This window comes from Poeciliopsis prolifica, unplaced genomic scaffold, assembly GCF_027474105.1.
Source record: "Poeciliopsis prolifica strain line A6 unplaced genomic scaffold, Auburn_PproV2 SCAFFOLD015, whole genome shotgun sequence".
NCBI classification, from domain to species: Eukaryota; Metazoa; Chordata; class Actinopteri; order Cyprinodontiformes; family Poeciliidae; genus Poeciliopsis; species Poeciliopsis prolifica.
The window spans coordinates 7,946,101-8,018,189 of NW_026562390.1; the positions used below are offsets into that span (position 1 = coordinate 7,946,101).

General features: G+C 38.6%; 3 protein-coding genes across 6 annotated transcripts in view; 2 read left to right on the plus strand and 1 right to left on the minus strand.

The window, feature by feature from the left end:
- ggt1b (gamma-glutamyltransferase 1b) overlaps nucleotides 1-2,595 on the minus strand; it is a 9,925-nt gene extending 7,330 nt beyond the window's left edge. The window contains exons 1-4 of the mRNA XM_055040161.1: nucleotides 2,380-2,595; nucleotides 524-710; nucleotides 273-403; nucleotides 90-179 (exon numbers count right to left, since the gene is read on the minus strand). Coding sequence (XP_054896136.1) covers nucleotides 90-179; nucleotides 273-403; nucleotides 524-681 — 379 coding nt within the window. The 5' untranslated portion in view covers nucleotides 682-710; nucleotides 2,380-2,595. The remainder of the gene's footprint in view (nucleotides 1-89; nucleotides 180-272; nucleotides 404-523; nucleotides 711-2,379) is intronic.
- Nucleotides 2,596-12,949: 10,354 nt separating this feature from the next.
- Nucleotides 12,950-45,744, plus strand: lrrc75bb (leucine rich repeat containing 75Bb). 3 transcript variants are annotated; one of them, XM_055040173.1, is made up of 5 exons: nucleotides 12,950-13,055; nucleotides 14,315-14,965; nucleotides 20,333-20,461; nucleotides 22,560-22,672; nucleotides 42,083-45,744. In XM_055040173.1, exons 2-5 carry the CDS (start codon nucleotides 14,564-14,566, stop codon nucleotides 42,693-42,695), a joined length of 1,257 nt encoding a protein of 418 aa, XP_054896148.1. In that variant the 5' UTR covers nucleotides 12,950-13,055; nucleotides 14,315-14,563; the 3' UTR covers nucleotides 42,696-45,744. The 3 variants fall into 3 exon arrangements, with proteins under 3 accessions (XP_054896148.1, XP_054896149.1, XP_054896147.1); XM_055040174.1 differs by having other exon boundaries at nucleotides 14,372-14,965; XM_055040172.1 differs by lacking the exon at nucleotides 12,950-13,055 and adding an exon at nucleotides 13,167-13,485.
- Nucleotides 45,745-55,518: 9,774 nt separating this feature from the next.
- The window catches only part of rnf34b (ring finger protein 34b), a 20,402-nt gene continuing 3,831 nt past the window's right edge, over nucleotides 55,519-72,089 (plus strand). Inside the window, exons 1-7 of one of the 2 annotated variants that reach the window (XM_055040170.1) lie at nucleotides 55,519-55,637; nucleotides 64,493-64,711; nucleotides 66,316-66,777; nucleotides 69,621-69,683; nucleotides 69,784-69,985; nucleotides 70,074-70,097; nucleotides 71,158-71,199. In XM_055040170.1, the coding sequence (XP_054896145.1) occupies nucleotides 55,569-55,637; nucleotides 64,493-64,711; nucleotides 66,316-66,777; nucleotides 69,621-69,683; nucleotides 69,784-69,985; nucleotides 70,074-70,097; nucleotides 71,158-71,199 (1,081 nt within the window). In that variant the 5' untranslated portion in view covers nucleotides 55,519-55,568. The remainder of the gene's footprint in view (nucleotides 55,638-64,492; nucleotides 64,712-66,315; nucleotides 66,778-69,620; nucleotides 69,684-69,783; nucleotides 69,986-70,073; nucleotides 70,098-71,157; nucleotides 71,200-72,089) is intronic. The other variant, XM_055040171.1, reaches the window with a different exon arrangement.

Genomic DNA, 72,089 nt, shown 5'->3' on the forward strand with positions numbered 1-72,089 from the left:
AACATCAAACTGAAGAGAGTTATATCACATTTTAAGGCAGGAGGACCAATAAATGTCAACTTATTTCCATTTCTACATTTGAACGTTACCTTTCCGGGATAATTCTGTGCTGTTTCCAAACATTTCCCTTGTTGCATTGCGAGGCGCCGTCTCCCGTGCATCAATTACCTCAACTTTTCCTGCAAGAAGTCACATCATTTCCATGAGTTTGTTTGGTTTGTGGAGATGCAGAGAAGTGAGAGTCTTGTGGTGGGAAATGTGTTTTGTTGTACCGGTTTTTGCATCATAGATGGTGAGAAAAAGACCTCCTCCTATGCCCATACTGTGAGCATTCATTAATCCAACGCATAGCAGCGTCGCTATTGAGGCATCCACTGCAGATCCTCCTTTCAGCAGAATGTCCCTACAATACAAACAATTTGAAAAAAACACACACATAGGGAGAGCTTTATTCTCTGCGTAGGTGGGCACAGTTATAACTCAAACAGGTTTTTGTGTCAATGTTGTCAAAACAAGCTCTTACCTGCCAACCTCTGAGCAGGGGCCTGCATCTGCTGCGACTGCTGCCTTCCAGGAGCCATTCGCTCTGTCTCTCTTCAGACCAAAGAAAACACCCAGAAATGTGGCGAGACATGCTAATAGCAGTACTGCAAGGGCCACTATTATTATTTTCTTTGCCATTTTGAATCTTCGGGAACCTAACAATTTGTCTGGAGAAGGAAAAAGACAAATGTAAATGTAAAATATTTGCACTTGTCATTTGACTTCAAAAAGGCAGGACTTATTGGAATCCAGTCATTGTTAAACAATGACTGACAAGTCAAAGTCAAGTCATATCAATTATTGTCATGATTCATTTATTCCTACTGTGATAAAAACAAGTTTGAGTTTAACTTTGTGTGTTACTCAAAACAGAGGAGATATGTTATCATTATAAAATGAACCGTGAAACTACCATAAATACATTGTTCATCATCTATTTATCTAGTATTATTATTTTTCTTGTTGAGTTGGTTGTTTATCTGCATATTGAGAATAATATTTTGAATTTTTGGCGAGGTTTGTATCATACTGCAAATATTTAGGCATTTCTGACTAATCAGCAATGAAAATGTAACAAAGAAACCAAGTTATTGGGGACATGTTTGTATTTCTCTCTTCATAAGGAGTCATGATAAGAAAGAATCAAATATTGCAGATGTTTTTAAGCAACATAACATGCAAATATAAACTCCTCCCTGATGAAAGAAGACACTCTTTACTCCTTTAGAAAACACAAATCAAGCTGTTTAAAGAATATTTCTGGTGACAATAAAAAAACAAAGTCATGATGTGAAATCAAAATAGTGCCATCTATAGCTGTTATAGAGGTAATGCTAATGCTTGCGTTATAAAAAGAGCAAAACTGTAAAAAAACAAAACACACACACACACACACACACACACACACATATATATATATATATATATATATATATATATAGATATATATATATATACATATATATATATATCTATGTATCTATATATATCTATATATCTATATATATATATATATCTATATATATATATATATATATATATCTATATATATATCTATATATCTATATAGATATATATAGATATATAGATATATATATAGATATATATATATCGATATATATATAGATATATATATATATATATTATATATAATATTAATATGCTGTGCATAATCTATGACAAGCACTACTGAATTTAGCAGGTGTTCATTATCTATTTTTGCTTAAATGTCACAACTGATGCTAATCATAACGAGCTCGATAGTTTTAGAGTCACAGCAGGAATCAATGTTTGGAACATTGATGCAACAATGTTTTGTCTGAATATTTCTACTTTCAGGAAATGAGAAGTGAGCAGTAGAGCTACTCTTATTGGAAACATCCAATGAAAATGTATTTATCTCTTCGAAACTTTGTGAACTACATTTGAAGTTTCAGTCAGCCACGAGTCTGCAGAGGAATATTTGAGATCTGGGAGTCACTGTACCGTACTTGCTGTGCTTTCCAAAGCCCAAAAAGACAAATGACAGCAAAAAATAAAAAAATTAAAATGTCTGGAGTGTTTCAAGTTTATCCCCTTAAACCCCAAAGCCTTTTGTCAGGCTGATTCTTTGCTCTGTCACAGAAGTGTACCCAGATTACATAAGAGGGGAATGAACTGATTTAGTTGAACAAGGGTTGCATGCTGCTCTACAGATATAACTTTCAGAAAGCAAGTTTCTGATTTTCACATCTGATACTATCAGAATGACTTTATTCAGTTTTTAGTCTATCTAAACAATAAATATATTGAAGGAATCATTTACCTTTTTACAGATGAAACAGAAAAATCTCTTACCGTGGTTCTCCTTGGAGCTCCTGATGCAGGCTGTGCCTGTGCCAACCGCTTATAGGTGATGCATTTATAACACAGTCATTAAACTTTAACCCATCCCACAGTAAACCCTCTCACCTGACTCATCATTAGTGATAAAAAAAAAAAAAAGAATAGACCGAACAGGGAGAAACAACCAGAAAAACAGCCTAAAAGTTATTTTGTTCACAGTGTTCGCTTTGATGAACACAGACTGAGTGACTGCATGACCCTGAATCTGACAGAGCAAAACAACCTGCAGGAAAAAGTTTTTCTTTTATCTGCAGTGATACTTAACCAGATCTGTGTCAAATATTGACTTGCAGAAGTGTTATTTTGTCATTCATTATAAATGAATGATGTAGGAAGGAAACATTTTGCAATGGTTGTGTTACACAACTCAACCAGTAGTAAAACTCAGGGGAAAATTAGGAATTTCTTTATAATGAAATGTTTGGGGACATCACCATTAAGACTTCTCTTGGTTTAGATCTTACTGTTGTTGGCTTCACCACAACAGTACATCCAGCCAACAGATTATTCATCTGTGGCAACTTGCCCCCAAATCACCAAAGTGCACACTCAGTGAGAAAAAATAAAAGCTTTGATGAAGGTGAGGGAAAGGATCTCATCTCCTGAGTGAGGGACACTGAAACTGAATTGCTTGAAGACAAAACCTCTGGTAAATAAGCAAGCAGACCATATAGCACGGACAACATCAGGGACATTTGACTGTGAGCTTATCCTGTGGTAACAAACTCACTGCTCTCTCAACAACTAATGTCTAAACCTGTTGATTTTTCCACAGCTTGATTTCCAAGCTCAGACGTCATGTGAAGCTTTGCCTGTGAATAGTTGAGATAAGAAGCGAGAAACATTTCATGGCCTTCACAAGATGACCTGAAGCGGCTTAGGGGAGGAATAGTTCAGATAAAAGCAGAAGGATTACCTCAGCTTAATGAACTAGTATGCTTGTAGTTTTCAGGACTGGTTTTGTAATTTTTTGATTTAATTTCATTCTGAACTCTCATTGTAAGAGATATCATTACTCTGCCACTGTATTTTCACCTCTAGTATGATGCAATCACATAACTTAAAGCTGCAATGTGTAACTTTTATGGAAATGTGTATTTGTGCATCTGTTAAAATGTCCTGACAGTAGAACAAATGAAAAAGAATCTATAAAAATAAAATGACGCTCTTCTACTTTCTCCTTGTAGTCTTACAGCCATCTGCAAAAATACAAAATTTAATTAGGAACAACCAATCAGTGCCAGGAGGAGAGCCTTAGTGCTGTCTTGAATGCTTTTGTATGAACTGCTCACACATTTCTCTCCTTCTACGTATTGTTGTTCAAGTTTAAAATGACTGGTGTGCTGCAGTTGTGTTAGCGCTGGAGAAACAACAAAACTTTATGGGAAATTTCTGTCCTACAGGGTAGACCCCGCTGTGGAGGGAGAGGTGTAGCGCAGCAGAGAGCGAGAGGCGGTGACCTGTAAGGTGTGCAACTGCAAATTTTGTTTGCTTGGAACTCCCTACTGAGGCTTTTATTTATTTTCAATAGGATTATGTAATAGACAAAACATATTGTTGTTCAGTGAAACAAAAGCAGTACAAAGTTCACTTTTTTAATAAAAAAATAAAAGTAGGATTTGTACTTCGATGTACAAATCCTACTTTATGTGATTTATCACGTAGACACAATGTTTATGTGATAAATCACAAGTCTGGCCTCAAGACTGTAAGACCACATCAATAAAACTTTTGTTTAGATATTATTTATTATTTCATATCAAATGAACTTTTATTTGTACAGTACCAAATTACATTCGTGAAAAAGTCATATTCTGTCATTTTTTTTTTACAGTTTAATAGGTAGTTTTATTAATACTTATAGAACATTCGTAATTTTGATGTTGAATGGAATGAAAATGAGTTTTATACCCCTGACCAAGGCCAAGAAACAGAAAGATCAGGAATGCAGTTGTGGAGAAGCTTAAAATAAGAATTATGCTCTAAAAAAAATATGCCTAAAGCATTGTTCGTTTCACAGAGCAAGCATCTTCCCAAAACGGAAAGAGTGACACGACTGCAACCTCAGCAAGATCGGTGCGGTCCACCTCACCTGTCAGTCCAGGTATTTACAGATGCAGCTATTAGTGCTGCAGTAACTTTTGGATGAACTGCAGAGATACGAAACCCAGGTGGATAAAATGTAAACAGGAAAGCTATTAGCTGTCCACAAATCTGACCTTTACAGAAGAGTGACAGAAAGGATCATAAAAAAATAAAAACATTCAAATCCTGACAGGATTATCTGCATTACTGGCTACAATCCAGTTTCAAAGCTATTTTAGAACATCTTAAAGATACATTTGCCAAAAAACAGCGACCATATAATTGCCAACAAATTGTATATCACAGTTTTCTATTTTTCAAGAGACACAAATTGTGAAATTTCAACTCCTTGTTTTGTGATGTGACACAACTCTGTTTTTCCTTGTTACACAATTTGAAGCAGAAGGTGTGTTTAGGATGTACAATGTGTGATTTTTTTTTTTTTGACTCAGCATTGACTCAGCAGCAGGTAATTCAGCAAAGGGTATTTTTTATGACGAGGTAATTGTACGCCTTTTATGACAAGCCATAAAGTCATCTTAACCTTGAGCAACACTTTTTCTAATTGAACAGCTGAATCACTGAATAAGAACAAAAAAAAAGTAAAAGTCATTCTTCCAAAACAAATATTACATTAAAAGATTAAGCATGAAAGTTAGGTATTTAACTTTTTATGATTAAAAACTTAAATATAATGGGTGAAAGATGCGATCAGAAACTGTTATACTGTTAACTAAAATAAAAACTCACAGTTTGCTCAACACTTGAAGTTTAACAAGGAGGTATTACGCAGTTTTCAGACACATTGTCCCCTTTTATAGCACCACTAAGTCATTATGTTGCTTCCAGTTGGGCAAAATATGAGACAACGGAAACATTTCAAAAAGTGGATATGACTGGTTATGTACATGATGTGCTGCTGCCTCTTCAGCCACCTCCAGCAGAGCTTTGGGCTGAAACTTTCCTCACTTACTGACGTTTGGTCGACATGATCAAGTGGCAGAGATGCACTCATCAGTCATGATGATGGCAATCGTCACGGGGTGATGAAACTGAAACCCAGACGTCAAATTCAAAATGATACCTTACTGGCTGATAAAGATTTATTTAGACATAGTTTCAAATCAAGCAAACTTTCAGTTTTGCTGATTTGTTTGCTTTTCAGTTGAATTGTACAGGATAAATGTCACATTAAAGGTGATGAAAGGAAGGAAATATTTTATCTCGGTCTTATTTTTATCACAATATATTCAGGTTTTTTAACACTTGAGAACCTGGCAGAGAGCTGTTTTCCTCTTCTCCTTCCCCTGAGTGTTTCTCCGTGTGCTTTCTTCTTATTAACGCAGTTTACATCCTGTACACAAAGAAATCACAAAATCCTGACACATCCGTCTGTGCTGCATAGGTGCAAAGGCAATCAGGAGGCTGCACTGTAAATCTGCTCCTGTGCAGGAGGCAGGTATTCACAAACACGTCAACATCATGCCAGCTTTATGCTCGACAGTGCGCAGCAGAGAAGCTGTGTGGGGGGCAAATTAGCTTTAGCTATGCTCACACCTGTGCCAGAATTTTCTTTGACTTTAAAAAAAATGTTTTTTTGACTGAGCAAATCTGAGGAAACAGTGTATGGTCCGGCCGCTCAGATAAAACTGGAGAGCATTGAACTTTATTTCCTTTAGAGAGCACCAGCCACATTTCTATGACTGATTGTAGAAACAAATGCATTTGCAGATGTATCCAATTCACTTTGTGCTGTCGTTATCGGGAATGACAGATGTCCCTTACAGGGCATATTTGTCCTGCGTAAAATTCGTCACAAGTACATGTTTTTCAGCTCAGAGAAGAAACCAACAGAGCAGCACAGACAAAATGTAACCTTATCAGCAGGAAAATACAACACTAATAGAATTAGAATGAGCCCTGCGCTCTTCCTGGCTTCACTGGTGGATTTATTTTCACAAAACTAAACAACAACTGTTAGAGATTTTTTGATATTATCATTTTGTTAAAGTGTCCTCTTCCTTATGTGTGTATGGGCTGACCTTGAGGTTACGATTGTCTTCATGCGAGATAGTAAAACTTTATGGTTCTCAGACCTTCTTCTCTGGTGTTTATCTACCCAATCTTAGGTGACAGTTTGACCCAGAGCTGAACTGGGCTTAGATTGTAAATTAGATATCATACCTGGAACTGAGTTGTTGGTCTGTTTGTGTTAAATGTTTTACGACCTCTGTTGTTTGATGCTTTGACAATAAAGAGGGAGCTCACGTGAAAGGAGATCAGAACTCTCTATTGAACAGCTCGGAGGAGCTGTTGATCGGGATTTCTCCTTCTGCAGAAGCCTGACCATATTAATTCATATACGTTGTCTGTGGTTATTTTATTGTAGGTTCGAGGAAAATACCTAACATTTATTGGTGCCGAAACCCGGGATCTCTCAACCCCCCGCTGTCAGGCAGAGGAAGACGCGCTGAATCCGTGCGGCAGAGTCAATTGGAGACCTGGAAAGAAAGACCTAGGAAGCAAATTCTTCGCTGGGCCAGCAACACATGTCCGACTTTGTCTGTCAACGGCGGAGTGACGAGATCCGACTGGACAACTTGAGAACTACGGAAACGTAGGTGAATTAAATGGTTATTTATTATTTTTTATTTTTTTAAGGTGTGAGTATCCTTGTTAAACGATGTTTTTAACTAAAACTCTGGGAGGTGAGTATCCTTGTTAAACGATGTTTTTAACTAAAACTCTGGGAGGTGAGTATCCTTGTTAAACGATGTTTTTAACAATCTCTGGGAGGTGAGTATCCTTGTTAAACGATGTTTTTAACTAAAACTCTGGGAGGTGAGTATCCTTGTTAAACGATGTTTTTAACTAAAACTCTGGGAGGTGAGTATCCTTGTTAAACGATGTTTTTAACTAAAACTCTGGGAGGTGAGTATCCTTGTTAAACGATGTTTTGACTAAAGCTCTGAGGTTTGAGAATCCTTGTCAAACGGCGTTTTGACTAAAGCTCTGAGGTTTGAGAATCCTTGTCAAATGGCGTTTTGACTAAAACTCTGAGGTTTGAGAATCCTTGTCAAACGGCATTTTGACTAAAGCTCTGAGGTTTGAGAATCCTTGTCAAATGGCGTTTTGACTAAAACTCTGAGGTTTGAGAATCCTTGTCAAATGGCGTTTTGACTAAAACTCTGAGGTTTGAGAATCCTTGTCAAACGGCATTTTGACTAAAGCTCTGAGGTTTGAGAATCCTTGTCAAATGGCGTTTTGACTAAAACTCTGAGGTTTGAGAATCCTTGTCAAACGGCGTTTTGACTAAAGCTCTGAGGTTTGAGAATCCTTGTCAAACGGCGTTTTGACTAAAGCTCTGAGGTTTGAGAATCCTTGTCAAATGGCGTTTTGACTAAAACTCTGAGGTTTGAGAATCCTTGTCAAATGGCGTTTTGACTAAAGCTCTGAGGTTTGAGAATCCTTGTCAAACGGCGTTTTGACTAAAGCTCTGAGGTTTGAGAATCCTTGTCAAACGGCGTTTTGACTAAAACTCTGAGGTTTGAGAATCCTTGTCAAATGGCGTTTGACTAAAACTCTGAGGTTTGAGAATCCTTGTCAAATGGCGTTTTGACTAAAGCTCTGAGGTTTGAGAATCCTTGTCAAATGGCGTTTTGACTAAAACTCTGAGGTTTGAGAATCCTTGTCAAATGGCGTTTTGACTAAAACTCTGAGGTTTGAATCCTTGTCAAATGGCGTTTTGACTTAAACTCTGAGGTTTGAGAATCCTTGTCAAATGGCGTTTTGACTAAAGCTCTGAGGTTTGAGAAATCCTTGTCAAATGGCGTTGACTAAAACCCTGAGGTTTGAGAATCCTTGTCAAACGGCGTTTTGACTAAAGCTTGAGGAGAATCCTTGTCAAACGGCGTTTTGACTAAAGCTCTGAGGTTTGAGAATCCTTGTCAAATGGCGTTTTGACTAAAGCTCTGAGGTTTGAGAATCCTTGTCAAATGGCGTTTTGACTAAAACTCTGGGGTGTGAGTATCCTTGTTAAACAATGTTTTTAACTAAAACTCTGGGGTTTGAGATATTCCTTGTCAAATGGTATTTTGGCTAAAAATCTCTGTCTTGTTATTACTATATGTCATTGCTGGTTTGTGTGCTGCTTTGTTGATGTGTGCGTATGCGTGAAAAACTGAGTGGAGGTTTAAATACGGCTCTGTATTTTACCTCATATAAAAACAGTAGGGGTAGGTAAGCAGCAAACTTGTGGATGCAAAGGCAAGATTCTCCCACTCGAAAGAGTTGAAGTGGAGAATACCACAACAAGGTATTTTTAATTGCTGGCCTACTGAAAAGATCTCCAGTTCATAGGACTCCCTAGGAGTCAACGAACCTGGACTAAATTTAAATAAATAAAAAATTTTGAAGCCAAAACTGCAAAGTGATTTGAATAATGGAAAATGCAAATTCGTGTAATTCCTCACTCGTTGAGGGGCCCCATGGGGATGAGAAATACATGCTGTCCAGATTTCCTGGTAGCATGGTATACATAAATAAAAATTTAAAAAAATGGAAAAAGAAATATAAAATAGATGGGAAGCTAAAAAATTGGATCAATAAACACTCGACGGGGATGACGCGCTAAAATCTACCAGTCAGGTTCTGCGGACCTGTTTTAGGTCCCTCCTTCTGCCAGCGCGGATTGCGGAATACAAACCGAGAAAGAGCAACCAATACAAGTACAAAAAGAATATGGATAGATGGTTAAAACCAAAAACAATAGAAAAACGTGGTGTGTAAATTGGAAACAAGCGCTAGTTCGAAAAGTGGTACCAGACATCAGGAAACTATTGGTTGTTGTTAGAGCCTAACATAAGTTTGAGATATCTCTTTTTAAATGTGCACATTATTTAAAACAGGATCCTGAAGAACACTGTGCAGCGCCATAGTGCCAGGAGATTATGGCTCTCGGATATTAGCAGACTGGAAAGCACAAAATGATCTACACACCCGCTATGCGGGTGTGTAGATAGCGAAGCATAGCGAACAGCTATGCCAGACGTCAAAAGATGAGGAGGCCTAACAAACACATACGTTCCATGGGAATTCAGGATTTGGAACGGCGGAAAAAATTCATGCAAGGTCTTTTTCCGTGGGTTGGTCTAGGAGAGATTCGACCATGTTGAGATAAACAGGTACGGATTATTACGACTGATCAACATCACATACCAGCTGGCCAATGGCACCATGAAAGAACTGACTGAACTGAGAAACATGGTTATGCAAAACCGTGTTGTCCTGGACTTTCTCACTGCCCCTCAGGGAGGGGTCTGCAAAATCATTGGCCCAACATGCTGTGAGATTTAAAACAGTATGTGGAGAGTGGAACACGCGGCTCATCCTCTTTTGATTTGCTTTCAAGGCTCACTTCTGGACCAAGGTGGTCCTTGCTGTTAAAGATCGAGACACCTATGCTGATTGTGTTAATTCTGTTCTGTCTTTTTACGGGTTGCATTATTCCTTGTCTACGACATATGATATTTAAAACAATTACACGATCAAAATCAAAGGTATGAAACAACTGAAGATGCCTTCCAAGTTTCTGACGATTTTCTGAACAATGATGAATTTCTGTTATCAATAAACAGATGAATTCATTTGCTGAATGACTCCTACACCGAAAATGTGAAACAAGTGATGTGTAGGATGAGAAAACTGCATTTTATTTTTTACTGTTTATTCTTTTGTTTTTTCATGTATTTCATTATATTACTTTTATTCATTATGTATTCTCTGTGTTTAGATTAGTTTTTTATTATTTTCTTTTATTTTATTTTCTATATTTGGCTTCTGCATAGCAGTTTATACACATAGTAAAATGATAAAAAGGGGGGAATGTTAGAGATTTTTTGATATTATCATTTTGTTAAAGTGTCCTCTTCCTTATGTGTGTATGGGCTGACCTGGAGGTTACGACTGTCTTCATGCGAGATAGTAAAACTTTATGGTTCTCAGACCTTCTTCTCTGGTGTTTATCTACCCAATCTTAGGTGACAGTTTGACCCAGAGCTGAACTGGGCTCAGATTGTAAATTAGATATCACACCTGGAACTGAGTTGTTGGTCTGTTTGTGTTAAATGTTTTACGACCTCTGTTGTTTGATGTTCTTTGACAATAAAGAGGGCGCTCACGTGAAAGGAGATCAGAACTCTCTATTGAACAGCTCGGAGGAGCTGTTGATCGGGATTTCTCCTTCTGCAGAAGCCTGACCATATTTAATTCATATACGTTGTCTGTGGTTATTTTATTGTAGGTTCGAGGAAAATACCTAACAACAACAAAAAAATATTACTCGGGTTTCAAAATTTGTATTTTACAATTTTTTTTTTAAGTGTCAGAATGAAAGAATTTTTTATCTGTCTACCTCAGCTGATTATATATTGATTATATATTTAATGTTCTGAACAATATGTGTGTCCTTAGGACCATCATTATATGCTCATTGTTATTTATAAACTCTGAGGTTTGAGAATCCTTGTCAAACGGCGTTTTAACTAAAACTCTGAGGTTTGAGAATCCTTGTCAAATGGCGTTTTGACTAAAGCTCTGAGGTTTGAAAATCCTTGTCAAATGGCGTTTTAACTAAAACTCTGAGGTTTGAGAATCCTTGTCAAATGGCGTTTTGACTAAAGCTCTGAGGTTTGAGAATCCTTGTCAAATGGCGTTTTGACTAAAACTCTGAGGTTTGAGAATCGTTGTCAAATGGCGTTTTGACTAAAACTCTGAGGTTTGAGAATCCTTGTCAAACGGCGTTTTGACTAAAGCTCTGAGGTTTGAGAATCCTTGTCAAATGGCGTTTTGACTAAAGCTCTGAGGTTTGAGAATCCTTGTCAAACGGCGTTTTGACTAAACCTCTGAGGTTTGAGAATCCTTGTCAAACGGCGTTTTGACTAAAGCTCTGAGGTTTGAGAATCCTTGTCAAATGGCGTTTTGACTAAAACTCTGAGGTTTGAGAATCCTTGTCAAACGGCGTTTTGACTAAAACTCTGAGGTTTGAGAATCCTTGTCAAACGGTGTTTTGACTAAAGCTCTGAGATTTGAGAATCCTTGTCAAATGGCGTTTTGACTAAAGCTCTGAGGTTTGAGAATCCTTGTCAAATGGCGTTTTGACTAAAACTCTGAGGTTTGAGAATCCTTGTCAAACGGCGTTTTGACTAAAGCTCTGAGGTTTGAGAATCCTTGTCAAATGGCGTTTTGACTAAAACTCTGAGGTTTGAGGTTTCTATATATTAAAGGTATTTCAGTTTTCAGTCGCAGTTTGAACAAAATGTCATGCAGTCAATAAAATGTGGACAGAAAGAAGCCTTTCTGGTTCTAGACCCAATTCTTTTCAAGAAGAACAATTTGGTACTAGCCGTGTTTAAAGATGACCAACAATACTAGCATGAAAGTGATATAATGTGTTATCTAATTTGTAATAATTGATGGGAAGACCTCATATTTGACAACTTTATTTGCTTTTGTTTTAGCCTATATTTCAAATGTTTGGCACGGTGAGCTTTTTGCAAACAAATTGTGTCTCTTTGACCATGAGTGTTGATGTTTTGTCCCGTGTTAACTGTTTTGAAAATGTGAGGTTGACGGCATCATGGAAGCAATCGAGAAAAATCGTTCATAGTCTCGAGAACTCAGTTCATTAAATAACTTCAAGAAAACAAAAAATCTTTTCAGAATTTTTGATTGTATTTTCAGTAAATTACAAGTTACCTGAAATACATGCGTGTTTAGGAATATAAAACTGGAGTATCCCAACAAAACGATGACGTTTGGTTTCATTTCGCTGTTTGAATTTGTATCCATCTATCATCAATAAAAACTGTGAGAAACTGGAGAATCCAGTAACAAAAGTAATTAACTTTTAGTGTCTCTGTATTTTCTTTAGCTATTACTAAAGAGATGAAATGCATGTAATTTGTCAATGAAAAGAGACCAGAGGAGAATACCGATTCAGTCAGAGAGAGAACCCTTGTATGTGTGAGATAGAAATATCAGAAAAACAAGTGTGATGTTGTCTTTATCACTAATGAATTATCAGGTTTCGATCCCTGGGATAACGTCAGGATCAACGCCCAAACAAAATCAATAACAAGTCTTAGAAAAAAAAGAAAGATTAAACTAAGTTATTCATACTGTAATCATGACAAATTAGATGTTTCTGAAACCAACTAAGACCAATCTGGTTGTTGTAGCTCATTAGAAACTTATATAATCACTCTGGACCAACTGGTTGCAGTGGTGCATCACACTATTTGAGTTACTCCCATAACTTGTAGGGAGTAGGCAAGAAATAATTGAATATTTCAGTTTTATGTACTATTTGAGTCTGGAGGATCTTTTATTTTGAAAATCCTTTAACCGGATTCTCTCGGTTGCGTCTCGCGCGCCAACATTGAACCACAAGCAGCAAAATGAGTCAGAAACAGATCAGATGTCTGTGAGAAGTTTCTTTGTGAAGAGAAAAGGCCCAGAAGAGACTGGAAACTGGATTTATCTCGGTAGGTGATTCCCACAGTCCAAGCTGCTCTGACGTGGTTTCCGGCTCGCTAATGAGGGAATGAAGCTTCGAACTGTGGAGACCAAGTTAGCATCCTGTGCATTAGCCACTCTTCGGGTGTCACTAACTCCCAGATGGGACCGTGTCGTTGCAGAAAAAAACAAGCTCAGGACTCCCATTAGTCGTTATCGTCAGTTAAAATTTTCACGAGAGTAAAATGTTCGTTTTTGCGTCGCATCTGTGTCTTATTTTGAAGGGATACGTAAACGTTACCATAGCGACCAGAGTCATAGACCGTTAGGGCAGTGGTCGAGAGGAGACGAGAGGAGTGGAGCTGGTGCGTTTTAGGTCTGGTTCACACGGCACGATTTAAGGATTGCCGGCCGGTTTTCCAAACCTTTGTGACCTCGGAGACGATGAAAGTCCAACAGGTTCGTTCGGTTCGTGTGTCCAGCAACCCGTTCCACTCACGAACATCCCGATTCCAGAAGAAAATCCAGTAAAACCCCCAACATACCATACTTTAATTTATAATAAACAAACACGATAACGATGTAGAAGCAGCAGCGATAGTTTGTGGATCATTCTAAGCAATACAAGTCCTTAGATAAAAGTCGGCAGGAGGTGAGTTATATTTTTTCATAGTTAACATTTTTAACTGAATAAACAGCCATATATGATAAACATATATAAATTGTCCGATGTCCACCGGACTCTCAGTTGCCATGCACACTGTTTGGGATTCCCTCCGTGCTTACGTCACCGCGCTTTCTGATTGGCTACCTGCGTGCCGCGTTCTGCTCCTGGTCAGGAGAAAAAACCACACAGGCTGAGATAATCTCGCCAAGACAATGTTGAATATGCCGCCACTTATTCAACTTATTCGTGTTCAACATACCACACACTGCAGCACGTCGTAAGATTGTCGTAAAGGCAAAATAAATAAATAATAATAATAAAGGCTTCACCGGGAACACCAACATGCGGAAGCATTATCTGACGGGCCGCGACAAAATTGCCAAATTTTGACCGGTCCGCGGTAATAAAAAGGTTGTGGACCACTGATATAGGAGCATCCAGAAAAATTAACAAAGTAACCAGAATCTAGTAGAGAATAATCATTTTTCAGAAATGATATTTTTTTTTCTTGGTAAAGTTATTTATTATGATGGATTTAAAGTGTTTTTGTTTTTGCGCTTCTGCTGAGTATCCTGTCAGTTTGTCTCTAACCTGTCTGCCTGGCTTATGATGCGGGGAAAGGTGGGAAAACGAATCTGACAACATTCAACAGTCTGCTGCATGACTCTCGCTCCCAAGCTGAGCAGCAGCTCCCCGTCTGATTGGCTGAGAAGAGCTCCAGCTCCGAGTGGAGGCAAAGGATGCCAGAGTGCTCGGGCAGTGCATGGAGAGGGATGCATGCAGGGGACGTCGGCCACACGAACAGCGCACTGTAATGTGCTTTTTGCAGCGCGTTTCTAAGCAGCTTTGCAACTTTGAAGCAGACGTCTGATGCGCGTCCAGTCCCGTACGGAGCAGCTTAGGTGTGATGTTTTGGCTGCGCGTTGCACAAGCCCCGCTCCAGCTCAGTTCCACTGCCTCCGACACATCCTCCCTGGAGTGATGGGCTCCAAGTTAACCCGACAAAGAAGTCTGGATTTTGAGAGCAAATTGACCAAAAGGAGACACCAGCGGAATGATCTGCCTAAAGAGGAGGAGAGAAGTGGCGGCAGGAGCGGCGGAGACTTCTTGTTTACATCCCTGATGCTCAAGTCCGACAAGCTGCCGGGGATGCTGCGGAAAAGCAACCAGAGCCCGTATGTCAGACGGGTGGCCTGGGTCCGGGAGATCCAGAGGATGCTCCGGGAGCACAAGACAGAGCAAGCAGGAGAAGTGCTCAAACTACTGAGGAAGGTAGGAACTTATGAGTTGTTAGCTTCCTTTAAATCTTATTCATAATTATTTCTAAAAAAGAGAGAGAGAAAAAGGAAATGAAGTTTTGTCAGAAAACAAACGTTTCTGATGTTTTTGCTTGTGTTTTTTGTTTTGTTGTTTTCTATATACAGTCAAAGATTGTAACAATTTCCTCTTACAATCCAGAATAGCTTACACTCTACGAATCATAGTTAAAATATTTGCATTCAGAAGTCACACAAACTCCAAATGATTATACACAGAGAGTTATATTTAGTTAGATATCTTGGTGTGTCTTTGTTGATCATTTCTGAAAGGTGAAACAATTTTGATCATTTACTATTTGCAGCTTCTTTAAATATTGCTGTCCTTGTTTACTATAAAATTAAACCTATTTACTTTGTTTTTATCTGCGAAACATTTGAACACTGATATTGTCTGGATACTGACATAAATTCAGTCAGTTTTGGAAATAATTGTCGACTTTTAATGCGTAAGATTCCTTACCTTTTTATTGTGTTTAATATTGCATCCTTAAGAGGCGTGAATAAGGATCCAGGATGAATGATGCACCTTACACCCAAGAAAGTGGAGCAGTTTAACAAAGCTCAGCCGTGCTTTTTTTATTCAAGATTTTTATGGGGCCCTGTTGCATAGCACTGCAGTTTTTTTAATGATTCTATGGAAAAAAATCCCTTGTTTCTAATAAATGTACACTGACATAAACACAGAGTTGTTTGGATTTGAAATTTTGAATTAAAAAAAAAATATTACCAAGTCTGTTTTGTGTCTGAGTTGATGACAAGACTCAAACTAGTGACCTGGCATTAGTTAACATGAAGGCAGGAAAGCGGCTTTTGACAGATTTTGCAGTCGATTCTGCAGCATTTGCGTTGCAGAGGGTAAAGGTAATGTCTAAGTCACAGTTTGATTCCAGTGGCCTCCCTCCAGCAAAGATGATCAAATTTTGGAGATCAATGATCTTCCTTTTAACTGACTGGCTTAGATTTTTATGTCTGATTGGTTTCTGTTCGTATTTGCAACCTCTAAAATGAGGAAACGCAGCATCATGTTTTTACTAACATTTGGGGTCTTTCGCTCCATTGCTGGAGTGCTTACAAGTTTTTCATACATCCCTAAAACACCGCATCTGAATCTATGGGCTGAACAGCTTTCTGAGCATATAACCTCTACAGAGTCCTGCTTCGTGACTTCATCCAGGTGTGTTGATGCAGGGAAACATAAAAAATGCAGGAGCTAATAATAATAATAAAAATCCCACCTCAAAAATCAAACTTATCAGCTGATTTGAAACAAAGCAAATTAACAACAGGTTGGAAAAGAGTCTTGAAAGTTATAATTCTGATACATTGGCTGCATTTTTAACTTCAGTTTTAACTCTTCTGAATTATTAATAGGTGTCAGTTGGTCTGCTTTTGTTGTTTGTTTGAGAAATCTAACTATTGATAGAGATTGATCCTGTCAAAAGAGCTCCACATATAACTCTGACATAAATAACTTCATACAAATGCAGAGAGCATGTGGAACAGAAAACTGAAAATTGAAAAAATGTGTTGTATTAGGTGTTGCACAGATTTTGCACATAAAAATAAATATATATAAATATATATATATATATATATCTATATATATATATATATATATATATATATTATATATATCTATATATATATATAATAATATATATATATATATATATATATATTATTATATATATATATATATATATATATTAAAGCAGCTCTGCAATCTGTTAAATCTCAGATGGGATATCAGATCTTCCTTCTGTTTCATACATCTCCATATCACCGTGTTTAAGATGCTCACGAAGCACGACTGTTCCCTCCACCGCGAGGCAAGGTGAAGCCAGAGCACTGCTACATTGTTTGGGCTGAAGCCAAGTGTCTGACTAATAACACTTCAAGATGGGGGGTGAAAAAGTGCCAGTAGATCTCCTGTTGCAACTCTCCAGCAGTAAGGCAGCTTTTCCTCCCAGGAATGGATGAATGTGGAGATAATCACCTTGAGATGACAGATGAAGGAGACTTTTTCATTCTTTCACACACAGGAAGTCATTGCAAACAGGAACCATTAACAGTGTTAAATCTTCATCAAGCATATGACTTCTGGACCATTACGTTAATTAGTTTGGGATTATTCTAGACATTAATTAGTTAACAAACCACAGACAAGTGTTTATTGGAATAAAGCGTCAGACTAAAGTAAGATGCTACAGTTCAAACGAAGCAAAGCTGTCACATTTGATTTGTTTTAATAAACCTTACATCAATTTGTTTTGAAACCAGTTGATGTAATTCTTTAATATTATCACCTATCAAGTTGTTTTCTGTAGTACAGGAAAGCCAATATAAAATAAAAAATTATCAGTGGGTAATATTGCATTATTCTTGAATATTGTGAGCCATCCAGCACTATGTCACAGACAAGCAGAGATTGAATATTGACAAATATTGCAGCCAAACAGTCTTTTGAGATTGCGACATTGCATTGTCCAGAGTTCCCCCCCAGTGTATGTTAAGTCTGGCGGGCCACCAGGCTTCACTTGTGCCCCCACCAGGCTAAGCATTGCTTATTTATTTAAGTCTTTTTAAAATGTTTGCATTTTTAAGACTTTATAGTTGGTGTTCAGGTATTAATTTTCCAATTTTTCAATAACACATAATTATCAAGTGATATTTTCAAAGTTCCTGTCAATTTTAAACATTTTTTAACTCAATAACACAATGGCCTGCTGAATGAATGACTCCCCTGGTACCCAGCCACCGGGCTTAGCAAGTTTTCTGTGGGAAACCTTGACTCTAATTAACCTTGACTCTAATTATTGTGCAGCTCTATTTTCACAACTGTAAAATGTTTCCGTCTTGCAAGAGGGAAAAGAGGTGGGGTCTTCTTCCTATCAGCCTGCTAACCTGCAGTGCGCAATCTGCGCAGTGGTCAATCTTGGAAACAAAACTCACCTCATACCTAATTTTACATATTTTGATGCTGGAATCATAATTGTTATTCAATATATTGTTCAGCTTTACATATAAACTTAATTTTTAACGTTTTGTCATATATTTTCAATCATTACATTATTTACAGGTGATTTAACAGCAGAACAGATTTTATTTCTTATTTTGTGACATAAATAGCCTTGATAAGCTCATTTCTTTTATCAACATGACTTCACTTCATTCAAAATATTCACATTGTACTGTGCAATGATATTCACATTGCACATTATACAGAAACAAGACAGTTGAATATTTCTTGCAGGAGTTGTTAATTCAAATTCATTGACTTAAAGTGAATAGTGCCATTTAAAAGTAGTTTTTGTGTTTATACTTTGTCATTGAGTTTATTTTATACTGTGACATAGTTTAAAGTTGATGGAAATTCTTTTGTTAAGTTTTTTTTTTTTGTCACCTACACATAAGCAGAAAACATCACCAAGGCTGATTAATCCAAACACTCCAACATTATATTTCTTGTCATTATATTGGTAAATTTTGTGTGACAAACCACTGACGCATTGAAAGACAGGTTTATGTTTCAACAGGCTTTGATGCTGCTGAAACATTTTCAAATCCTGCGTATAGATCGTAGTTCAGATGCACGAATAAATTGTCAGATATGAATTCCTTCGGTGAGTTGAACATACAGTCTGATCTTAAAATGGGGAAAACAAATTTTGCAAGTTTCCCGTTCTGTTTGTGTTTTTTTCAAACAGACAGAAACAGTCCTAAAAGTTGTTTGCGGTCTAATTTTTGTCCAAATTACAACCTCTTGAAAAGTTTGGCTGTTGTGTTTTTTGGATGCCGCATATGTTTTGGATTTTATGCATTTAGCCCTGAGGTCATTAACTAATGGATCGCAACAGTAAGTCACCCAGTCATGAACAATTAATCAGGTAGTTGAACCAGAGGACCATAAATCTATTGAAAATGGAGTTAAATTAACCTCCATCTTCTGACTGCTGCTGCATATTTCTTTCATCGAAGCAGAAACATGTGGGATGGGATTTATTACATTAGGCTTTATATGTTTCTGGATTCTAATGAACCGCATGTGTGGGATGATGTTCTCCGGTTTAGAGATGCTCTCCTTATTGAAACCTGGAGATGTGCAGCTAAAAGGAGGAGAGCACAGAAGCTTCCTGTCGGGGACAAAGAGCAGAACATTTCATGCTTTCACAATGAGACGTCAGTGAATGCAATCAGATCTCTCTGTGTATTTAAAACAGCTGTCTTTTCATCTGTGTACCAGAATGTGATGCAGCAGTGGCGCAGATCAAATGAGGCACTTACATAATCAAAAGGCACAGTTTAAAAATTCTCAACGCTTCAGTTTCTTCACACATGTGTGTGGAGGATCTTCCAGCATCAGGGAATCCCACTGATCTCGGCTGTAATAAATCAACCCAGAAGCTGGAGGAGGAGAAACTGCTGATGGAAGTTTTTGTCTTTGTTTCCACTGTGCCCCCGAAGCCTTATGGCAGCACATATAGAAGATGTTTAGCCTCCAGCCTGCCGTTTCAAAAGCGTCTCAGCTCAAAGAATTGCTGACAACATTTATTCAGAAGCGCCGCAGCCTCTGGTTTCGCCATCAACAAGCGGGTGATGGACTGGTGAAAACGTGGGTCCTCTCTTTATGTTTGGTGAAACCAGCAACGTCCATAATGAAATAATTAAGCATTACACCTAAAAAGAAACCATTTCCTCTAAACTTTTATCCCCACAAACCTTTCAGGTAATTGTGTTGTTTCATGTCTTCTCTCTTGCTTGTTCTGTGCAAAAAAGCTTCAGTCTGTCTTAAAACATCATGTATTCTAACAAACTCATGCTACATACATGCTGTATGTACATTACATTAAACAGATATGGTTTGAGGAAAACATACAATTCATAAGCCTCTGGGTTTCTGGTTTTATTAAATCGCTCTTAAACTTCTTCAATCCTTGAAGGTAGAAATATTGTAGAAAAACACTTATTCTTCACCAGAGAGTAAAGCTGTATTATCTGATTAAGGTATAACAATATTGCATCTCTTCTCACTTAAACGCAGTTCTCAAATGGCTCTCAGCTTTTGAAATTATCTTCATATGTACATTGGCACTGTGTGCGACAAAGCCCAGTGCTGCACTCTTATGGGGAATCCCTATCTCCCAGCATTAAGATAAGAAGCTGAGATGGAAGGAGAAAATAAAAGAAATGCTTGGAAATCTCTTTTTGATCTGTCTTTATCTAAAAAGCGCTCAAATCGGCTGGTAAAATTTGCAGTGTTCACAAGTAGTTTAATCAGATGAAGCTCCGAGTTTAATTTCGGTCTTTTCTTTCCCCTCAGGACTTAGGACTGCAGGGCTCATCACTGAACGACATTTTGTACAAGAACGCAGCTTTTCTCAACCTGGTGGACCCCATTTCTCACGAGCTGCTGCTCAGTCTCGCCCGGGACCTGCAATGCCCAAAACGGGTATGAAGCTGCAGCTTTTCAGATTGTTTAAATGTTGCATTGATGACCACTTATTGTAAAATCAGGGCTCTTAAATCAGTAATTTAATTGTGTTGTTCATCTACATCTAGAACTACAGAACTACCCAAACACAATAATCCACTACAACACAAACAAAGGAAAACTGGATTTTTTTGCTATTCCCAAATGCATAAATCAAGTTGTACTCACTTTGAAAAATAAAGGGACAGCTAAGGATGAATAAAGGGAACAGAGAGAGCATTATATGTGGTTGTGACCCTATTTAGTGCCCTGGCCTTTCTGTGCGTTTGAAAAATTGGCAGCTGCTGTGCTGAAGTCAAAAAGCTTTTTGGCCACCGAGCTACTGGGTCAGAGGAGATTTGGCACCAACAGTGAGGACACTGAGGACTTTGGCGAGTGGCTGCGGAGCAACTAAACAAGAAAACTCCCCTAATTCCTGAATGCTGCCTCTGAAAGCAGGCCATCACACTCTTCATTAGTATTTCTGCAACTATCCTCATTTCAATGTGTCGGAAACTAAAATGGAACCACTGATTCTTTAAGAAGTAAATTGCGTTTCGTCCAGACTGGCAGCCGAGCTCATTCACTTGCGGCGCAGCATACAAATCAGAAGCGTTAAAATTCAAGATACATTTCGATCTTGGGCGTGTGAACAGAGGCACAGCTGCTCAGATTGGCTGCAAAAAGACAGAAATCGCGTGAAGCTATCATCTTTCTTTGTGGTGAAATGTCATTCCTGTAAGGAAAAAATTTAAAGTCTGAAGACAAGATCACAGAAGTCCAATGATAAAGTCTGTAGGAAACTCCTTTTTTATTCCTGTTTGCTTCGGAAGCAAAAGCCCAGGAGTCAGGGAAGGAAAGTGAGAGACTGGCAGTGGTGAGCTCCTGACTGGCCACCGACCCGTAGCGAGATACTGTGTCAAACGTGACAAGGGTGTAGAGAGGCTGAATTCAGGGCCCTGCAGCTGCTTCTGGCACCAACATTTTCCAACAACCCAGGAATCATATAGATTTAATATCCAAACACAGACTGTGAGTCAAGACAAACCTAATTTTTGGAGTGTGTTGTCAGACTTGAGTTAATTCAGCGCACGCTTCGGTTGGATTCACTCACCAGATTATTTCACACGATTGGCTGTGTGGATCCATCCAGACGTCGGATCCTTTGAAAAAACTCCCAGTGACTTCATGCTTGATCATTCAAGTGGTTGAATATGTTGAAGCCTGTTCAGTTTGTCAGCTGTGAGAAGAAGTAGCAGCAGGAGTCGTTAGTTTCCTCAGGGTGAATTAAACAATGTTTTTCCCCTTTTACGACTTTGCCTTTTTGTTGTCATTGAGTTGTAGCTTTAATTAGATTCTCCCTGTTCAGCTCAACCTTTTACACTTAAAGTCTGTGATGAAATGTCTGCTGGCTGAAATGTTTGTAGGAGATTTTTCTCAATTGAGTTTATTGGAGGACTTCAAATATCAAACATCTAATGTTTGATATTTTATAATATATATTTTATGGGGTTAGGGATTTGTCAATCAGACAATTATCAATAAATCAATTTATTGCATGATAAATTAAAACAAACTCAATAATGTTCATCGGTATGATTTACCGTTTCTCTTTTTTTGCACTCTTTCTACCAAAAACTGGATGAAAAAGTCTTCAGTTTGGTCTCAACTTGCCCGTTTCTGAAGGACAATTCTGTTTACAAAGACATTTTAATTCATTTTATTTTATTTTTTTGTTTGATTTCTTTTAGATATTTAAAATGTCTTCTAGTTTCAGTGTTAAATATTTCTTATTAATACAGTTTATTGATCTTTCAGAATGCCCTCTTGCATCATTATTTTTGCCATTACCATTATATTACTTAAAAATGCTCTAAAAACAACAATATTATCGTTTATTGTTATTGCAATTTTTCTGGCATTTATAACTTTTTTATGTCATGAAAAGTTCAGTTTGATTTAGTTTTTTGAGAAAGTGGGAGATAACAGGATGTTTTTTTTTTGCATAGTGTATGTGGTTTCAAAGGTATTTTATGTCTCAAGAGTATGATTCAGTTGTATTTCTGTGTTTTTGCAGGAAACTGAGTCACTCAAATCCACCAACAAGATCTGCCGCCAGCTGATTTACCACTTGACCCCTCACTCCAAGTGGACTAAACAGAGCGTGCCCAGAAGGAAGTCCCAGGCATGGTGGGTGTTTGCGTGTGTGAGTGAGTGAAAGTGACTCTGCTGTCGTTTCTAAGACGATGCACTCACTGACCAAGTGACCACAGCGAAGTGATTCCTAGTCTGCTGCCATTTTGGAAAAGTCTCTCCACTTGATCTCGCTTCAAGGTGATCGTGCAGCGATCGCAGTTTCCAGTCACTTCCAATAGCTGAAACTTCATCAAACACAAAATTCCTTCCCTTGAAAATAATCCCTCCACGGTTCATAATGGATGGATTAGCTTTGTCTTAATTAAACATCAAGCCAATTTTGCCTTAATTAAACAATAGCCCGTCTTTTCCTAGCGGCTGTTTCTAACTCTTGTCTCCCCTCAGGCACCATCAGTTTTTCAACATTAGTAAACTGATGCATTTTTATTTTGTATTGGCTGAAGTATTGTAAAACACTACATAAACTGATGCACAATCATTAACTTTAAGTTGTAGTTACAAAATCTGTTTAATCTCTGTCCCACTTTATATTCTACAAGAAACTTTTTTTGTGAGAACTAGCTGAGAAATAGTTAAAGCTGATGGGGAAGTAAAATATTTTGGGGTGTTGACCCCCATTGACCTTTGGAGATAAGAATGTATGATGGACAGATAAAACAAAGCCTTGTAGTAACAGCTTCAGAGCTTACATTGATGCATATTTCTTCTCACACATTTTCACCCTGGTGATGCTTGCATTAGTCTGCCAGGGTTACATAAGCGTGGTTTTTAATTCAGTGATGGCACCTCTCTGCTGACATAACCAAGCAATTCACTTCAAAGGTTTAAACAGACACAAATCCAGCCACGCCCTTCATTTGTTAATTAAAAATGAAATGAATCAGGCCATCCCTCCAGAGGAAGAAGTGCTGATGGGAAAGAGCAAAAATCTCTTTTCTGGACAAGCTTCTCAGTGTGTAATGTGGTCCTTGCCCCCATTTCAGACAAAAAAAATAAATTATTTACCCTCCGATGCGTAATTGCATCCTTTTTGACCCAGTGAGGTCATCTTTTTGCAATATTTTTGTTATGAAAAGTTTTAATCACTTTAAATTCCAGGTATTCCTCAAACTATATGTTACTAATATCATGCAATTCAAAATTTTAATTTACCTCTTATACATTTTAAGAAATAGCATGTTTTCTATTACTACTCCATTCTTTTGTGAGTGGGTCAAAAATGACCAGCATTCATTTCCTATGGAATTTAATGGGAATCTTTGTTTCTTACCAACTGTGACTGTCAGGGAAGTAATTTCTTGTGAACCATACACACCGAGTCCTTAGTATCACCCCGAGTAATAATATTTTACACAACAAGAACTCTTACATATAAGTATTTTCTAAATGTAAGAGTTTAAAAGTTTAAAATAGGACAGTATGAGACTCAAATGATGTGACAAAATGCAATGTTTTAGCATCAGCTCCTTTGAGCAAAATGTTGCTTATTTAGAATTGAATCAGGGATTTCAATAAGGGCCAAAAATCTTGATTTTTCCCCACTGAGGTTCACCTGATGTTATGAACTGCAGGTAAAATTCACTGAGCTGTGTTCAAGAATATCAGGAGTTTGCAAATTAGTGATGCAATGTGAAATCTCAGGAATGAAGACTGAAAGAGGTCGTCTGTAATATTATTTTTTATCTTTTGTTTGGTAAAGTTTCGACAGCTTAAATCTGAAACTGTCCAGGTTTGTTATAAATGATTGAAGAGTCATTAACCACTGTATTTTTGAACTTATTGATCGTGAAAGTCTACGTCTAGTCTTATCCTCATACCTTTGATTCTGCGTCAAAGGTATGAGGATAAGAAGATGGCAATACCTTAAAAAGACAGCAGAATCCCTCTCTTTTAAAAAAGAAAAAGAGAGAGCGTTATTGTCTTGGGTTTGTATTGAGCTCAATGGTTGAAGGCTTTAAAACACGTCTCACGGGATGCAACAAATATCCCTGGAAACTTGCTTATCGCAAACACTAAAACACAGACTTAGGTATTTTCCAGTATTATTTAAAAAATAATAAAAACAAAACAGACTGACCTACTGGAAGATCACATTCGGTCATTTCTACTTTTTTGGCATGTTGGATGCTGCTGAGAAAGCAGTAAATGGTTTCAGGTCAAACAGAAGCTCTGTGGGAAGTAGGACACCAGTGGAACGGCCTAAACAAAGCCATGTTTACGTTTTGTGCAATATAATGGGAAAATTTCAGCTTGAATGAGATGGCTTCTTTCTTGAAGCTTCTTCTAGCTTCAAGAAAGAAGAGGGGGGAAAAAAATAACATCTCCAGTGATAATGATGAGGGGTTCTCCCTGAGCAATTAACCCAGATTGAAAGATTTTATTTTTGACAGCTCGAGTTAACTTCCCGCCCTTGCCTCTCCGTTGCAATGTTTCAAGCACTCAACAAAACAACAAGGCAAGGCCTCCCAGTATGCTCATTAGCAAGTGCTGCAAACATCCAAACAGCAGCACCACTTCGCTGTAGGATTCATATCTGCCAATACACAAAAACACACAGACAACTCAAATGTCTTTGCATGAAATTAAACCCGGTAACACAGAGAAGGAGCCGGCGCGCTTTTCTCTTAAATTCTCCGTTTCACCTCCCAAATCCTTTCTTAGCCTTTCTCCGCTCTCTTTTTTATGTTTCTGGCCCTCAATTTCACCTGTTTAAAAGAAATCCCCCTCCTTGCATCGATTTTCCAGCTCATTTTTATGAGAGCCCATTTTGTTCAACAGTTGCCACACATAGCAGCTCTGCAGGTTGAGCTCAGGCTCTGGGGAAATGCTCTGAGGAAAGACACTGTCAGATGAAGAGAAGAAAAAGAGAGGAGGGGGGAAATCACTGCAAGGTTGCAGATCAGAAGTCACATATTTCCCATCTTTCCTCCAACATCACTTTGAATTGACTTTGTTTTTTCATATTTTGGGTGGGAAAAAGCTTATGCTGAAATCTTATTTTCTCCTGACGGTGAAATTGAGGAGTCAATCTAATAAGTACAGAGCCTGCTCTCCATTTCTTGTCTCAAATTGGATTGTTTCTCGTGACATACAAGCAAGTGGCCATAAATGTCCCAGAGATAACTCATAAATCATAACTCGAGGTTTATTACCGAGGCCTGCTTTGCTTCTCCGATGCTGTAAGTGCAGCGCGAGTCTGTCTCGCTTAAGGTGATGTTTTTGTTGTCTTTCTCTGCAGCACCAGCCAGGTTCCCCACATCCACAGAGGGAGGTTTCTAATGTTTCTGGGACCAGTATTGAATTTCACGTTAATGAAGATCAGTTCTTTTATTAGATAAAAATTGCATTGACAGCACATTTTCGAGGTATTGGACTCCAGCTGTAGATGTGATTTCATGTCTTCTTTTCATAGCAACTCAAGTAGCTAATTTCACAGCCATGATTATAGAGATTATGAGACCTTTTGATGAGTTAAAGTAGCTTCTCCCTGTAAGCCCTCTACAGGCTTTGTTCAATCTGTTTTAGTAGTGATGAAAATCTCAAACTAACCTGCCGCATCTGAAGTCACTCACCATCAAATCTGTAAAATCTTGATCTTTGAAATCTCTGGAGTAAAATGAGTTGTGTCTATTTAGACTAGGTGTCAAGAACTCAGGTTTGGAGCTGATGGTATGTTGTGATAACTAATCTATATCTGTCATGCTCAGGCGAAAGTACACTTCCTCCTACAACTCACAACGTGACGACTATCCAGCAGCCATTTTGGTTTTCATGATGTTGATTGTGATTGTAAGCAACAGCTTAGGTTAAAATGTATAAAAATTTAAAATGTCAGATTAAATTTTTTAGCTGTCTCAATATCAGTCCTGATGTCTGATAATCAAGAATGGAAATTCAAATGTTTTTTTGTTGTTGTTTTTTTCAAAATAGAGTACAAATTTTGACAAGCATCAAAATAGCTTCTGCTGAAAAATCTTGCAGCTCAGTTTATTCCCCTCCGTAGTTAAAATGACTAAGAAAATCTTGACCTTTCGGAAAATCTAATTCACTAGCGAGTTAATTGCATATTTTTTTTGCTGATTTCATATTACAACATATTTTTTTGATTGTAATCCTGCTAATTCTTTTGAAAGGTGACATGTTTTTACCCCTGATAAAACTAAAACATTTCAGCATTCTCCTGCATCATCTACTGAAATAACATAACTTTACAATAGTGTAGATTATTCATTTTATTTCTGGTGGTAATACTGAAGGACTAATTAACTGCAGAGGCTGCTTTTACCTACCGTTTAACACCAGAAACGCCACATATTCAGCTCTTCTTCTTCTTACCATGTTATTTATTGCTCCCTAATAGCAGGTCAACCTCTAATGTGTATTAATAATAAAAATTAAGTGATTTTATCTTTAAGAAACATGGAACATCAGCCTGATCCCAGGTGAATTTATGTTTTTTTTTTTGCAGGGGTATTTTTATGTTTGTCATTCTCAGTTTATCTTCTGTCACCTTTTCGCCACAAAACTTGCTAAATATTGTATTACTTCCTTGCTTTGGTTTTTATTACTTTCTACTGCTCAAGTTTACAAGCAAGATGGAGATTAAATGCAGCATCAGTCAGTGGTCGCCCAGAAAATGAGGGTTGTTGTAGGAATGTTCTTTTATAGTTAGGAAGACTCACAGAAGCCAATTTGTTATGGTGCTGAAGCCAAGGAAAACATCAAAACCACCTGCTGAAATGGAGTTAATAAAATATAGAGCAATCAGAAGCCCACACAAACCCCCGTAAATCAGATGAAAGACGCGTATGAAACCTCACACTGCCGTGTCTTTTCAAAGTCGTCCGCTGACATGCAGACGCACCACAGTTATATCTGGTTGAGATATCTGATTAAAAATCTGGGTGCATTTTTTAAGAGCTGTATGTCTCTCCAATGCATTGATGATGTTTCAATAATTATCACTGAATAGTCAGCTTCAATACTTCTGGTCTCTTTTTGTCTGCTTTGCTTAATTTACTCAGATTTTGTTTCCTTCTTTTACCGAACGATACATCAAAGAGTAAATCATCAAAATGAGATATGAGCCTATTGCTTTAAGAAAAGTTGAAGAAAAGTTACTTTATTTTGTCAACTGAAATTAGCTGGTCAACTAAACTGAGCAAAAGAGCTGAGTTTTTCCTAAATAAAAATCTGAAGTGCAAAGGTTCATTTATGCTACATAGACATAATAACAGTCAGTATAAATAATTTCTGATATGCTGTTTTGTTATCTTTTATAGTTACCCATCTATTTTTCTTTCATAGACAAACTTCGTGCTGAATAAAAATGATTTAAGATCTCTGAGAGTGTGAATAGTCCTGGGCTCAGATGTTTGGTAGCGTATTCTGACTGCAGTCTGATTATAACTGTTTTCTGTAAAGCAGCTGTTGGACCACCACCGAAATAAAATGTGGATGGATTATTACACCTTTGCACCGACTTTTTACATATCAGACAAATTTTGGAGAATCCAATTACCGTCTCTTGACATCGTTAATCTGCCAGAATGACTGACCCAGTGGCAAAGAAGACTAAACGATGATGGTGAGGTTTCTCATGAAAGAAAGAACCCTGCTATGATAATCACTTACAGATAAGTGGTTATTAAAATTGGTTGCAATTTGAATTAAGATTAGATTTCTTGTAAGATTCGAAGCAGTCAGCAGGGAGTGGGGAGCTGTGGACGGACAACTTCAGTGCCTGTTTATCACTCAACTGCAGCATTTGAAACTGCTTTTTTCACTATATTGTATTCACATAGAAAAGAATAATTTGGTTTGGGGTAGCCTGATGTTTTGCATTTCAAACACCACTTGAGTACCGCTTTTCTTTATAAATATGCGATGGGTATTCCCTGTTACATGTCGCATAAATAAACCCTGGGAGCATTCACTGGAATAGATGCAGGAATCTGGGCTAATGGACACCATGATGTTGCTTTGGGCTGAAATCCCATTGAAAATAACTTATCTGACTTGATGGCACTTTCAGTCTTGACAGAAATCCAACTTTATACTTTTACGTTATACTGTGTTCAGTTACAAAAGCATCCAGAGCTTGGAGTGCACCAGAAGAGCATTTAAGTGATTCTGAACGTATTGCTGCCAGACGAGCAACATGAACACTGATGAAAACACCCTAGCGTACTAAGTATTGCTGCTCATCAGGCCTATACATACATCTATCCATCACAAGTATCCAGGATTAAGGTTTTATTTGGCCTTGAACCCCAGAACTTTTTAAAGTTATTAGAAATCGCTTATATTTAAACTGAAATAATTGGGGAAATATATAATAACACTCTATTGATTCAGGAGCGTAATTTTCTTCTAATGATGCTAATTGTCTGTACCTCTAGCAAAGATAAGGACGACTGTGGTTGGGCTGGGCAATAAAATAATAATAATACTTATCACATGATCAATATCAATATGATAGTCAGAATCGCACAGGATTCTCGGGGATGAAGGCAGAGGAAAGGTTTTGGCCACTCAACTTCTCTTGGCTAGAAAAGCTAGCTTGGTGGCACCAACTCACTCACTCTTTGGTTACCTAGCAACAACCCATTGTCTAACATGCGCAGCAGCAGTTTCATGTTGCCCCCATAACTTTCACCATCTGTGGTAAAATCATCAGTGGGTAAAATTTATTTGGATTGGTGACAGTGTTCTGTGTTAAAGTCATGTTGTTTTCAGATTATATTATTCAAAGATTTAAGGAGTGTAATAGAGTTCAATTATGTTTCTGGTCTTGTTTGCTGTCTGGGATTACCCATCGTGTTCGATTACATGTTGCATCCACTTGGTTCAGTATGCTTTCTGTTTGACCTCCACTTTTAATAGAGATGTAAAGATCCAGCCACCATCTTTCCCCATGAATAATTGAGGGCTTCCCACGGAACAAGCTGAGATCCTGCAGGATGAGTGGGAGGAAGGAAGAGACGCTCAATATCATCTGTGGCTCCTGTCTTCAGGCCACACAGCTATAATGAAATAATTATAATGATTTGATGCATTTGCTAGTAAACACGTGGTTCGAGACAATTTTTCAAATGATCTGGGATTAAAAATCTTGTATTATTTCAGAACACTTTTATTGTTGAGGGATTGAGGTTTTCTCTAAAAATCCGTGCTGTGATTTTGATCTGCAAGTCTTGCTTCTTAAATTTTGATGCGCTTTTCCCACAATCTTGAAACCACCTGCTTCGAGTTAAGAAAACGGCTCATTTTAATGCTGGTTTTGTAACTGTAGCTTGACGTACCATGTCAGACACAAGAGCAATCTCTGTGATATACGGTTATGTAATCCAAACAGTTCTTCCAAAGAGTTGTGTCTCTGCTTTCTCTTCACTTAAACATTCAGTTCGTCACATCAAATCAAACCCAAGGTGAATTTATAGCTCGCCTGAGGGGTGAACATCACATTTTACATGCTACACAGCTGCATTATGACACTTACTGTAAAAAATAAAATTGCGTAATAATTTTCCAATAATAAGCGAAAAGCAGGTTGTTGTTCAGGAATGTTTTTAATAGTTATTTTGAGCATGTTGTTTCTCTCCTTACCTTTTTGCGTTTTGCTACTTTGACTTACTTTCTGCATTTATTTGCCAAAACCCCCTGGGAATTGCATGATGGAGCAGCTGAAAGCCATGAAAGGTTTATTGCATTTGGGAGACCCTCAAGTCAGGTTTTGTTTTCCTTTGTCCAATGTAAGCTCCTTGCTGAAGTCTACATAAAACTAATTTGAACTCGACTTCAGCAGTTTAAAGGTAACCTGTTTTGCTTTGTTGAACAGGTTAGGATAAGTCTATGGACTAAGCATAGACTCGCTCTATGTGAGTCTATGATTAGTCCATAGACTCACATAGAGGCTGTGGACTAAGCATAGAGTGCAGTCCATGCACATTGTTCCCTTCAGAATAATATATTTTAGGGCATCTTGTCACTTTAATTCAAATAAGCTGCTCCCTCCAACTCACATGTGAAAATATCTGCAAACATATGAGCAATTTTCGACTATACATCTTTGAAAAGCAGAAGTAGGGCATCCAACACAACCAACCAGAATGTAGCGAGTGGTTTCTTGTTGCCAAGTCAACAACAAAACATTTAACTTTTCCATCACCAATTCACCGAGTAAAGTGGTAAACCCAGCTGACCAAGTGTACTGGAGCTCTTCTTGGTTTGCTTGCAATTGTAACTTAACAACTGGGATGTTTTTGAAACAGCTCCTTTTCCAGACACCAAAAAAACATGAACTTATTTCCCAAAAAAGGCCTGGGTGTTTTTTTAAGCTCATGGAGTGTTTTTGGGAACAGTTGAGACCCAAATGCAAGTACAAAAACGTGCAAAAAGGGACATTTGAATATTAATTTGGGATCTTGACCTCTGCTTTAAAAGATATGTTTTTTTTTATTCAGTCTTTTGCCGAGGGAACATGTGCTGAACATGTGCTGTAAGAGGCAGATCTGGGGTGCTAAAGCGGTGTGCAGCCTTTAGCTGCTTCACTGGTGACAGACAATGAAGACCAGCCTTAATCAACCCATCTGCTAAATGTTTCACTAAAATTTAATGCAATCCCAAATGAGCTCTGAGGCTATTTTCTTCCTTCCCAGTAAATGTGCCATTATCCTCGTGGAGCTGTAGGATTCTCGATGGTGGAGAGAAACATCCCTTTTATTGGCTCAACATTTTCATCAGAGTCACAGTATTAGTTTGACAGTCATATTGTTGGAGTAGAGGCAATTTTGGCTCTATTTCTGCCCAGAATAATTAGAGTGAATTCTCATTAATCCACTTCAAACTGCTCAAGGCGCAAGAATGACATGTAAAACAGAAACATAGAAACTATGCTTCTCTTCCTGAAGTTGACTTTATACAGTAGAGCCATGCAACTGTTCATATGCCTTACCCAGACTAGCATCTCTACATTATACAGATGCCTGGAGGCGAAACAGTTCAAATCGATCTGAGGAATAAACAAGTCAGGAGCAAAGCGTTGATGAAGCAGACATTGATCTGGCCATCCCACGGGTCTGTGGAACTGCAATCCGTTATGTTTTTTAAGTGCTTTTATTTCATTCTCTTGAAATGAGTCAAATGTTCGTCTGCATGCTCAGCAGGAAATAACTTTCGACTGCTATTACAGGAAGTTCTTCCTCCCAGCTGAAATAACATTGAGTTTTGTTGGAATATTGCTGGACTGTAACGCAGCTCTTGCCATGATAGCCAATGATATTTCCTTTTCACATTGCTGGCCATATTTTATGTGAGCATGTAATTATAATTACAATTATATTTAACAGAACTTACCATAATTGACTTCAATAAGTTGTCTTTGAAATACAATACATCATAGCTTTCCATTTACAGAATTGTAACATTCCCCACCTATTATTGTGTTAAATCCCTTGGTAAATTAACAAGTTATTACCTCCAACGTGATGTTTTACTCATTCATGAGAGTAAATGAAGGGGAACATGTACTTACAGAGACTTGATGAGTTACAAGTCTTAGCTGCCATTTTCTTTCCACTTCCACTGATAGGCCAAAATATTAACTGACAGTAAGATCATTTTTCTTGTTAAGAAAAACCATCATATTAGAGGAGACTTTACATGTTCTAGAAAAAGAGCAACCTTTTCCACCCTCCTCTCTGTCTGGTTCTGTGTAGAGAAAGTGTCGGTTGCTTTCGAGCTGAAAGTGATTAGCAAAATGGTGAAACAAAGAGGCATGAGAGTAATGATGAGCACTTATATTCTGTAACATCAAGGGACACAGCTAGTCTGAGTGGAGGCTGGAAAATGATGTACCTCTAACGAAGAAGAACAACGGTCGTCTGGGATCTGGAGGCATGATTGCGTAGCTCTGCTTTTAGATATAAGCTGAATAGTCCAGGAAACTCAAGTACTGAAACTCCAAGCTGAGCTTGTTGATACTCAATTTAAAGTCCAAAGGTGCAAACGTTTCTCACAGCTGAAGTTGACTGGGTAGATCTCTCAGCGATGTCAGACTGCAATATATACATTATTAACCCAAGGAGATTGAACACCCGTACTAGCTGTGTGCTTCAAATTAGAGGCAATCAGTCCTTGGCAGAAGACTGTTGCTTTGAAATGCCGCTCTAAATTGCTCCATTAGGAATTTTAATATATTTGGTGTCTTTGCCTGAACACTAATACGCCATCAGATGTTTTATGTCCTACCTCTAGGTTTACATAATAATAAAGTGAAAAGGACCCTTGTTCAGTGCATAAAAGTTAACAACGTCCCAGAGGAAAGACAGGCTTCAAAAAGCAATTAGACAATCTGCATGAAGCTACATTTAAACAGCCAATAGCTTGACACACAAGACTCTGCTCTTATTAGATCTCTGCGTGGTTGCATCACTTTCACTTGACGATATCAATATATGGATTTCTCCCAACTAATTTTCTCTCAAATGACTTTTGGAGGAGTCATGTTTTTTACTATATGCTTGTTGTTGTCATTTTTCAAGCTTGTGACTTATCTTCCTACCTTGCAAAGGTGTTCATTTCAGATTTTATCACATTAAAACCACAAACCTTATTCTGTTTTATTGGGATTTTATGCAATATGCTATCCCAGAGTAGTAAATAATCATAAGGTGGAATGAAAAGGATAAATGGTTTTCAGATTTTTCTGCAAATTGAAAAGTTACATTCATTTGTATTCATTAGTTGATGTTTGGAACCTCATTTCATTGCGATTAGAGCAGCAAGTCTTCTGAGGTTTGTCTCAACCAGCGTTGAACTTCAAATTATTGCATTTTTTGTCTATTTCTCCTTATTGAATTGCTCATCTCAGTCAAGTAGATAGAAAGCATCTGTGAACTAAAATTTTAAGCATTTTGTCATCTCCATCCATCCTCCCATCAACTCTAACCAGCTTCTGACCCTACAAAAGAAAAAGAAACGCCTCCCTGTAGTGTGATGCTAAAAATGTCAGTGTCATCTAACTTGCGATGTCACCTACATTTGATAAACGTTTAATTGAACTTTTGTTGTTCTTTTGTTAAATAATAGTTTTGTTCTCCTGTCTTCTGTCAAGCTGTGAACATCAGAATTTTTTTCTTATTTTTTAAAGCAATTCTGGAAAACTATGACCTTTTCTTTCCACTTCGCCATCTTTCATTACTTTGTTTTGGTATAACACATAAATTTCAAGTATGATTTAATGGTTTTCACCTGGAAAGATGTGAAGATGTTAAATTGGTAATAATGATTCTGCAAGGTACAGTCTGTACAGCTATCGAAAGAAACCAGACAGAATAAAGTCCTTTGGTGTTAGTTCATGCTTATGAATTACAGCTTAGTTCATCTCTTGGCTTTAGAAATACTTGCTGTGGGTTTGGCGTTTTCAGGCATAAAACCAGCCTGTGGGTGGAACTGTGTCCATGAAGCCCGGTGGCAGCGGGTTTTGAAGAAAGTCTGAAGTCTGTTCTGTCTCATTAAAAACTCTTTATATACTGTACTACATTCCCAGTGCGCCACCCACTCAGCTGCAGCACCAACGCCGCCTGCCTCATGATTTCGGTTTCTCCAAACAAACAAACGGGTGACTTGGAAAAGCTGCAAAAGCAGGGAACCCCCTGCCTTCGCAAGTCAACAGAGACAGATATTATAGTTTTCTTGCAGTAAGCAAACTGTGGCACAGAGGATTCTAGTGACTGACTACACGTAAGTGCCAGGATAATGTTGAAAACTTTCCCAGAACTTTTTCCAAAGCTGACTGGTATGATTTTATAATTAAAACCCATATGTGACGTGCAAAACAGTCTAAGAAGAAATTAATTCAGCTTTAAGAGCCAATAGTTTCTGAAAACTGGATCACTCAGCCAGATTTAAAGAACAATTCTTTCTGATTGAAAAACTTCTGCTTTTTGAGTGGATTTGTCATTATTGTCGACTGAGCGCTGACGGCAAAGCTTTGGTATTTTTCTTAGTTTTGTGCTCCTCTCTGTATCCAGAGTTGTGAAGATGCATTTTCCCCTCATATTCCCACACTTCAATATGTCAGATCATCATCCAAATGTTAATATTAGACAATAATAACCATAGTAAAAACAGAAAGGTATTTTCACATAATGATTCCACATATTAACAATTTTGTTTATTGTGAATTTCCGACTGTCCTGACTGTAGAGTGCTGAGTGTTTGGGTTTACCTACTATTGGACAAAACATGGCTGGTCCTTCTAGATGTGACCTGACAACTAGAATTACTCCCTGAGTGTGTCAGTAACTCTTAATTAAATGAACTGGAGGTCTGACTTGCCTCAGTTGAGGTCAAAGTTCAGAGTTGGCCAATACCAATGCCTGTTTTCCTTTAAAGATTGACCCACCTGTACTCTTCTAGGGACTGCAACTCAGACAAGATAATGTTTACACATTTTGTTTTAATGAACAGTCGCATTTTTATGAGTGAAAAACAGGAGCCACAAGTTTCTTGATTGACACTGTATTCTTTGGATTCATTAGAAAATGAAAGCAGCTGTCTGTGACTTAACTCCTTGAGTTCCCTGGGTTAAAGGAGTTTATTGTAAACTTTGAATCATATACTGAAGCCTGTGATCTCAATCAGTAGTCTGAAGAGCAGCAGGCTCCAACGTCAGTCCTCCAGAGCCAATGTCCTTCATGTTTCAGTTCCTATCTGGTTCAACTCACCTGAATCAAATGGTGGCTCATTAACAGGCTGCTGTAACGCATTATCATCTCATTTTAAGACCATAGCTGATACTAAAATATTCACTTCAATGATTAAGATTTGACTAAAGAAGAACCATAACTGTACACACATTTAAATATTGTAATTGTTTCGATTCCACACTTTTGAATATATTGTTGCATTTCTCTTTTTTATCATTTTAATTTATTTGCAGTTTATCAGTTTGTCTAAATCAACTGTTAGGACAATAAAAAAGGAGGTGAATCAGCTGTGTTGGCGTCTTGAACTGGACACACACTTTCTGTTCCTCAAGGAGAGGAGAGTGGAGTTAGTGAATCTCTAGAGGTTTGATCAGAGTTTGATTGCATAATAAACTGTTCTTACTAGCTGAAGAGTTGTTACTGACACAGGGGAAATACTCATATCCCACAACGGCTGAGCTAATAGATGGACACGTAAGTGCAGATGAGTGGTTTGGTTAGCCGCTCTGCAAATTAAGATGCTGCTGATGGCGAACACGCAAGAGAGGATTACGTCCATTTTTTTCTTGAAGGGCAATTATCCACATGCCTGGTGATTTAGAGAGATCAATTAACCTCAGAGGCAAATCTTTAGACTGTGGGAGGAAGCTGGAGTACCCAGAGAAAACATCCTGACTCCATGCAGATCACACACACCTTTAGTCTCCAGCATTCTTAACTCAAAACAGGACAATTAAGCAGAGAGCTGTGGTGTTTTTAAGGCAGAACATTGAGTTTTTATACTTTTGAAACTCTTATTCTACATTTGACTTGTCTAATTGAGAGAAAGTATTGCTATAGAGCTGACTGGTGCATTGCTAATTTAAGTGCTTCCAAGGATCAAGGACTTTGAAAGGTAAGGAAAATAACGACTACTTTCATCTGCGGTGTATCACGGTTCATTAAATAATATTTTCTTACAGGCTTTTCTGTGGTTCTCTAAGGGCAGGTCACAACTAATTTAATTGAACAATTAATCAGTTTCCAATTAAATTAACTGCTGGCAGTGTTGAGTGCAAATCAGCAGAGCACAGTCAGTATGGCAACTTGATCTTTACTGTAAGACACATCAGGAGTTACGTAACGCTGTCTGGGATCCAATTTGTAATTGTGTCAAACAACTGCTGATGCATTCCAGTAAATCATCTTGACTTTTATTCCCTACTTGACAAAATAAAAGACTAACTTGTCCTTATGTGACTGCATTGAAAGTCAGTAAGTAAAATCTAGTTTGACATTTATTATCGTTGTAACTGTCTTCATGGGTGGCATTAATATTTTGTAAAAACTTGGACTTCAACCAAGATTCTTGAACCTAATGTGACATATTTAGCATTAATCATCACTTTAAAATCAGGGTTAGAGGCTTTGTGTGGCAAAATGTTTGCTTTAATGTTTCCATAACAAAAGTGATCATTAAAAATCAACATTGTTGACAACATGTCTCTGAAATTCCAAGCAAAAACTTAATATTTATTTGCAGAAAATGAAAAATGGTCAAAGCAATGAAAAAGATGCAGTGCTTTTTTTAAATAATGAAAATAAAACAAGTTCATATTCATTTACAAACAACAATATGAATATTTTAAGAGTTCAGAAATTAATATTGGTGGAATAACCAAGAGGTTTTTAATGAGGGTCATCTTTCGTGCGTCTTTCACGATTGGAAGACTACCTGTTGACAACTTTCTTGTTTAAATTATTTTAAATGTTTTATTTATTGACACAACATTAATTAGCTTAATATTTTAGGTAAAGTGTACATCTAGTTTGGATCTATTGATAGTTTAGTAATCAACACATGCAGGTGGAATCTCAAAATGTTCAACAAAAGCTTTCAAAAATATCTATATTTTCCTTGCATGTAAACGGTATGCAGATTAATTTAGTGACGTTTCTGGATACTTGATTCTCTTACCAATTAATAGATGTCAGAATAGACGACTAATTATGTATCAGTCGTCTATTTTTTTAAGGAGAATAATGAATTAGTTTCAGATCACAAGTTGCGATCAGACCACACACGACAAGAAGGGGGGAAGCCAGAGCTGGACAGAAAACATGAGGCAGGAAAAGATGAATTACAACCTGCTTCTGGAATCAATAATCCCACCAATCACCACCTCTCAGCACCACAGATCTTTTCCTTTCACTTAACCAAGCAGAGGGTGTGACAGATGCAAAGAGCAAAGTCGGTCGATTTATGAGGCTCCGTCACAAAGCAGGAAGCAGCAATAGACGCAGAGAGAAACCTCTCTGTGTCTGAGAGGGACGAGGAAATGCAAACAGGTCTGACAGAGAAAAGATAATATTTTCCTCTCGTTGAAAAAATAAATCTGTCCCACCGTTCTTCCTTGTTTATTTGACAGATGCTTTCCCTCTGACATGTTCCTCGTCCAAACAAGGAAGTCTAATGTGCTGCAGCAAGCACTAACAAGAAGGTTTCTGCAGCCTTATAGCTCTCCTATACATATTTAACCACACTGTTATACAGACCAGATTGTTGCAGACTGGAGTGTGGGCAGAAGCACTGAGACATGATGCAGCTTGAGAAGTTTTTTATTTTAAAAATATTCCTTTGTGGAAAAAATTCATGCAACTGTTTAAAAACTGCAGCAATCTTATTTTACTCTTATTTTGGGGAAAATACATTGATTTCCTCACTTCTACTTTCTACTAGATGAGAAAATTATGTCAGAAATTTTATGGGGAAAAATATATTTTGTTATCTCAAATTAACAAACTTCTTTGATTTTTTTTTTTAAAGAAAATGTGTTTTGTTTTTCTGAGATAGACATGATTTTAATCAAATAAATATTTTTTAGACACTTTGGCATCATGTTTGTAGATCAAAGACAGTTTAGAGTCCATCTCATGATAAACTTTTGTCGTAAATATGCCAAAAATTTGCAGCATTCAAATTTATAGCAATGCAATCCTTTCATCCAGTCAGATTCATGTGAATTTACATGCAGCCCAATTCAATGTATTTACAATAAATGCAGCTAGCTGTGGTCTGCAAAATTTAAAAAAAATTATCTAAGAAAACCCAGGTAGCAAGTCTTACTGGAATTTGAGAAAATATCTTCTTTAATACTTTGTAAAAAAATATATATATATATTCACTTGCTTTTGCAGCAACAGCTACGTCATTCATGTGAGGCTTATTGTAATTTCACTCCGCTGGTTCAGATGAAAAAGCAAAACTCAAAGGTCCTAATGCTGAGCCAGAAACATTTGTTCCCAGACTCCCTGTGCAAAACGTTGTGATAAGATTCAAATAAGAAAGTATTGATTCCGTCTAGTTAGAACAGACCATGAATGAAATCACCGATCTCTGCTTGGTAACTTAAAGTAACAGTTCATTAGGAGAAACTCCTTTATCTTCATCTTATCACAAATCTGTGATTTTCCAGCAATTCCTTCTCTAAACAAGCATGTGGTGATGGTGGAAAATAATGACCGCCTTTTTTCTAAAATATTCTTTTCCTCAACAAAATATAAGACCTTTTGTACAAGAGAAGAATACAAGGCATTGTTGGGAAACCAACAAAATGTCTCTCTGACAGACATACACAACTTGTGACTTGTGACACAACCTTTACAATGCATGGGTCCCCAGACGTTAGCAAATCAAACATATACAAAACTGCAGGTGAATCAAAGTTTAAATAATATGCAAAGAAAGCAAATTTGTCAGTACATAATATCTGAAAGCCTGCACACGGACAGGCAAGGCCGAAAGATACCAAAGTAGAAAGCAATGATTTAAGAAATAAAAATACACTTTATCCTTCTCACCAACTGCACCAAACAAAGCAGGTGTTAAAGGTCAACTAATCTGGTGGCCAGAGAAACTGTAGAACTGAGAAGGAGCGGTTCAAAGAACACATTTCAGCTGCAGGTCTGAAAAAATGTGAGTTTTGATCTGCTGCTCAAATTCTGCAAGTTTGGTTTGTATAAAATGATCTTTAGTATGGTTCATATTCACTATACATCTCACCTGAACGAGTCTCACCGTATCGGATTACTGGGCTAATTGTCGTCATGCATTTTAACAGCAAAATAAACGTCAACGCTTACTGGCAGTGTGAGTTCAAAAATATGTCCCTATTGTTTTCTGTTAACCCACCGCGGCTGTGCATGGCTGGCAGCCACCAACGCTTGGAATCCAGTGATCCTTTTCAAACCTGTTCTGTTCACTGATGTTTCTGATAGCGCTGCATCTGATAGCGTCAGGGATATTTACCTTTCCGAACGTGAGATAGAGCAAATTCACAGGTGGCAAAACAGGATTTGAGGATAAAAGTGAGCCCAGCTTCTTATTGCTTAGTACTTGAGAATGTCTTTTTTAAGAAAATGCTTGTTCTTTCTTATGGTTTTGACTTCCAGGTAAATGAACTGAGTGTCAGATAGGTCCAGTTTAAGCACTTTTAATTTAAAAAAAAAAACTTAACTTTTATGCAAATTTAAGTAATCAAACCAGTTGGATAATGAAAACACAAGTCGTAGAGCAATGTGGGGAAGTGGAAAAAGCAGTATATCATCAACATAAAGGGAAACTTTCTGCTTATTGGGGCTGATTAGTGCTGACAGTGTTGAAGTGGTTTAGATTAGATTATTCTCTTCAAACATGTGGTGAACCAGTAGAACCAGACTCAATACCAAGGCTCATCCACTAAAGCAGTAGTCGTTAAACGAATAAATAAAACAGACTTCATCAATAACTCTGTCCAAGAAATACACAGATAAATACAATGTAAATTAACAAGGACTCCAAAAACACCTAACAGAAAGAGAAGATGAAATTAAAGGCAGCAGAAGCTGCAAATAACCCATAAGAGAAAACAGCAGAATGAGGAGAAATGTTAAGTCCTGTCTCATTATCTCAAAACAATGCCAAAGAATTAAAATTCGGAGCCTATCAGCTCTGGAAGATGAGAGAAAGGACAAAACTTGAAGAAGTTCCTGTTTGCAACTTGCTGTCAGGAGAAGGACTTGAAATAGACTCCATTGAAAGGCTGCCAGCCAGCCAGCAGCACATCGGCCAAAATAAATGTAACTGAACTGATTGAACATCCTGGCAACCTGCCCACGGCGTAAATCACCCTTCACTCAATGCCTGCTTTCACCGCCAGGCCCTCACGACCCCAAATGAGATTAAGCAGGTATAGAAAATCAATGGATGGATAATACGTATTTAAAACCCCCTAATAGAAAATAGTTTTGTGCTGTAAAGCAGCAACCAGAGTCATTATCTTCGTCTTCTTGCTGGTCGGTTAGCAGCAGTTGTTCCTGCGCAGCGAGTTGCAGCAGAGCAAGACGAAATCCCAAGACAGGATTTTAGAAATGAACTTGACTCAGCTTAAATGTCTTATAAACCTTTCGGTCACAGCGAGTGGCCTATTTTTCAAGTATAATTAAAATGAGACATTTTTGCATTTAGAAAGCAGCACCTAAAGGAGAAACTACAACCCCCTGTCATTCATGTGACTACTTTCCCTGTTTCTATGCGTTTATTATTAGTTTTTCTGTTGAGTTAGTTTTCTTTTTCTAGGAGTCTCACAGCTGGCCCAGAGGTGACTCTCACGCCAGAAAACAGCTGCTGCTTTTCCACAGATGACTTTCAGCGCAGGCAACAGAAATTATTATTCAAGCTGCTCAGAGTCATACATTTAAATGCAAATTCTCTTCTGCACATTATTGATTGTTTAACTCCCCTCACTGCTGCTTGCTGGGGGTTTTTTTTGTTTGTTTGTTTGTTTTTTTGCATGCTTTGCAGATGCTCTGTACTTGTGGACTGCGTGGCATCCCATCACAGACCCTCTGAAATCAATAACTTCACTATCATTGACTATAGATTGCTTGCCTTTGGATAAATGACTCCCAGCGCAGAATCAAAGTACGTTAACAGTTTTTTTATTTATTAATAATTTTTTATTTTATTTTGAACAGACAATAGCTAAACATAAAATAATAATACTAATAGTTATGCCATTTCCTGCTGCTCTCAAACATGTCAAACAATCAATCATCTAAGTCACCCCACAACAATTCAACCCTGAAAGTTTTCCCACATTGAATAACATTTAAACATTCTTATCTTTTATTGTACAATTATTTACACATTATTAACCTCAACAATAGCGATTTTTCCCTTCTGAACAACAAAAATTATTTTTCATTTAAAATCTTTTCTTCTTAAATTGTGACTTCTCTGTCAGGATTTTTTTGAATATCGTGTGGAAGTTTAGTTTCTTGCTTGAACATAAATTGTCTGGCTTTAAGTTTTGCAAGGTCACTACGTTTCCCTTACAAATGTTCACAAAACTTTGTCAATTTTCTGCTAATGTCAAATGTTCATAAATAAGAAGCGATTAAAATCACTCTTGTTCACGCAATAAGTCATTAAAAAACATTCTCCTTCCACTTCCTCTCGTCTTCTTCTTCTTTTCCATCAGTAGTGACATTCGGTTGTTGATCGCAACAACAAAAAAAAAATAAAGTCCTTCCATTGCAGTTTTAAGAAATTCAGCAGGAAAAAAAAACACATCCTACACCATGAGTTTATTTGACAACGGCGAGCAAATTTATTTTCATTACTCCAATTTGCTCAATGCTATGCTCAGTGAAAATACAACCATCAGAGATCAATCAAAGCTTTCAATGTTGTTGTTTTTCTGTCTGACAGTCTGAAGACCACCCTGAAGAAGCGTCTGTCCGGTGACGTGGTGAACCTGTCAGGAATCCCGCTGTCCGGACGCGACGTCCACCGCGTGTCCTTCTACCTGCAGAGCTGCAGCGACGCCGTGTCGGCTGTGGACCTGAGCTTCACCGAGCTGCAGGACGAGAGCTTACGTCTGCTGCTGCCCGTCCTCAGCTGCCTCCCCAAACTGACCACGCTCGCCGTCAACGGCAACCGCCTCACCGCCGCCATTCTGAAAGACCTGACGGAGACGGTGAAGGATCCCAGAAAGTTCCCCAGGCTGGCCTGGATCGACATGGGCAACAACGTGGACATCTTCACCGTCCCGCAGCCGCTGCTCGTGGCCCTGCGGCGCCGCTTTGGTTTGCGCAGCAGCCTGCCCACCATCTACGAGTACAGCGAGGCTCAGGTGTTTGGTAGCTACAACCCAAACATGGAGACGTCTGTGGAGGAACCCAGTCTGTATGAGGAGGGGGATGTAGAGGAAGACGATAGAGTGGAGGAGGAAGAGGAGGAGGACAGACTGGAGCTTCGAGCCTGGGGCTTCAGAGAGGACAACATGTCAAAGAATGTGCCGCTCCACTTCTGTGGGAGGTGATCGCCCAGGGCGGCTTTCTTTCAGACTGGCAGCCTCTTGTATCCTCAAGTCTCATCTGCTCTGCTAGAGTGGCAGGAGATGCTGACGTTGACCCACACGTTTCTGAAAATAACTTTAAAATGAGTAACCATGTTGTGTGTCTCTGTGGACGCTGTGAACACTGCAGACAGCTCTGGGCTTTTACAGTCAGTAGGAATAAATTTGTACACTGATTCAATCTTTATTTATCCAGGGAGGTTTAACTGAACAGGCTTGTTGTTTTCCAGTGCAACATGATTGTAAAACTGGGAGATTTCCTGTAAAGACTCTCCCAGTTTTCCAAAACTGTCCGCTGGAGCCGCGTGGGAATTAAGTGCCTTAAACATGGAGGAGCTGCTGAAGAAGACAGGATCGTTACATGGCTTTTTACTTTATGTAGGGCTAAAGTTGCTGGAATCAAGGTTAAGTATAAACCTGGCGCTGTAAATATATTACAACAACTTTCCAATTAAAAGCCCCTTTGTTTATTTATTTTCCGTCTCAGCAAATGCAGAAAGAGGACAAAGGTCGCTTGGAGATGTACAGTAATTTTAATACCTCAAAACAAAGCATTTTCATCTGCAGATAACAAAACTCTAAATAGAATAAAATAGAAAATGTAGACTTTTGAAATGAAATTGGGGAAGACAATATAAGAATTAAGAGAAAGACAGGCTGAAGATATAAAGTACATATAAACATGGATTTTCTGCAAAAATACATATTTAAAAATGACCAACAGAATCCATAAGACCATTAAAAACAGACGTAAATGAAATGCATATAAAAAAAAAACAAGAACATGTAAAAATGCTTCCATATTTAACTAGCCAATGACATATTTTGTTTAAAAAAATCTTGCTATCCCATATTTACTTGCCAGCTTTATTGCAAGTCTGCTACATTTGCCAAACTTGGAGCTAATTTGAGAATTCGATCCTGATAAACACACAATAAACACCATAACAACAAACATTAAGGCAGCTAAAATCTATTCAGTGAGTTTCCAAAAATTGTGTCTCCGTTGTTAAAAATCACCCAAAAATGAATGTTTAACTTCTCGTAATGTCATGAAACTTTCTGCTGAGCTCCGGAGCTTCCTGCAGATTCTTCTGATGCCTCAGACATTTTTCAGCTTGACTTCAGTCCAGATAGTAACAAATTAACACAAAGCAAATCTTTTGAAACAAGATCACACAGTGATGGCGTTTGGCAGAGACTTTTTGCTATTAAATGGAGCGAACTGTGACAGAGACTTCTCTCCCGGCACAGAGCAGAGGAAGGATACCAGAACATTGTTGTATTGTTCTGAGGTGGCGAGAAGCGCAGCAAAACCTTTTCGTTTTGCATCATGTCTGAGAAAGCTGTGATCTCTGTTAATCAGATCAGGAGAGGCTCGCAAAAGAAACAACAGCGTCAACAATTATTCTATTTTAACGGTTGCAGGGCCAGTTTTATAAAAGTTTAATGGCCACAAGTCCTAAAACTGCATTTGGCAAAATATGCAGGCAGAGAGTCGCTTCATTAATATTAAACCCAAAGTAAAACATGATTTCTCACCCACGGGGTGATGGACTCGTCAGAATAACAATTGGTGCAGAGCTGCAGTGAACAGAGACAAGGCTTCAGGGGGAAGAAACACGAACGTCCTCAAGTCATCCGGATGGATCTAGAAGACGTAGATTATTTCTGAAGATGACGCTGAACGCCATCATCATCAAATGTGAAGAGGAAATGAAAACTTGGCACAGAGACAAAGGTGTCAGATGCAAAGTAGCTGTGTTTTAACTTTATTTTCAGTAAATGAACATAATTGGGCGCAGACTAGTGAGCAGTATTGACGTTTCAATAAGTTTCATTGAATGTGCATTCTTTAGCGTCCATTGTGCTGCCCCCTGTCATAATGCATTTAACAGTATTTTTGCTTTGGCTCGTGTGATTTTCACCATGACTCATTAAGAGGAAGACACATTTGTTTCCATTTTTTTTCCCCGAAAATGGGATTCATTTGTCGTGCTTCTATGAGCGATACATCTGTAGCTGCTGCTAAGTGTCTTTACAGAGAAAAGCCATGTCCTGATGCACACACTCAGGCCGCTGATGAACTGATTACTGCCTCTATCAGGCCTCGTTATCCCCCTTCTGTCACAGATGGTGTGTAGAGCTTCGGGTTTTTTCTTTTTCTCTTAGAAAATAGGACTGGCCCCAGATAATTTTGGCCAGTGATGATTTCTGAAGGACTCTATTTATGAATTTGACTCCCCGTTTTCAGGATTTAGTCACCACAACAAGAAGCTCTGCTGCTGCTCTTTCTGCTGTTGTACAGGAAGCTCTTTGTTGTAGCATGAAAACAAGCTTTCTTTTTTTTATTGATGTTACTGTTTTGGGTTGTTTTTAAGCAACTAGGTGTGACTTGGGGGAGAGAATTTCTTCAAGTGAACTAGTTTTTTAGTCAATTTGAGCTTTTGGGGGGTAAAATTAAAGACAAAAATTGAAGCCTGTGAATGTGGCTCCTCACTCGCCTGCTCCGTGTCCTGCCTGCAAACAGCATGGTGGGGTTTGTTTTATTTCCTGCTTATTATTTTGTGAAAATCTGCTTCCTTGTCTTCTGAGAACAGAACGGCAGATTTGTGTTCCTGCGTAAGTTTCTGCGAGAAGGTAATTAGAGCGTGCGTCTGTTTATGTTGTGGACACACAGAGTAAATTGCTACCTTTGATCATAGAAATGAAATGTTTGCTCATTTGCACTTTTAAGAACGACTCGGTCCCCGTATGCGTAATTTGGTTCTTTTTTTGTTTGTTTCGTTCACTGGCACAAAAACAAGTTGTGTCCTAAGAAAACAGATTTTTGTTTTTCTCAACTTCTTTGGTTTGTGAGTTAAATCTTCAGCCTTTTTATTAACGTTGGTGTTGTGATAAAATCATTCGTGCGTTTGCTCGGTCTTGGTTTTTGCTGTTCTGGTTCGTTTCTAAGGTGGAAACAGTGTTTGCCTGCAGCTGCTTAAAATAAAAAGTGATTTCAATAAGATAAGTATTTTTATTGACTCTGTTTTATTTATTTATTTATTTCATCATGTCTGGAATAATAAAAATATTCCTCGAAGGTGCAGCACTATAAAGTTTAGCCTCATCCCAAAGTTTAAAACTGAAACTCAACAAAAATCCATTTATTTTGTGCTTGGTGATATGAATAGTGATTTCTACTGGAACACAAACAGCTATAGAATTGAATGCTTCAGTGCCAAGTTTTCTTTTTTCCAAGCAGAAAATGTGATTGATGTGATTTCCACATCAATCTGGGATGTTTTGCTAATCCAAACATTCAGTTTTTGATGTGTAATCTAAACCCTGCTGCAAAAACTGGATGTTTCTTCCATGTAATAATTGAAACTCTAATACTGGAGATATGATCTGTTTTAATTTTCAACCTTTAGAACGAAAATAAACGTATTACCTTAATCGTAAAGCTGACTATATTTATGCACTAACCACTGCTGACGCTCTCATTTTGTCCAGACAAGGCTTTGAATTTTGATGAAAGTAGATATGAGAGTTAAACACTGTTGGTGCATTTATAAAGCACCAACAGCAAATTTCACCTCCAGGTACTTCACTAATGGTTTCAATTGATTTTTCCACTACTTTGCTTGTTTGTTATGCTGTGGACAATATATTATATAATAACATAATTTATTGTAAAAGTATTTGAACCCCTGGACATTTTTACATGTTATAACTTTGCATTTAACGTCGTAGCGCTTCTTCTGGCTTTTATGTGATCGACCAACTCAAAATAGTGGATTAATAAGAACTGAAATATGAAAACTGTGTCACATATTTAGATTCACCAGCCCTGTTTTCCTTCAAGTTTACAAAGATATTTGAGCTAGAAACTAACTCAGAGAACATAGGTGGTTGTTTTATGCCAATAATTCATCAGTATTGAAGGAAAAGTATCAGGTCTAAGGACAATAATCTGCCAATGGAAAGAGACATTTTTACCCAAAGTATAAGTTAAATCACACCTTGAACAATTTTGTGGTTTTGTAGTTTATTAAAGGTCGTGGGAGACTGTACAAGATCCAAGTCTTTCCTGGTCAGGTAACATTTCCACTATCCAATGTTCTTAGAAACAAACTCCTCTTCCCACATTGTGTGCATAAACTAGCATTGCTCCTTTTGCATTAATCACCGACTGCGGACAGGACCAGAACCATGAAAGTGCATAGCGCTCATTCTTCTAAGACTCTTTGCAGAGATTGTGATGGCTCAGCTTTCCATGTCAGCATCTAATACTGGTGTTGATGAGCGCGGCCTCCCTGCACGGGCCTGTCGAAGGGCTGAATAACGTCAACATCCTGCTGACTCGGAGCGACTCTGCTGGCGAGGGGGTTTCATGTTCGTAGGGACAGAGCCTCAGGCATCCATCTGTGATCTCCATCCGTTCAAATAAAGGAAACAGCAGAGTCGGATAATGGAGGAAAGTGTTCTGGTTTGCAGCCAACATCGAAGAGCTTCATCGTGTCTGTACGTTGTGTCAGACATAAACGCTGCCTTGTTTACACGGCTAGAGGATTTGTATGGTTTAAACAGAAATGATGATGACTGTTTGAGAATTGTCAACAAAAAATTTATCAAGACTTTTGAAAAAATAGCATTAGAATAGTAATAAATACTTAATTAGATGGAAAACTTCAGCAATTTTAGTAGCCACTGTTTTATATTTCCTTTTTCTTACATTGTGTTTTAACAAAACGCTTTCAGCTACAAAGTCATTCCTCGCTGCTTAATCTTTCAAAAATAAAATCATGATTGATTAGCCGGTTATTCCTCTGTGACTTATTAGGTCAGTGAATCCGGGGCGTCAGTTTCTGTTCACCGATTAGTTTTAGAGACTGCTATTAAGATTATAAGTTTCACCGAGATCCTCACGTAGGACTGTTGGCAACTTGGGGGAAAAAAAAAAATCACAAAATATGAAATTCACAATTACAGTTGCTCAGTTTTAAGCTTTAAAGATATACTCTGTGCAGAAGTTTATGACATAGAAAAAGAGAAATACTTTTTGAAATGATGATTTGGAGATGCAATTGGGACGACTAGACAAGAGAAATATATATTTTTGTCCTTTGGTTGTTAGGCTGGTTGGACGGTCAGTATGTTGGTTGGTGTAATTTCAGGTACTTGTTTACATGGTTTTAAACACAGAATAGATTAATTACCAATTATTTCTTTTCTATCAATGTCAAAATGTCATCAAGTCACACGATTAATGACAGGTTTTAGAGAACGCAGGAATAGTGAAGGACTTTGTTTCTGCTGAATGTGAATCTAATGTTAAATCAAGCAACGGATGTTTTTTTTTTTTTTTATTTAACCGTTTGATAAAAATTTGTGGCTGAGATTAAAGCACCTGATTCATAAACCAGCAATGGAGCTCATTAGTCTGTGACCCGGTTCTGATCAAGAACCAGCAACAGGTCACAGGTTTGCACAGAATGTTCTGGCTTCCAGGCAGGTAAGAAACATTTTCACTGGTCTGAATTTTTTTGCGTTTCATCCTGACACTCATGCTCTTAGACTTGCACAGACAGATCAGCGGATAATGAACGAGAGAACAGTCTGATCCATTCATCGCCACTGCAGAAGTTTAACAATCATGAAGTTGATGTCGGGATCAAACCGAGACAAATGTGGAAACAACGTAGCTAAAATTGTTTTTATCATTTCTGGATGGCGTAAAAAACATTTTCACTCGAATAAATAGATTTTATCTTCAACAAATTGTATGTGGGGGGTTTTAAGAGGGTAAAAATATATATCCTGACATATCATGTGATCCACTCCTGCTTCCAACTATTGATCCAAATACGGCTTGTCCAAGGTCAGAAGGGAAACCCAGACACCCCGTCCCTGGCGGCTCTCTCCAGCTTATTATCTGAGACTCCCGGGCGTTCCCAGGTCAGAAGGGGTTTGTCGTTGCTCCAGTGAGTTGTCAGTCTGCCCGGGAGTCTCCTCTAAGGGTCCGATTACAGTGAAAGCTGTCTCCCTGGTAGGTTCACATAGGGCGAGATGGAGCTTGTTCCGTGTGGTTTTCACTTCTGTTTCCTTTCTCCCAATGTGATGAAGTGACGAGTCTGAGGTGGAGAATGCAAACCTGTGAATAAGATGAAAGATGAAACATTGAGCTTATCCTAAATTTATCTGTCATTTCACATTTAGCCCATTCAGTTTCCAGCCAGCCTATTTCATTCCTATGATTGATTCTCATCTCTCTTCAGTGCTCCGGCTGGCATTTCTCACATGGAGCTTGATTTCATCCTGGTTTATTATCAAACATGAGGAGTTGTGAACAAATCTTAGTCTGCCATGTTTGTAGTTTGGGAATCTTTGACTGAAGAAAAAACAAACACATTTATCAAGGGAAACAATTAAGTTGTTTTGTCTTACATTATTTTATTTCTACTTTATCATTTTATTATGAATTTTTAAGGAAGTATATCCTAAGTTCAAAAATCAGTAGCATTTTTTTAACTCTTTTTATTTGACTTTAATGGCATTTAGATGATTTCTGTTTTTATCTTGTCAGAACTACTTTAGTTTTCAATGTCAGTAAAACATAAACACATGTTTCATTTATCTTAAGGTTTCTTTAAAGTGATGCCTCATAATTATTATGTTATCAATGCTTGCCAGAGGTTGTTGGCATGTTTTCCTCTTGTTTTAATTTCTAAACTGGACGTTTGATGAAGCATATTTCGATTCAACATAAGAATTTAGTTTTCTTGACTCCACATCTGGAATCAGTGAATCGAACTAGTGGCTGGATTTTCAGGCATTTAACATCATTCTGTCGTTAAATGAAATGTCAGGATTATCTGTTTTGATCCCATAAAAACCTCAGTTGTTTGTTGGGAATCTGAAGCTGAGGAGACGTTTTGGTTTTCAGCATCACAGTATACTTTTATGATAATGAGAATTTTGTATTTGTTTTCCAAACAAAACAGTCTGGAAATTTAACAAAAGATCAAAAACAGGCTCAAGATGAAGGAGGATTTTTTTTTTTCTAAGTGAACTCGCTGTTAAACCAAGCATTCACATCGCTTCACTTCAATCAGGTTTATGGAATAATCTTTGAAATAATGCGACGCTTACAGTTTCCACTGAAAGAAAAAGATGCTGGTCAAGTGTTGCAAAAGAGAAAACTTCAAATTACATTTACATTTATTGCAGTTAAGCTAATGATAGTGATTTATAAGTTAAGTTAAAGTATTATGAAGTTGACGTTTAAACTGGATAATCAGCCTCATAATTCTTTCAGCTTCTTCAGAAATCCACATTTTCTCAGCCATGTAATAGAAGTGGCTTTGGAAAGCACACATGCGCCACCTGGTGGCTCTCATAGCTAGCTGCAGGGGCCAGAGTCAACCAATAACATGTGTTAAGAGGGGATTTTTATATATATATATATTTATATATAAACCTCTGTTCAGTACAGTGTTGAGAAACTCTGTGCTGTTGCTGTTTTTTCTGACATGTTGTAACCTATCAAACAAAAGAAAGAGAGCAGAACACACATGCGGGTTCGTTCCCAGACAGATTGTTTCTCTATTTAGAGGTTTCGAACTAAATCTATTCTTGTTTATTTTGGAGTGTGTCGAAATGAGAGTCATCTGGATCAGAAACACACTTTTGCATTGTCGTTTCATGCTTTAAACCAAACCTGGCCTGTAAAAGTGTGTGCTGTGGAGGAACACTGAAGCGGCTCGTGTTTCACAATCCTGCAGGAAGAGAAGTGCTGCATTCTCTCAGGGGTTTATCGGTGTGCAGTCTGAACATGTCATCTGGACCTCATCCAAAGTTAGTATTGAAATTTGTTGAAGTGAAAAAAGAAATCCATTGGAGGTCTATTGTTTTCAGAAGAATTAGCTAAAATAAACTGTATTTTCCAGTAAAAGATTTCAATCATGCTGATGAACTTCATCCAACCAGGCTTAACTAGAAGCAGATTGGAGATTTGGACGATTCATTGTGCAAAAGGAGACAAGTGAAATAAGGTCCTGCCACACCAGACAAGGCAACATGAAAAGAAATTTTATGTCAATTTCATTCATTAAACAGACAAAATATGAAAACACTATTCATGTACAGAAACAGAAAGAAAGCAGGTGAAAGAACATGACACACTGGAGAGGTATTAATGACTCTCGTTCACACTTTCATCACATTTCAATGACTTGAAGCAGCTAGCTGCTGTGAGTTTGGTTTGTGGTATTTCTGACAGATGTTTATGACTTGGTGCCAAACCATTTATCTAAAGGAGATCGCTTTGAGTTTGTCATCTTAGGGGGGCTGAATTTCACGGAAACACATGCTGAATCACAGTTGAAACTCTGAGTGCTTTCCAAGATTGCTACAAATAATTCTTTTGCTTTTTTTGTTGTTTCATTTTTGTCTCATGTTGAAAACCTCAGTTGTTTCTAAACTTGCCAAATCAAAGCTGTGTTTTATTTCTACTCTGAATCAAAAAGGCTTTATAAAATGATTTAAGAGGAAAGATATGTAAAAATATGGCATTGACTAGTATTGCGGCCCCTTTACTGCAATACCCCCAAGACAAAACCAACCAATTACAAGAAGAGAGACAACATGTGTGCAATTAAATCTAATTATAGATCCAGTAATGAACTTATTTGGTTGCATGGAAGTTGATATAAATGTCAAAGTTAACGATGTACAACACTCTGAAGGCAGCAACCCTTGGTAAAACACGATGGTGGCAGCATCATACTGTGGAAAAATATATTTAAGCACCAATTGATCCTACAAAAAAGCTGCTAAAGACTGAAGATTAGAACCAAACTTTATCTTCCTAAAGGACTGTTACCTCAAACATTCACCCAGAGCTGAAGGTCATTTCACATTCATGTGCTAAATGGTCCAGTCAAAGTCCAGACCAAAATCCACTTGAACATAGGCTGTAATTCACTCAAGAACAAGAGGTTTTGTTATCATGTACTGACTTTTACAAATTCCCATAGTGTTTATTTTTATTTGTAAAACTTGTTAAAAATTATGTTTTTCTTCCACTTCAAAGTAATGTAGGTCTGCCAATTAGCACCCCATGAACATATATTTGTGTTTGTGGATGTAACATGAAGGGTGTGAACAGATTTCCCTATGAGGTGTTGGACACAAAAACAAAAGTGAGTTTAGAGAAAAATCAAACATTCCAACCTCAACATTTCTCCTAAAGGAGAAAGTTCAGGATGAACATGAATTTCTACTTCATAAGAAGCAAGACGATGTCTGCTGCTTCAACCTTTTACGGTTTCAGAACGACAGGGGTTGGGCATCTTGCCTGGGCGATTTTTAATAGCTTCAGTTCTGGCAGCTGTTCTACTTTTAAAGCAGCTCTGGGAGATTTCCAGCTGCTTTTAATTTACTGACATGCCTGGGTCATCTTTGCATGAATTCGTTGCACCTTAGCTGAACTTTCTGTCTGCAAATGTGTTCAAGATGATCGCATCCTCTCTTTTTGTTGTTGTTGGGTTTTTTTTAGTGGTTTGTTCAGGCAGAATTTATGTGCACATTTGTTTGTGTATTCGATCTTATCCGTTTATTCCTCTGCCAAGGAAATGTTCCCCGTGCGAACTGGAACACACAGAGCGATAAAAAGTCAAATCCAACCTTTCTTGACTAATACCCTCATTTTCTGAATTTACAGGAACTCTGCACATGAATGGATCTTTGTTTCGCAAATGGATTATTTGTTTAGCTGTTCATTTTCAAACCTGTTTGAGAGAAATACCTGACGCCTCATGTAAAGTTTACTTTTGGTGGTTTTAATCAAAAGTGTCTCCTTGTTGTTGTGATTTAAAACAGAACAGCAGAGCACAATGCAGGGCATTGTGGGAAAGTTTCCTTGTTCTTACAGACTTAAAATTCATCTCAAAACTTCCTGTTCACTGCATTTATTGGATTGCGCAACTAAGAGATGGCAGAGATAATCAAACTCACCGTTGTGTTGATTCCTAGTTTAGTGTATCGTCAGCTGACAACAGATTGTTGAAGATTGGGAATGTTAAAACATCACACGATGTTTCCAGATGTTGCCTTGAACAACAAGCCATTTAGATAATACCTTGCTGTTTTATTCTGTTATTATGCAATCAAAGTCAGTAATACACATGCTTATATTATTATTTTGTCTTTTTAAATCAGTAATGAGTTGCTCAGGTTATTTTCAGTGTTTACAACTTTTCAAGTTTCTCTGATGTGGAAAAAGCTCTTTCTACCAGTTTCTACCAGTTTCTCCCAGTTTCTACCAGTTTCTCCCAGTTTCTCCCAGTTTTAGTCCATATAAGGGAGAAACTCTGTCTACTTGTAAGACTTGGCTTAAATCTTTCCTTTTTGATAAATCCGATAGTTGGAGAAGTTTGGGTTATGCTGAGGTATTTCTGTATCTATGCTGTTATAAGTTTAGGCTAAAGGACATACTTTCTCATTTTCATCACTGTGCTACTCCTACTACTCTCCAATCATGTCTTATCTGCAATCATTGTTGTCATTAACGCCTTTTGTTCTCTTTAGACGACACAGCTGCCAATAATTTTATGTTCTCTTTGTATCATGGAGCTCAATCTATTTTTAATGCTGTTTCTCTCCGAGACCAAATGGCTAAGCTAACATTGCCACTAACTCCATGTTCTGTTTCTCAGGGTGAAGATCTTAACACTGACTGTGTGTTTCTCTCAAACAAAGCCACTAAAAGAGCTACTGCTACTAAAAGCTCTTTATTTATTAACTCAGAGCGCATTCATGGGTCGGTGGTTCCGTCGTTTATATGTTTCTGCTCTCTTCTCACATCCCCAGTCGTTCTGGCATGTGGCCTTTCAAACTGTTTACTTTTATTTTTTCAATGTGCGTTAAAATGACAATTGTTGTAAATCTGTGCTACATGCAGTATGTAAATAAATATCTTTTAGTACAGAGTTAAGGAGAAAATGTAACTTTCGAAACCTAAAACCTGAGAGAGAACGGATACGTGATTAATTATTTAAAGACATTGGCGATCTTCTCTCGTGGCGGATCGGATTCCCAACACACCCGTCCTGAGCCGCTCCTGCTTTATCTGGCCCGAACCTTTTGGACCGGCCTCATTTCAATGACCCAAGTGGTTCTCCTTCAGCTTCCATCAAAACATTGTCACCAAATAATTTCATAAAATTATCTTTCCTCATTTATTGACAATGTTTCACCTCATCCTAAATGCTTTATTTCAATCTTGAAGAATACTGTGAATTTTTTTTGTTTGTTTTTTTTTCACATTGAATAAAAAACAATTAAAATGCAATCCTGGTGATTTTCCCTGAAAAGTTACATTAAATCATAACTTCACAAGTTCAAAAATGACAAATTCAGGAGGGAAATACACAACATTATCTTTAACGTGGGAGGTTTCTGTGTGGATTATGCAGAAAAATTAGGTGGCACTGTGAAATCATGGCTCACTTAGAGCCATAAATAAAGCTATACAAACACAGGCATTTCTATGAATACATTTTGTCTTGAAATAGCATCAGCGGATCGTGACATTTTTATTAATATCAGATTTTTAATCTGAGTATTTTCATTCAATGTTGAAAGACAAGGTGCACAGATATTTTACAGAAAAATTACAAATAGAACAGTTATTTGTGCCACCAACAATTACTATCAAAATAAATGTAACAAGTATTTTTCTTCTTATTATTATTTGTAAATCTTCAAGGAAATTCATGATATAAAGTTAAAACAAAGGTCCAATTCTTTTATCCAATGGCCTTCAGACCGAATGAGGAAAAGCTCAAAAGAGGGGGAAAAATCTGCAAAGCAACCAATTGATGCTGTCTCCAACATGTGAAAACTGGCTGTTTGGAGGGAAGCAGAGAGGATGGAAACCTTTTCTGTCCGAGCTTCACAGCAAGCGTGGGGAAGTTTGCAGACAGGAGCTGGTGACAGGCCGCATGCTGCAGAGACAGCCCCACTGTGGGGAGAAAACTGTGTCACTGCTGCCCTGAAGGCCTGAGTAGATATCTTAACATGACTCTGTGCAAAAACATCAGGTCAGTGGCAGATGCAGCAGGGCTGGATGGCACCTCGCATCACCATTCCCAGGCACCCGAAACTGAAAGAGCGCACAGACTGTTAAATAAACTTTTCATCTCTGCGTGACTTCCGTGCCTCACGCAGCGAGGACATCAGGAACATCCCTGCGGCCTGCAGCTGGTCTCGTGTCTGAATAATGATGAATCCGCGGCTCTGCTATCTGCTGCCCCCTGCGGGTTCCGAGCCGGCACTCGCAAAGTTCCCGCTGGAAACCCCTCTAATCTCATTACTGCGTGCTGGAAAGCAGCCGCTCGCTTTGTGCGAGCGGCCAGACGCAGACACGAACGCAGAGGCGAAACGTGGCGTTAATCGAGCTTGCGTTCATTTCTGGTGCAAAAATAAATCGCAACTCGTTGCGGAAAACACGAGTTTTCCATCCAAATAAATCCAGACGCGTTTTGTAAAGCTTATAAATAAATGCATTTCGATTTTCTGCGACATTTTTTTTTATAGAAATAAAATTCTATGATGTTCTGTTCGAGGAAGAACAGCCAATCTTCACCATAAAGCAGCGCCGTACGCTGCGTCATTACGCACAGACCAGAACGCCCACTATGGACAAGACGCTGAAATGGATTGGCTGCTAAAGATACCAGCGGCTGATCCACGTCTCCAATTGGCTGCAGCTCTCCTTACAGTTACGTTATGCCTGCTCCACTCACACTGGCAGCTGGAGAGAGGGAAGACGTAATGGTTTGATTCCCTATGCGCTGGCAATGGTCGTCGCTGTTACATTACTCGGCAAATTCCTCTAACGGGGGGAGAGACATGAAGGTACGTGCATCTATTTTAAACATATTTGTGGCGCTTCTCTTTATTTCTTTTTGCGTTAAAGATGATATGTTTCTTTTTTGTAAACTGTGCACGATTCTGCAGGGATAAGCAGGGGGAAACCCCCTGCACCTTTTATGTAAATCAATTCTAATTAATAATGTCTAAAAACATCAAATAAGTGGGCTTAAAATTCTGGATTTGCAGTCAGACTTCAGTTCAGCATCCAAATACTTGCTGTCAGATTGTATTTGTCTCCCCATTGTGCTTTTATAAACGCTTCCTGTGCGTTTCCAGCCATGCTGATAAACACTGGGTACACTGTGTAGCCTTCTAATGAGCCAGCTTTGACCCCGGCGTGATAGTTTAGTGGCCTAAAGCTGTGCATTGGACGTCCATTCACCGTCAGGCTATAATCCGCTCTAACGGGATAGACAGGCTGCTGTCAGGCGGCGCAGCGGCTGCTTGTCTCGGGCTGGACAGGAGAGGATCTCCTCATCAGGTCAGGAGCTGCTCATGCCCCCTGCTGCAGCAGCACTGGATTTAAAAGGTGATGAAGCTGTAGCTCGATCCGGGCTGATAACTGATGAAGAAGAGGATGGCGATGATGTCATAGGAGCCCTGCTGCTGCTGGAGGTAGTGGTAGTGGCTTTTCTGGAGAAAGGTGAACTGTCACGCACAATCAGGCATCAGTGTGAGAACACGGTGTGAAAAACTGCTTATCACCTGCTACTGAGTGTGCAAACCGCTGCTGCAGCTGCTGGGATCCACCTGCCGAGGAAGATGCAGCCTTCAATCACATTGGAAGCAAACAGTGCAGTAAAACAATGAAACTGTCAGCACTGTGCATCCAGAGCCATTAGCTGGACAACATGTTGCCGCTTCAAGTCGGAAACAGTTCGCTGCTAATCCTGCTCTGCATCAGAAATAACATGGATTTCTGCACCAGTTAAATCCAAACATAACAAACGGTCTTTAAATGGGTCAGAAAGAAAAGTACAGATGAAAACACTTTTACTGGCACCATGGGGAAAACAACATAAACAACAACATAGTCGTTTTCTAGAGTAGTATTCTGGGAAACACAAACTGTGGTTCCCAACTAGTAAATGTTTGGCTTCTCCGTCACAGTTACAGATTTTAACTTCTTTATTATTGTTATCATTACGAGTGCAGCGAGGGTAAAGTTTACAGAATCACTCTTGTTTTCCCCATTTCAAAACGAGTTCATCTTTATTTTACTTTTCATACACAACCAGGGTAAAACAGTCTGTTTCACACACAACAAAAACAAGAAGCGATGGATAAAAATATGAAGATAATGAGTCTGAAGGTGACATTTGAGATGCATAGATTTTAAAAGTGTGATCACAGCTAATGATGCTAATAGCCGTTTTAATGGCAGTTGATGTGGAATAAAATCTATAATTAATTTGAGAAACTAATACACTCACAGGTGAACATTTACAAAGAGCCACAATATGGAACACAGTTGTCTGTGTGATATCAATAAAATGAAAAGTGCATTAAGAACTGAAGAGCCAATGAAACCTGTAGATTTACTTTCTAAAAACTAATATTTGGCATCAAAAACGTATGTGGAAATCATCGCCTGAGTCACATATTCACACCCAAGGGACGGAATAATCAATTACTAAATCAATACTAAATCAATTAAATGGAACTAATCATTTAAAAAAAAAGAATTATTTTCCAAAAGCACAACAACATTTTTGTTTGTTTTGCGTTTTTTTTTTATATCCTACATCCAGCGACATTATAGTTAACAAGGATCAATATATTTTTATAATCATGCTTAAAAGTTCACAATTTGTGTTGCTTCTTGTGTTGTATTGAAATTTTCCAGAAGCTTTGTGTATTCTTACTATGACATGTTTTTAACTATATCAATTGTGATGCGAGTTATCTTGAATATTTCTCATTGCACAAAAAGAGGAAAGCAACTGAGTGGAATAAATTATTGCTAAAACAAATATTTAAAACGTCCACTTTGACCTGAAATACACTTTTGAATGTAAGAGCTTGCTGAGTTCAGCCGATGCTGGGAAATTAAAACAGCCATCCAGTGGAGCCTCGGAGTATCTGTAGTACTTATTTATTCTGGAAACGGTCACAGAGGACGTGGCTTGGTTCTGATTGCAGTTTCACTTCTACACAAGGCAAGAAAAGCGTCGACACGTCTTTGATTGTCACTGAAAATAGGGCTTTTTATATTTTTATTTTTTTTTATCTGGGTTGAGATTGTCACATTTTCCACAGTTTTTAATCACAAAATTGAGGCTGATAAGAGAAACAGGCGGCTTAACTCTGTGAAGTAAATTTTCCCAGAGGCACATGCTGGCTCACGCTGTCCCAGGGAAGCTAAATGGACGCGTTGTTTTATTGACTAATCGGGTTTAAATTAAAAAGCAGCTTTTCTGCCCCTGTGGACGGGGGACGGCGCTGCTGTGTGCAAGCAATGCTCTCAAGCTGTGACACATACAGCTGCACGGAGGCTGCTGTAGTCACGACATAAAAACTCGCCTGGATCCACGCTGCTTCTACATGCACCGTTGATTTTCTTTACGTTTTTAAAGCTGCCAATAATTACATAAGTAAAAGAAAACGTGCTGCGGTTTTGTTTTGGAGATCGCATTTTGTTGCAAATCAGGCAAAACTCACCTCGGGCTTTTCATCTAAAGTGGAAGAAGAAAAAGTCCAAAGCTATTAAGGACAACCAGGAGGCACACAACTCTGGCGATAGCTTCATTTTTTTACATCTCCAAATGATTTCCTGAAGCCAGATGCAAGGGCCGAACTCATTTCTCATGGAAAACTTACATACTTTTACATACTTGGTTAGAAGGCATAAAAAGAAGGATAGCAGGAAAGAGAAAATGAAAGAACAGCGAAGAACACAAAGAAGGAATGAAGGCGAAACACAAGGATGGAAGGACATAAGGACTCAAAGAAAGTTTACAATGGAGGGAGGATATAAAAAGGAAGGAAGGGCAGAAGAATAAAATAGGAGGCACATGAAGGAAGGACAATAGACAGAAGGACTGAAGGAGAGAAGTAACACAATAATTAGGCAATATTATGATGAACAAGTCTGCACATACAAATATATTTCCAAACTCTTCAGGCCAGGAAAGTACTAAAATCAAATTCCAGATTTTTCCCGACTCCCTACGGAGACGCTGGACCAAATTCAGTTATCATGTTGGCTTTCTCTGAACATGCTCAACAAAACATTTCAAAGTCTGTAAAAAAAAAAACAAACACAATATCCTCCTGCTGAACCGCATCGGGTTCATTTTCAGCAACAGCAATATCCCTGACTGAGTCTGCCTTCTCAGGGAGTGAATGGCATTTGGAGCTGATGCAAAAGGGCGAGAAAGAGGAAGAGGAAATGAAAACGAGACAGTGGAGGATGGAAGGTGCAGAGTTTACCCTGATAGCACCATCTGTTTGGTACTTAGATGTGGGAACTGATGGCTGGACGGATGCACAGACCGGGCCTGAGTGACAAGACGGTAACGTGAGATGAAGAAGAGCGCGCTGCCTCTTCTGCAGGTTAAAACTTTGCTCTCCAGAAACAGCAACGTCAACATTCCTCACAATTCCTCCATCTGCTGCTATTTTTCTCTAGAAATATATAAATTTGTTTTTATAGTAAGGAGAACTTTTTTTTTTTACTGCAGAATTAGAAAAGAATTTGTCTGATCCTAAAAGACTGGAATGTTTGTCCTCTATAGCCAGACACTTTGTCTATGTAAAACTACTGGATAAGTGATTAAGATGAAATTTGTTTATGGAAAAAATACATTTATTTAATCAAGCTGCTTCTGTGAATAGAGGTGTTGCAATGTTAATTTGTCTTTTCATCTGAGAGTCATTTTTATAGCCAAGCAATTTAAGGAACAGTGCAAATATGCTCCAAATGCTTCTACTCCTTCTCCTGACATCATCAAACTATTTATTCAGCATTTATCTTGTTTTTGTTGTTTTGTTTTACTCAAAAGTACAAATGACCAAATGTGTCAAATCTAAAACTCTTGATTTATTTAGAAAATATTTGTGTGTCATTTGTAATTAATTGTCTGTTTTAACCATATATCTACATAAAGGAACAACTTCCTTATATTTATGTATTTAACTATAATTTTACCAGCAATTCACCAATCAAGTGACTGAAAAGATCTTTTCTATTCGCTAAAAGCAGCTAAACAGAAAACTCCAGTTTTTAAGCTCTATAGATACACAAGCAACATCTCGTTTGAAGCATTTTGTTGTAAAAATCACACATTACTTGATTTTTCTTTTTTAAAATCTTTACCATTATCAAGGACTTAAATCGCAGTGTTTTCTTCTTACCATCATTTCCATGAAATATGTCTAAAATCCAAAGAGAAATGTCACAGAGGGAGAAACTCTGATGACGCAGACGTTTTAATCCAGCCTGCAGCCGACTGACCTCAAAAGCCAAGTTGTCATACATCACTAATTCAGCATGTGGAAATGTTTCATACGGATGTGTTTGAAGGGAGTTTTTAGTTGCTGAATGGAGGACTTGTTAGTGCCAAAAATTCATACTTGTGCAACGATTAATTAAGTCTAAAAAAGTTTTTTTTTGTTTTGTGTTTTCTGACTCATTTTTAGTCCTAATTAAATCCTTTGCTCTGCCTGTTTGACCCAGTTATTTCTGATTTAGCTTCCCAGATGCCAGAGCATTTCTTTTTACATTTTGTTCACCAGAAAAAGCTCATTTTATGAGGTCAGACATCTTTTCTACTTGCACGAGTCTTTTCCCTGTAGGATTTCTATGTAAGACCGGGCCTCTGTTCGTTTCTGATGCAAGAAGTTTGATGGCATTTACCTCATGCATTTATTATTAATTAAATCCAATAGTTTTGAACCGTAACTTGAATAAATATGAGTCTTCTGCTTTTATTGACCAATTGTTGGTTCTCGTTGCTATGAAAAGTGACTTTTTAAATTGAACTGAGCTGTACTGATCTGAAATATCAGATCAGCTGAAAAGAATTTACCGAATCTTAAATTAATCTAAAGAAAATGTAAACTAAGCTGACATGAATTTAATTTAGAAGAATTTAATTGAACTGAATTGTAATTAACTGAACCCTTTATTGGATGTATTTTTTTGTTGACGTTTTGATTTGTAGGTTTATTTTTGCCCTGATTTATATGATTTTATGTGCTGTAATTGTAGTTTGTATGTTTTAGCTAGGTGAAGTTTTGGTCTGGTTATTGTCTCTGGACAAAGTGAAGAGGCCACTGCGCTGAACCTCCTAGTTATTCCACCAAATATTTATTTCTGAACTCTTCCTGAGTTAAAATATTAGTATTGTTGTTTCTAAATGAATATGAACTTGTCTTTGTTGCTTTATCTGAGGTCTGAAAGCATTGCAACTTTTTTTGTTAATTTGACCGTTTCTGATTTTCTGCAAATAAATACAAAATTTTTGCTTGGAATTTCAGAGACAAGTTTACTTTACTCAAAAATATACCTATGAAGAGCCAAATCAGAGAAACTGATGGGCTCTGTTAATTTTTGTCTTTAGCTGTACATTACACACATTTCACTACCATTTTGACACATTTAAGAAAACGACCACACACTTCTCCACTGCTGACGTGCAGCTTCCCACGGCGTCACTATCGCTGTCACATGACCAGCATCTTCCTCTCCTTCTCCAGAAATACGATGGCAGAGAGTTTCATTTATATCACTGATACTGCATGTTAAAAAAATGACTTATATCAGCCGACACTGATATAATGCCAATATATTATGCATCCTCAACCGAACTGACCAGGCTGAACAACATTAAACTAAGCTATGCTGAACTGAGCTAAGTTGAATTGCTGATTGAACTGAATTGTGTTTATCTGATTTTATGAAGTCAAGTTTTCCACCGAAGAAATGGAGACTGTTGGCATTTGTTGCTTTTTATGTGCTGGTGTTTAATTTCAGAAAAATACCTCCGTTGCTTGACAAATATTTGACTAAAAATGATGAGAGAACAAAAACGCTGTCCATGCTTCTGGAAGAGCTTATAGCTCCCCAGTAAAGAAGCCCTTGTTGCTTGTTTGTCCGGGACTCCCTGCCTGCTAATGGAAGTGACAGTGGGGGAAGTCGAGCTGCTGGCAAACAGCCCAATAAGTCTCTTTTTTTTTATAGCCGGACTGCAGTGGCTTCTCCTCCTGTCCTGGAGATTGCAGTAAACGTTGCCTTTTCCCTTCAGGATGAGGGAGACTGTTAACCAGTAAAACCTCCAGTCGAGTTCATACCATCAGCTGAGCAAAGCAAAGTGTTATGCAACAGCAGGGAAATAAGACTGGGTGTATGAACAAATACGATTGGGACTGTGGCTCATTTTCACTAATATTTCCGACTGTTTTTTTAAATTCTGCAGTTCTAGTTGGTGTAAGCCAGTGCTTCTCAGTTCCAGTCCTCAGGCCCTCCCTGCCCTGCATGTTTTAGACGTGCCTCTATACCAGAACCGCTGATCCAATTGATTACATGATCTCTTCGGCAGCCATCAAGTTCAGCAGAAGCTTGTTTATCGCCCACAGATTCAGTCCAGGTGAGTGGCAGAAGGGAAACACCTAAAACATGCAGGGCAGGGGGCCTGAGGACGGGAACTCAGAAACACTGGTGTAAACTTAAGTTTGCTAGAACATAAATCAATAATTAGTTATACTCTAGCAGGACAAACTGAAATGACTTAAGATTTCTTCAATTACTTTAATAATAAATAAGCAGAAGGACAGGCGAGCAGAAATGGACAGACTTTACAAGAAGCTGTTAAATATTATTGATTTGAACTTTAAAGAGACACGACTGCAGGGAGACACGTTGACTGTCTGGCTGCTCTGCCTCCTTCCCCACCTGACTCCACAAATAGAGCCTTGTTCCTAGAGATTACATGAGGAATCCCTGAGCAGACGGGTGAGGTCAGATCACAGGGTGTTTGTGACAACTCCGAGCAGAGCGCTGTCTTAAGACGGGACGTGGCTGGACCCAGTGGACTGCATTGTTTCCCACACAGAGCCGCCTTACATTAAGCTCGTGTCAGCTATCGATTCAGGAAGCCGGGGAGCAACAGAAGAAGTATTCTTCCTCCTCTTGCATCTCATCTGTATGCTTCGAGGAGCCGCGGCTCTTAACGCGCCGCCTTCGCTCCGTGACTCGGCGCTGCTAAAGCAAACCGAAACGCCGGGAGTTTTTGATCTCCTGTGTGTTCCAATCTGCCAAACCACAAGGCATTGCATTTCCTTCTACCGAGCTTAATAATGCTTCAAAGTGACGTAAAACACACGCTAGAAAGTCACATAATGCTTTCCAAAGATCTTCTATGACATTAACTGGTCAAGTTACTGATTAATTTTCTTTGATAGAAACATTTTCACTCATAAGCATTTATAATTTGCTGTATCTAATGGTTTTGAATTGCATAAAAATTTACTTTAATGTAATTCTGACTAGAGTTAGTTGAATAAAAGAGTTATTTATAAATTTTGTGTTGTAAGATTTAATTAAATTGAGTGAAACTAATCTGAACTGAAACGAAATAAAGTGAACTGAACCAGATTTACTACATTAAAGTGGACTAAACACTTTGAATTAAGCAAACTGAGTTTAAATCAACTCAACTAAAACAAACTGAATTGTTTTTATTAGATTAATTTGAACTAAATTGAATTTATTACAATTAGTGCCAAACTGAATTTAATACAATTAATCAAAGCGAAACAGATAAATTTATTGTCACGTAATTGAATGAAACTGTATCAACATCTGAACTGAACTTGGCACAGTTTATTTCTTTGAGTTTAGTTTTGATTTCCAAATAAATTTTATGAGGCAACATTTCTGCTCAACTTGAGTCTTTATCCTGTGGATTTACTTTTGAGGCTGTGCGAATATTCCCAGCGTTGCTTTGGCAGAAGTGTGTCTATTTTTCCACCAGCTGCTAGAAAACTGTTATGATGGTGTAATTCACCTGGAATCATTTCTTCCTCTGTTGTATTTGTACCAGGAAGTCAGATTTTGTTCCAACATTGGAAAATCAAAGACAAACGTCTTCTAAAATGGGAATTCTTGGAAAATCCCAAAGACTTGAAGGTTGTAACTATGTTCCAGGGGCGGGAAACATCAGTGACCTTTCAGCAATTATTCACAATGCAAGTCATAATGAGTAAAGCTTTCATTCCACGATATACTGTCGCTAAAGAGTGAAATGCATTCTGGGTTTGATGGATAGAAATTGAGGGAGGTGCAAATAAGCTGTTAATTCCTGCAGGCTTTTAGTAGAAAACAGAGCTGAGCCATAATAACCAAGAGCATTTCACACATTTTCAAACACCCGTTAAAGTCTCTGAGCCAACATGGTGAATGTAATATAACCATTTGTGAATATCAGCACAAACAATATTACCTGTATATATTTCTTCTATACTCTTGCATAGTGAAAGTTGGCATGTTTGATTTGTCCGAATGACTCCAGCTTTGCAGGGATCGCGTGTAAATACTATGTGGCTGATAAAGTCAGAGAAACTTTTGCTCTCCAGTGAAAACACATGACTTCACTTTTTAATTCCAGCTCTTACGTCATGCAAACGTCCCGAAGAGGAGTACAGAAATGTGTGACACTGAATTGCATCAACAAAAAACTACAAAATCGAAGCGGGAGTTTCAGTTTGTCTCCCACAGTTTAAAACTCGTGATCAGATTGAGTCAAGACTGCGCAGGCCACCGACTGCAACGTGAGCAGAACGTGAGGATGCCTGTTCCTCGTTGGTGAGCCATATGTGTGTTTTACCCTCGCCAGGCGGGGGCGTCGTCCATGTGGGCGTCATGCTGCGGGCTGCTGAACGAGGTGATGGGCACGGGAGCAGTGCGGACACCGCAGCCGGGATTCGGAGCAGGGGCGGGGCCCTTCCGCTTTGCCCCCAGCGCAGGGTACTCTACCTACCCCCCCACCAGCTCAGGGAGCGCCGGGCAGCTGTGCAAGGCCTGCGGCCTGGCCTTCTCCGTCTTCAGACGCAAGGTAAACAAGGCGGAGGTTGGAGCTGGGTGGGTTTGTGTCATATTCAGGCAGAAAAGAAAGAACATTTTCTCCTCAAATCTGTGAAGCTGCATGTCTGGTTCACCTTCACCTTTTCCCTTTTGCTCTAAAGAAACTCTTAAGATTAATCTTCTTTATATGTTGTGACTGCATGCTGCTTTTTAAATTGAGTTTAATGATGCATTCAAGGAGCACGTTCATAATTACTGACTGTTTTTGTTCAGTCGTGAAAACTCATAACATATTTTAATAGAACCTTTCAGTTTTATGCCTCATCAAATCTCAGGATTATTTTTATTTAAAAACAAAATAGTGCAAACTAAGACAATAAGAGTTGAAGCTTTTCCATTCGTGCTTTTTATGGATGCTTTTCTAGGATTTCCCTACTTTTTCTGAAACGGTGTCTTTAGTGCGATTGCTCCACCTGGGTATCACAAAACGCACAAACTTGGGAGTCGAACTCGAATGACAGTCTGACACTTATCCCTTAATCTGATCTTTAAATATAAATGTTGGGTTTGACATGCGTGATACTCTGCAGAGTTGCGGTAATGTTGACATTTCCAGTCTTCCTGTCCAACTGAATAGATTTGTCTGGCAGTCGGAGACATTGATAAAAAAAATTTTAAAAAACTCCCAGCTTCCCCTCTGCTCACTGCTTCAGATCGCACTTTCATCCTCCACACGCAGCCGGTTGCCTTCCCTCCGACGGCGGGTCGACTCGGCGTTTGAGTGTCAGCGTGGTATTTTGGTGGCGTGGAGAAAGTCCCAGTGGGGGGTGGATAAGCTGCAGCCGATTGAAGAGAGCCGTCTTGTGACGCTCCTGGTGGATCCGGGGCTCAGTTGTGCTCCAGCGATAAGAAAATGTTTACTGACCTGCTTTCCTGTTCATTTGAAGCATCAATCTGCTCCGTCGCTCTGTCTCAGTGATAAATGTCAAAACGTCGCCAGAAGCTGCAAACGGTTTGTCTCACTTTTTGCTGCTGGTTCACGGGAAACAACGAATAAGTCAAGCAGAGACTGAAATCTCTGTAAACAAAACTGTCCTTCAAGATAGAGACCAAAACACCTGCAGTATGTCTGTCGACCACTGTTTGGTAGAAAAAGAGAGAAACACGAGACAAACAAACACTCAAGCAAAATGGAAATGATCAAGTTCATTTTAAATTATGACACGATTGATTGATTATCACAACCCACTATTGTCTGGATATGCAAAGCTGGTAGAGACATGCACTAAAAGACTTTAAGCAAAAAATGATTTTACACATTATTGACTCGGGGACAGGATGCTCCACTTCTTCCAATAAAATCCAGAAACCATCAATCATTTTCTTTCCATTCAGTAATTATGCTGTTTAGAAGTTATAAAATGAAAATGTTCTAGGTGTATGAATACTTGAGCTCATGTTTTATTTATCAAAGCATCGGCTCACGTAGATACAAACAGTTCAGCTGCTCCATTTGTCTGTCAGACTTGAATAAAACAAATAGTTTTGTTTGTAAAAAAAAAAAAAAAAAACTGCTTTGTGCACAACAAAGAGAATAGCTGATGTGATGTGCGTCTTTTTCGTGTCTCCCTGCAGCACATCTGCTGCGACTGCAAGAAGAGTTTCTGTGCCCTTTGCTCGGTGCTGCAGGAAAACCTGCGCTGCTGCACGACCTGCCACCTGCTGCGCGGCACGGCCTTCCAGCGGCCGCGCCTCATGCAGCTGCGGGTCAAAGACCTGCGGCAGTACCTGCTGCTGCGCAACATCCCCACCGACACCTGCAGGGAGAAGGAGGACCTGGTTGACCTGGTGCTCTGCCACCAGGGGACGCGGGAGACCCCGAGACCCGTGATGGAGGAGGACGACGACGAGGAGGAAGATGAGGACGACGACACGTGCGGCGATGAGGAAGAGGATGGGGGAGAAGACACGGACAGCCTCCACTCGCGTGCGGTGTCGCCGCCCTCCGCGACGCGCTCCGCCTCCGAACAGTCGGTCCTGTCTGCCTCTCAGGGGGACGCGCTCAGCCCGAGTGACAGTTCCGGGACCCCCAGCCAGGTTGGTGCGGCGCGCTCCACCCCACCGTGCACACAAACATCCATCCCTCATCAACATACGCCGCACGTCCTTCACATCTGCCCTCATTCTATCCACGATAATTAATTTCAAGGGAGAAACAAACTTATTTACAAGCTCTTCACAGTGGCTCTTTGAAGTCACACAGTCGCCCTCTTGTGCAAAGCTGAACTCGAATCGAGCCTGAAAATCCTTTTCTTTTCCTCTTTTCCTGGGGTTTTCAGGGTCCAGCTGGGAACAGCTGTGTTCGTGTTGCGTCAGAGTGCAGAGCCCTCAGTCGGGCCAGTGAGGCAGCTTAAACCGTTTGCCTTTTATAGGTCTGTTACATGAACTGATTCTGTTACGTAACAGTCACAGAAGTTCAAGTCGCCTCGTGGCATTGCTGCTGGAGCCAGGGAATAGAAACACTGCGTCCCGTCACTCCTGTCGGGGAACGTCTGCATATTGTAAAGAGGATTTAATCCTCAGACATATTGGACCTAATTTTGTTTACTGAAACAAAAATGCCAGTCAGGACATAGACGTCAGTCCTGTAGATTGAACTGTGTTAAATCTGTGGTCACTGTGACAGAGATGTGCTTTCCTCTGCTCTTTTCATATTTAAATGTTTCAGATGATCAAATAGATATTATTATTAGACAAAGAGCAAATACAAAAGATGGTTTTCAAATGATGATATGGCATGGCAGAGCAACTTTTGCATTTTTTTTATAAGTGCTTCCTACTCGTCCCTTTTTTTGTTGTTTAAAATTTCTGTGCAAAAACTAACACGTAGTCACAGAAACCATGTGATCCAGAAGGTTTGGCTGTTTGACTGAGTGGAGCCGCTGGCGGCGACTCTGAGGAGTCTCGTCTGCGCGAGGGCGGGCGCGCCGCTACGCTGATGGATGCATTATTAAAGCGTCTTCATTAGAGGACGACGGAGGTCTGCTGGAATGTGCTGAGGCACAGAAAGAACGAGACAGTTTTGTCTCATTGCACTGAGGTGGAAACAATAAACTCCATCATATTAGATGTTACGGGCTCTCTTTTGTCAGGGAGGTAAAAGAGGACAAAAGCGGATGATTGGCCGATATAATGCTCAGGGACAGATCTGATCTTTTGTTGTACTTTAAATTCAGTTAACAGAAGGTTAAATTAGTAGTTAACCTTCTGGTCGTCAAATAGTCAAATCCGTCTAGACTGATAGAAGTTTTGCAGAAGAATGTAGCCAGACGACATCTCTGTATTATTTGTGTTACTCAACACAAGAAAAGTTCAACTGTGTTTGATTGAATGTCATGTTATCGTCTGAGTTTGATTTTAATTATGATTTTATTGTCAGAACAAAACATTATAATCTTTCCAGTCAGGAAGGAATGATTTTAAACCCAGTTTTTAAGCTTAGCGTTTGTACATCACAAACATTCAAGATTCATTTTCATTCTGCAGCTGCAATCACAAGGTTATTTTTCCCCCCATTATCCAAATTAAACACTGCTGTGTTTATAACACTTAAATATTAGTCGCACTTAATTTGCATGAAATAGTCCTCAAGCTTTGGCACTTATTTTATTGCGTCAAAGAAATCATGTCATAATTGTTCTCTGCAATCAGAATGAAGCTTGCAGACTGCATACAGCTGAATCACCAGGCATGCATTCACTAGAGCAACATCCTGTGACAAAATAGGAATAGAAAACTTCTGGCTCTGTTTTCTATGCTGATGTTTTTGTCTGAAAGAAAGACTTTGTCTCTCTGCACTTGTCTTTAGGAGTCACTGCCTGGTTCAAAACTGACATCTTGTCTCTTGTCAGAATTTAAAATCAGAAAGTTTTGTGTCATCCAGATTCTCAGGCTCTCAGGACCAAAATCTACCAGCAAATTGGATTCATCAGTGACTTTTATTCATGATTTAACAAGTGGGATGATTTCTTTTTGACTTAATCCCAGACGTGTTTGGATGGCTATTATCGCTTAGCATATTAAATCATCATTTAAAAACATATTTTGATTTTACTCTCGTTATTTTTGTCAGATATTCACCTTTATTTGTGTAATCTCAAACACATAAGTAAGACAAAAACATCAAAAAATAGAGGAAGTCTGCAATAGTGTTGACTGATTAGGAGCAACTGCAAGTTTGTTTATTAATGGGTAACTTGTTGCTCATTAATAAACAAACAATAAACAATAAAAACCGTATCACACGTTAGAAAAGCGAAACACCACTAAGAGCCAGTCATATGTTTGACAAGCCATATAGAAAGTGAAGATAAAGTGCAGATTTTCTTTCAGTTCTTGACCAATCCTGTCCACGTTGGAACCATTACGCTCTGTGTTTTATGGAAACCTCAGTAGGTTTCCATAAATTAACCAGGACTCTTGCAAACAGCTGGAGGCAAGTTTGTTTATTAATAATTTAGACTGAAGAACTCTTTTTGTGTGTGTGTGTGTGTTGGAAATCTCAGTGTGAGAGCAAAAGTAATGAATTCTTACACATGAAAGCTGCTTTCTGATTGGTTAGGGCTTGGGAAGAAATCACATCCTGTTTGTGTGTAGTCTGTAAACGGCTTCTTTCACCGAAATCAAACAGTTTCATTGAACTATCTGGCCAATGAAATACTCTTTTCGTACTGAAGGAATGCGTTAGGGCTTTCTCTCATTTGGCGTGAGATGAGATCCAGGCAGTGTGAACATGAGACATAATCACAACAGAGGAAGAAATATTTTCTCCGGAGATATTTTTCTTCAAGCCTCAGGGCTGTTTTAAAGCATCAAAATGCTGATTATGCTGATGACTGTGCAGTCAAGTTTGAAAGCTAACAGACATTTCACTCCCACAGGAGCATGAGGACGCCCCGACAGCTTCCCTTTTGAACCTGGAGCCTCCTGAAAACATCTTAGAGGTGAGCTGGCTCTGTTCGGATTCGCCGGATTCTTATCGCAGACGTCTGTGTCGAGAAATAAATCTGTGATTAACAGCTGTGCTCCCCGCGCGAATTGCAGGTCAGCCCCGCGACGCAGAGGAGGATCAGGGCCTCGCTGTCTGATCTCGACAACGAGGAGGCCATCGAGAACCTCTCCGTCCGCCAGCTAAAAGAAATCCTCGCCAGAAACTTTGTCAATTATTCCGGCTGCTGCGAGAAGTGGGAGCTGCTGGACCGAGTTCATCGGCTCTACAGGGAAAACGAGCAGAACAGGAAATCCAGTAAGGACTCTGAAGTTGATTTTATTGCATTGATCATTACCTTAGTGCCGAACTGAACTTCTTCCTTTTTTCTCATACTATCCTTTAGTGGAAAACGTCAGCATAACTGCAGGTAAATATTTCATGGATTATTGCATTATTCTTTTTTGGGAGGGATAATTGATTGTTTTGACTAAATTGGGAAGTAAGCGCCTTGCAAAAATATTCACATCTCTTCAACTATTCCATATTTTACCACTTTTGCACAGATTCTTCACTGTATTTTGTTAAAATTTTACATCAAAAAAACAACACAAATTGGAGCATAATCATGAAATCTAATGGAATGACATGTGGGTAAAAGATTTTACAAATAAAAAATATGTTTCTTTTCATCCTCCATGAGTCCAAACATTGAAATCTCTTTTTTTTCCCATCATCACAGCTGCAGCTGCTTTAAAACATTTTCCCAATCTTCTTTGTAAAATGCCTCGAGTTTGGATGAAAAGCTGCTGCTAATGTTAGGCTTTCAAGAATTTGTCACAGATTCTCACTTGGATTCAGTTCTGAACACAGCATGATGCTGTCACCACCGTGCTTCACAGTGGGAATAATGCGTTCAGGACGATGTGCAGGGTTATTGTTGCTGACACACATGGCCTTTAACAGTAGGTCAGATGTTACATTTTGATCTTATCTGACCTGTTTGCTGTCCTCCCGACAGCAAACTGCACACATGATTATTCATGGCTTTATTTCAACAACATTCCTGCCATAAAGGCTGGATTTGAAGTGCAAGAGTAAGAGTCCTTCAGAGTTATCATAGTCAGAGCTTATGATGCTGTTTTAAAATTAAACCTTCTTTAAGCTTCTTCATAACTTGACCTGTTTTATGAATACAAATAGTTTCAACCTGATTTTATTTCATTCACAGTTTTTTATCTTTGGAAAAATTATACCATATATTGCTTCTTTTCCACTTTATAATTATGAAGTTCTTTTTGTTTACGACTCATAATACACCGATGTAAAAAAAAAAAAAACGTGAATACTTTTGCAAAGCATTGTAAAATACAAAGCAGAGAAACGTTACTGTACAACTGCACATTGATTTTGATTTCCATTAAATGACAGACTTGTTATTCCCGAAACTAATTGATTTTTACTATTACTGCCCGTTCTTATCTGTGAAGTGGTTGCATATCCTCCACCTCTTTGCAACAGTGGAGTTGGAGGTAAGATATAAGCAAGCTAACTTTCTCATTTCCTTCATGAAATGCTGTGCAGACACAGTAAAGGCATGCTGCCGCTGTTTGTCTTGCTCATGTGATCCTTTCCATCCTGTACGGCATCTTGTTGTGGACATCGACTCATGCCTGCTTCTGTTTCCACATTTCACGTGTCTTTCCCACTCTGTGCCATCTCCTGTAATTCTGAAGGACAGCCTCTCGTTTTGTCATTAATGTGCCCTATTAAAGCTTTTAACTCATGACGAGCCATCATATTACTGCTGCAGCAGCACGTCTCCATCAGGTGTAATTACATTGTCAAGCGTCTCGGCCGACACGAAGGCCTCCAGGACCTTATTAGCCCACTTTGCATTCAGCTGCAGGGAGGCTGGCGGGCTGCAGCTGCATCGACTTTTTGCCCGTCACGGCAGCGGGAGTCGGATTTAGGCCAGCCGGCCGATCGCTCAGCATTTGACTCCCATAAGTCAGTGCTCTGACACGATTTAAAATGATTTGATGCCTGTAGCTTCTCCTTAGCTGGGATTGAACAAGAGAGAAGCGCTCCCTTCAATTGGAGCATGAAAACTGTCGGAGTTTAATCAAATCAGGAGGAAGCTGCTCGGCAAATAATTACAGAAATAGCTTGCAGGATTTGAGTGGCACGTAGAAATGGAAGAGCAGATTGGTGCCGGCTAAAGGCGGAAGAGGAAAACAGAAAAGATAATAAGAAACTAAAATATAAATATAGATTTGTTGATGTGGTTGCAGAATCCATTAGTTGAAAAATATATGGATTTTTTTTCCTCCAGGACTGAGAAACTCAATGTAAAAAGTAAAATATTATGTCAACCTATGTGATCCGTATTAAAATATTATCTTAGTTTTGTGTCGTAAAA

Excerpts from the sequence above, each read along its gene's own strand:
- lrrc75bb (XM_055040173.1), top strand. The coding sequence starts at position 14,564 with ATGCGCGTCCAGTCCCGTACGGAGCAGCTTAGGTGTGATGTTTTGGCT. Across the intron at positions 14,966-20,332 it reads TGCTCAAACTACTGAGGAAG|GACTTAGGACTGCAGGGCTC; the intron begins GTAGGAACTTAT and ends CTTTCCCCTCAG. Across the intron at positions 22,673-42,082 it reads AGAAGGAAGTCCCAGGCATG|TCTGAAGACCACCCTGAAGA; the intron begins GTGGGTGTTTGC and ends TCTGTCTGACAG.